General features: G+C 39.4%; 1 protein-coding gene, 1 long non-coding RNA gene and 1 pseudogene across 12 annotated transcripts; 1 reads left to right on the top strand and 2 right to left on the bottom strand.

The window, feature by feature from the left end:
• Window positions 1–41,788: 41,788 nt before the first annotated feature.
• Window positions 41,789–44,253, top strand: LOC113317145. 11 transcript variants are annotated; one of them, XR_003343289.1, is made up of 5 exons: window positions 41,789–42,393; window positions 42,811–42,892; window positions 43,384–43,474; window positions 43,676–43,949; window positions 44,016–44,253. It is a non-coding gene; the product is annotated as an uncharacterized LOC113317145 (long non-coding RNA). The 11 variants fall into 11 exon arrangements; XR_003343288.1 differs by having other exon boundaries at window positions 41,789–42,722; window positions 43,396–43,474; XR_003343286.1 differs by having other exon boundaries at window positions 41,789–42,722.
• A 5,461-nt stretch (window positions 44,254–49,714) lies between these two features.
• LOC113315601 (L10-interacting MYB domain-containing protein-like) lies at window positions 49,715–50,682 on the bottom strand. The gene is made up of 2 exons (XM_026563863.1): window positions 50,350–50,682; window positions 49,715–50,248 (listed from the first exon to the last, which is right to left on the bottom strand). Exons 1-2 carry the CDS (start codon window positions 50,680–50,682, stop codon window positions 49,715–49,717), a joined length of 867 nt encoding a protein of 288 aa, XP_026419648.1.
• Window positions 50,683–55,390: 4,708 nt separating this feature from the next.
• Window positions 55,391–59,629, bottom strand: LOC113318716 (annotated as a pseudogene).
• Window positions 59,630–72,089: the final 12,460 nt, after the last annotated feature.

The raw sequence follows: 72,089 nt of genomic DNA, 5'->3' as shown, positions 1-72,089 counted from the left end.
TGTTCTTCTCAGCTTCAGACATCCATAAATCAGTTACTCCTCTCGATTACCCATATCGATCTCCACCAGAAACCATGGTTCTCAGCCATCGAACCAGCTGGCATGAACCATTGGCGGCAGCAGTTCTCAACCCAGACTCAGAGAGAAGGGATCGATTGAGACCTCTTGGGAGTACTTTGACCTTTATTTAGGGTAGATAGGGATTAGGCACCCAGTGACTTGGATATGGGCCACCAAATGGCAGCCATTAAACTCAATTTGAATGAATTCTTCTTCTTTTTCTGCATGCGACTCCAAAGTACATAATAACTCAAAAACAAATGTAATAATACATAATTTACAAGAAAACATAGCAAAGAAAGCATAAATTATAGATATAATAAAGGTGTTTATGGCATCTATCACCTATCAGAGAAAAATATCGAGCAAATCTTAGAGAAGATAGTACTCAATACGATAGAACAAAGTAAGATCAGAATACGCAACTCCAGAGAAAATTGTTGGGTCTGGCTTCAGAATCCCAATGAAGTCTTTAAGTCGTTAACCTATAATGATTTTAGGAAAAACCTAAGTTAAAGGAGAATCGACTCTAGTCGCAACTAGTATCACACATGAGGTATGGGGATTATATTTCCCAGTTGATAGAGTTCTCCCTTATATAGTCTTCAAATCAGGGTTTGCGATCAATGTTACCTTGGTAACAAAGCATTCAATATTCACCGTTGGATGAAACTTGATTTAAGATTCAAGCTAATATCTTTCCACTGTTAGATGGTCTTTAGCTTGTTACACACAAATGAAATATACCTTCATTTAGATATGGGTAACCGTACCTAAACGTGTATATTGAGTTGGCTCAATAACAGTAAACCGAAGTTAGCCATATGAACACTTTCCTCTTAACCTTGTTCATCTTAACACTTCTAGATCAATTGATAATCAAATGAATCAAATTGTGTTACTCATAAAGTTGTTCAATTGTTTATATTCTCATAGAAGTATACAAGACACAATTGAAGCAAACTCGGATTGATTCCCGAACATTTTAGCCACGGTTTGCAAAGATTGCATTCCTTAATTTATAAATGTATTTGTTCATGAGTATGAAATCATGCATAACCGATTTAAGAACTTGAACCACTTAAGTTTGCAAACGGGTACGCGAACTTAAGTTCCGGATATTGGTCACAAGCCGACAGTTTGCAAACGGGTACCCAATTTTATCTCTGGACCAAATTCAGTTGACACCGTTTGCGAATGGGTACGCAAACTTGGTTCCCGAACTTTAACAGTTAAATCATTTTTCGAACGGGTATGCAAACTTAAGTACCCTGACTTAAATAGTTGAATAAGTTTGCGAACGGGTATGCAAACTTCCAGTCCTGAAATCCGTCAAAACAGTTCGTACACTAAGTATACAAACCGTAATGTATCCAGACATGGGATTTAGCTCTTAACTCTCATTTCAATCATTGAAACATTCTTAGAAGAGGACAATAGCTGTCTCACACAAATTATTAGTTTATAAGCAATTTTCAAGTGATCGAATGATCAATAAGAAACATTCTGATCCTATATCAAATGACTGTTTCAGAAAAATCACGTAAGATGTTACTAGGTGATTTTCACATGATCATCTTTTGACTTTCATCAAGAATAATGATGAACGTGGTTAAAGCAAAAAGCTTACCAACACATTTTTTGAAATATTAAATGTGTATAGTGTAAAGTCTATATAGCTATACGACTTTTATCTCAATAGGAGATAGAAAAGAATAGACTGTTGAGTGATAGATGAGTTCCAGTCTCCACATACCTTATGTTGATGAAGTTCAACAATCTCCCCTTAGTAGTTCTTCGTCTTCAATAGATGAATGATGTGAAGTCTAAATCTCAACTACACATTCTATCCTAATCCGAGATATAGTTATAAGTAAACTAGAAATCAAGACTTATAGTTTTGACAACTAAACTTGACAAACAAGCTTGAGATAAAAACGCTTGCGAGTTCGACCGAGCAGTGCTCTAACATAAACTAATACACTTGAGCCAAAGATAAGCTTCACCTTTTCCCTCTGGATTCTCGTACTTAGATACGTACGATCCAAGGACAGTCTTCATAATTTTTTTGGCTGTTGAGAATGTATATGAATACATTCGAGCCAAAGATAAGCTCCATCTTTGGCCCTGTCTGCTCGTACTTAGATACGTACGAGCCAAGGGCAATCTTCGTAATTGTCTTTGTCTGTTGAGAATGTAAACGAATACACTCGATCCAAAGATGAGCTCCATCTTTTTCTTTGGCTGATCGTACTTAGATACGTACGAGCCAAGGGAAGTCTTATAATTGTCTTTAGATGTTGAGGATGTATATGAATACACTCGAGTCAAAAATAAGTTATGTTTTTTGTCCCTTTATTCTCGTACTTAGATATGTACGAGGCAAGGGAAGTCTTCGTAATTGTCTTTGGCTGTTGAGAATACGCTCGAGCCAAAGATAAGCTTCATCTTTGCCCCTGGCTGCTCGTACTTAGATACGTACGATCCAAGGGTAGCATTCGTAATTGTCTTTGTCTGTTAAGAACGTAAATGAATACACTTGAGCCCAAGATAAGCTTCATCTTTGTCTTGGATGCTCGTACTTAGATACATACGAGATAGGGGCAGTCTTCGTAATTGTCTTTGGTTGTTGATAATGTATATGAATATATTCGAGCCAGAGATAAGCTTCATCTTTTCCCCTGGCTTCTCGTACTTAGATACGTACGATCCAAGGGCAGTCTTTGTAATTGTCTTTAGCTGTTGAAAATGTATATGAATACATTCGAGCCAAAGATAAGCTCTCTTTCTGTCCATGGCTGCTCGTACTTAGGTACTTATGATTCAAGGACAATCTTCATAATTTTCTTTGGCTGTTGAGAATGTATATGAATACATTCGAGCCAAAGAAAAGTTCTGGTTTCGTTCCAAGGCTTCATCAATTTAACCTTCATATTTCCGCTTCCTGAGTGTTGCTGTGGAGCTCCCCCTTAAAGAAGGATAAACCCATCGTAAGACATAGGGGGCTTGGGGACTAAAGCCCAAGTCCAATAAGACATGTCCATAAAATGGAAAGGACAAGGAAGGGATTTATGGAGAAGTTGAAGGTTACATTAGGAGGAATAGAAATAGTTGTAAATAAGGAACCTTCTATGACATGTGTGTTAGAGCATTGCTCGGTCGAACTCGCATGCGTTGCTATCTCAAGCATGTTTGTCAATATTAGTGATCAAAACTATAAGTCTTGATTACTAGCTTATTAGAGCTAAGGTCTTGGATTAGGATAGAAAGTGTAGTTGATCTCAAGACTCCATGGAAATTATCATACAAGACGAAGGACTACTCAAGGAACTGGTGGATCTTCATCGACTAAAAGGTATGTGGAGACTTGAACTTATCTGTCACTCAAAAGTCTATTTACTCTATCTCCTACTCTTGAGACAAAAGTCGTTTTGATATATAGACTTTCATTATACACATTTGCTATTTGGAGCGGAGTTTATCTGGCCTATCTATTTCTCGAAATGTGTGTTGGTAAGCTTTCACTTTAGCCGAATTCATCTTTACCAAGTGACGAAAGTCATGTTATGTTTCAATCACTTTGAAAATTGCTCTGACGAAAAATGGTCTGTGAATAACGGCTATATAACGTTCTCAGAAAATGTTTCAAATGATTGAAATGAGAGTTTAGATTACATAACCATTGGTGGATATAAGCATTGTTGTGGAAACACATATATGCATAAGTCATATTCCTTGAACCAAAGTTTGCTAACTTTGTTGATCAAGTGAAGTTGGAAGTGGCGTGAGCCAAGTCCGCAAACTCAGTCCGCGAACTTGGGGAACTTCTCGACCCGAGATTTTCTTCTGGAGTTTGTGTACTCCTTCCATGAGCTTAAGTCTACGAACCCAGTTGTTGATGGTGGATTTTCATTTAAGGCTAAAATTATAAAAGCCAAAACTATGCGCTAACATCCTGCAAAGGATAAAGCCACTGATAAGTGGAGAATACTTCTTCACTATAAACTTATAGCATTACCAATTAATGCATGACCAGCCTTGTATTTCATGTACTGCTTCACTCTTATCATTATTGGTGCGACATGACGACTGAGTGTTGCTCTTAGCAGAGCAACACGAATCTCCAAGCATTAAATAAGGAGGCACGTACGAAATACCCGTACAGGCTATAACTCTCGGAGTGTTATACTAGCCCGATCGAGCATCTGGATTGTCCGTATCAGTCTCAGAAACAATCACGACCATCCAACTTCACCAGCATGATTGGATAGCTTAGATCGAATCCATAACCCATAAGCAAGTGTTGGAATGTTCAAGACCGGACCAATGCGAACCCCGCATGGTCGGCCTCCCTAAAAGGGTAGCATGGCTTGCCAATTCGTCCAGCCAAAGCAGCGTAGACGAGAAACCCTAAATTAGGGTTTGCAGCACATTACATGTGTCGCAAATAAGTCTCAACCATCCATCTTCGCAGGCATAGATGGAGGGTGTAGATGTAGATTCAAAGGGCCCAGATCATGTCAACACAAACACCGTGGGCCCGCCTACATACATGACCGATCGGTCAGGACCAAAAATGGATGGTCGTCCCAATTCGTGCGCCCAAACAAGGCATGACGCACGGCTGGCAAAACCCTAATTAGGGTTTTCGATCACGAGCATCCATTTTCACCTGATCGAACGAAGGGTCTAGGAGTCGATTAAGAAGGTCCAGTGAGTATCAACACGATCACTGCGGGCCCATATATCTCCACACCCGATCGGCCAAGGCATATCATGCCTGGTCGTCTCGATTCGCACGCCCAAACTAGGCGTGGTCACACCTCCCAACTGCAAACTAATCTCGACCACTCAACTTTGTCGGACAAATTGAGTGGACCAGATCACGTTTCTATGGGGTATTAAGGTAGACGTGTACAACAGCCCGCCGCCTGTATACCATACTAATCGGCCAAGACCGACCAAGCTTGGTCGTACCGAAACGCGCGCCCGAAGTTGGAATGACGCGCGGCTTTTGCGGCACCGGATTTCTGTCGCAAATTGATCTCAACCACTCAACTTCGCCGGAAAAATTGAGTGGCTTAGATCACACTTTCGCGAGACAATGAGGTAGGGGTGCCTACACCGACATGCCGTCTACACGCATGCACGATCGGCCCGACCAAAATTGCGTCTCAATCTTGGTTTCGACCAAGCTGAAGAGCGATGCTTGCGCACCTCTTCATAAACCCTAATTCCACTAACGGTCGCAGATGAGTGTCTCAAAGATCAACTCGTCCGTTCAACTTCACCTGCTTAGTTATACAATCCTGGTCAGGAGTTAGCTGGTCAATGAGGTGTTGTGGTGATTACCATCCGCCACTCTACCACACCAAGTGATCGGTCAAGTCAGGACTTACCTGTACAACCCCAAACGATCACTTGAAGATGGCTAGACATGCATCTACTTTAAGACGCTTAATCGTGACTTACTCCATTAAGCCTTAAAACAGCGATGCTTCATACATGCTGAATATATTCAATGCATTACATACATAGAATTCACGTGATATTTTACTAGTATCAAATTCCTAATAACTTAGTTATTTAACCTAGAATTACATGCTACCTTCTGTGGGTCCCACGATCCACACACTCGAGACATCAATCATGTCACAAACTGGGGGATACATACTGGGGTGTTGGTCTGGCGGTTTACAGCGTGCAGCGCACAACGCGCCATCACAAGAACGTGTCAGGAAGTCATGGACGGTTAGTGATGATGGGAGAAGTGGGAAAGACTGATCGTGTAACACTAACACCCGCAACTCCACTACTCCATCACTCCATTTCCCACGAGATACGTGAGTAAGTCTCAATGAATTGTATAAATAGGTTCTCCTCCCTATTTCGACAGGACAAGACAACAGAAGCAAGTGTTGATACAACCGTATTCAAACACCGGAACTGATAGCTTACATTCTGCAAGCCAGATCAGCTTTCTGATGCAAGTCATACATAGCCAACATCTTCACAATCTCAACACCTTCTTCGCTTCCCTCCCTAAGATCAACCCCATCTCCTTCACTTTGTGACCGAAGCAAGTATGGAACGGCCATTTCTTGGTTTAGGCCAGAATTGTACAGATTGATTTCTCGAATCACAAAGCACTCCCGTGCAGTGCATTTGTTTAGGGTTTAGATTCATTCCTCATCCACACACCCCAAAATTACCAAATTCGGCAGGAATAGTTTTCTCCCATAAACAATTGGCGACCACGGAGGGAGGTTAATATCTCGGTTGTAAAGTCAATTTCTTCAATACCATTCGATCGGTTTCAAATGGTTGGTCTTAGAACCGCCCCAACGGCCTCAAATCCTGGTGATTCCTCCAACGGAGATACCCCTCCTCACAACGGCGTACCTGACAGTATAATAAGGAGACCTCCAACGTTGAGTGAACTAGCGCGGATACATAAGATTCACACGAAGAACATGGAGCTGATCAAGGAAGCGATAAATGGCATACTTGACCTACTCGTCAAGATCACATCAGAGATGAGCGTTCCAGAGGCTTCCACACCGGGGACTGGTCCCTCTCAAATTAACAGCTTTACTACGAACCAGAGACCAGTGGATCAGGAAGCGGCATCTCTAGTGGAAAGTTTGTGTGAACTTTTACACCTCTCGAAGAATCAGCGGGCGGAGACGTTTGCTGCAATTAACCAGATAGCCCTGGACGTACACCTGGCTCCTTCACGTCCAGAGGTCCTAAGCGCATCGGAAACATTTGTAAATAATGTTACATTTACAACCGAGCCCTGCATGTTACCGCACACATCAAGGGTTCAGAGTTCAGAAGGGCCCTCATCGACACAGGAGCATCTTCGAATGTGATTACTCTCAAGGATCTCAGGACAGCCAAGGTTCGCCCATGCAATATCGTACGACAGCCCACCACAATGACATACTTCAAAGGAAACCAGACCAGCACATACATGTAAGTCAATCTGAATTTATCAGTAGGGCATGTTCAATCAAAAGTGAAATTTGAAGTCATAGAGAAGGAGCCGGACTATCATATGATACTAGGGAGACCGTGGCTTCATGACAATAAGGTCATCACTTCAACATATCACCAGTGCCTAAAGACCATGCTAAATGAGGAAGTCATCCGTATTCCTGCACCATTGTCTCCGTACGCACCAATATGCGGAGTGGAACTTTTCGAGCCAAAGGAAACTCCGCAGGGAAGATCAGACAAAGTCCTGTGCACCCCACTACCCACGTGGGCTTCAATTCAGGAAGAAGACCGACTTGCATCACTAAGGGCTAAGCACCACGACGCACCTTTGCTGATGAGGCGTCCATCTTTATCCGGTGAAGCTTCAATCCACGTTCACACCAAGAGGGAATGAACTTTCGAGGCAAGCCGTGATCAGAAGGGGAAAAAAATATACCGACGCTGCTGTTAGCAATTAGAAGGAGAGACTGGCACCCAGTCTCTCCGCTCAGATGAGTGCTTCAAGAACGATGGGCCGCAAGAAGAATTATTGGATGCTCCGCGACAGTTACAATATGGCACCAACTCCACAACTGACGAGATCGAAACTGTTAACATCGGGAATGAAGAATCTCCCAGACCTGTCTTTATCAGTTCGACTTTGTCCACAGACGAACGCGCGAGTCTTGTCCAGCTTCTTAAGGAGTATCAAGACGTGTTTGCCTAGACGTATGAGGAAATTCCTTGTCTGGATGAAAAATTGGTCACTCACCATCTACATATGATACCTGGATCCAAGCCGATTAAATAGTCTCCGAGGCAATTCAGACACGAAGTGGAAGAGCAAATCAAAACCGAAATTCAGAAGTTGATAGCTGCTGGATTTATCAAACCTATTCATCATCCGACCTGCTTATCTAATGTGGTTCCAGTAAAGAAGAAAAACGGACAGATACGGTGCTGCATGGACTTCAGAGACCTGAACAAGTGCTGCCCCAAGGACGATTTTCCTCTGCCTAACATCGACATGTTAGTAGATGCTACCAGCAGAAACGGCATGTTCTCCTTTATGGATAGTTACAGTGGATACAATCAGATAAGGATGTATGAACACGATGCATATAAGACAGCCTTTCGAACCCCTCTTGGAAATTTTTACTATATTTTTATTCCCTTCAGTTTAAAGAATGCCGGTGCAACGTATCAACGCGCTATGACGGCAATCTTCCATGACATGATGCATAAGCAAGTAGAAGACTACGTGGATGATATTTTGGTCAAGTCAAGAGCTCGGGCAGATCACGCAGGAGTCTTACGACAAGTGTTCGAAAGGTGCCGTGAATACAAATTGAAGATGAATCCTTTGAAATGCGTCTTCGGTGTCTCTTCAGGCAAATTTCTGGGATTCCAAGTGACTGCTGAAGGGATCAAAGTAGACCCGTCCAAGACTCAAGCCATCCTCACGATGCCGCCACCACAAACTGTGAAGGAACTTCAGAGCTTCATTGGCAAGGTGAACTACATTCGTCGTTTTATACCTGGCTTGGCCCAGCTTGTCGCTGCATTCATCCCCTTGCTGAAGAAGGGAGCAAAATTTATTTGGACCGCAACTCAACAGGAAGCGTTTCAAAAGATTCAACGAATACTATCATCTCCAGCCATCATGAGGTCTCCCGTCCAAGGGAAGCCGCTATGTATCTACACCGCCTCCAGCGATACCGCTGTAGGGGATTTACTCGCCCAAGAAGACGATGAGAGAATCGAACGCCCCATATATTACTTCAGTCGAATATTAAGAGATGCTGAGATCAGGTATCCCAAGGCGGAGAAGCCATGTTTATTTCTAATCCATTCCATTCAGAAGTTCAGACATTACCTACTGTCCAACAAGGTGGTACTCATATCTAAATCTTATCCTGCGAAGTTTTTTCTTTCAAAACCGGTCCTGATGGGAAGGACGGCCAAGTGTATTCTCCAAATATCGGAGTTGGACATAACACATACGTCTCCTAGAGCTATCAAGGGACAAGCAGTCACAGACTTATTAGCAGCATTCCCTGGAGAAGGCACTACGGGGCTACACGAAGATCTTCCTGGAGAATTTCCAGACATCTCTGTTGTCGAGGAAGAAGCATGGATCTTGTATTTTGACGGCTCCGCTACCCCTGGCAGTAACACCGGAGGAGCAGGCGTGGTCTTAGTATCCCCGACTGGGGAAGTATTCTCACACTCCTTCAAGATGGACTTCCAATGCACCAACAACTCAGCAGAGTATGAAGCCTTCCTCATAGGGCTGTCAATAGCCAAACAAGCAGGAGTCACACGTCTGAAGATAAGAGGTGACTCCAAACTACTGGTGAATCATATGAATAGAGTATACGCATTGAAGGAAGTAACGCTATATTCATACCGATCAGAAGCACAAAGGTTACTAAACTACTTTGCCGATGCAACCATAACCCATATTGGTCGCAGCAACAACAAACACGCTGATTTCTTAGCAACGCTGGCTTCCAAATTGAAGTTCGAAGGTTTTGAAGAAACCATGACAGTAAAGAAGAGAACCATAAAATCAACATGGATGTCACAATACAAAGACACCGAGGCTCACGATTGGCGAACGCCGATCATTCAGGAGCTCAGCAGCTCACTCTCCCAAGGAAAGGTCAGTCTCAAAACCCTGCAGAACTTCTTCATGCTCCATGGTATGCTATATCATCGAAACCCGGATGGTTCTCTATCAAGATGTCTTGGAGATGATGAGGCACAACAACAGCTTAACCATGTTCACAATGAAATTTGCGGACAATCATTGGTGGTAACACTTTACCGACGACTTCAACGCCTAGGCTATTACTGGACAGAGATGGAGACTCAATCCAGACTACTTCAGAAGTCCTGCTCAAATTGTCAAGCGCCGCCACACCAATTGGAGGTTTTTAGTGTGAACCAAACTGGGGACTGGAGAGAGTCGTACAATAGATATCTCCGCGACGGGGAAACTCCCACTAATTAAAAGGATGCTGTCAAGATAAAGCAAAAATCCAAGCGGTTCGTATTTCACGAAGGGATCCTGTATCGCAAGAGCTTCGGAGGTGATCTATTGCGATGCCTGGCTGGGGTAGAAATCCCAATCATTCTGAAGGAAACGCACGAAGGGGAACATCAAGAGAAGAGGAAACTGTTTCTCCAGATACACGAGAAATGCTATTGGCCGACCATGGAGGATGACGCAGCCGCTTTCGTTCAAAGCTGCCACAAATGTCAAATTCATGGGAACCTTGTTCACGCTCCTTCCACCCCTTTACACTCGATAAGAAGTCCATGGCCATTTTACAGCTGGGGACTGGACATTATCGGGAAAATCAATCCGCCTTCATCAAAGCAGCACGAGTACATCATAACCACGACAGAATACTTCACTAAATGGGTAGAAGCCATTCCTCTACGAGGGATTACAGGAACAACGATTGCGTCTTTCATTAAAGAACATATCATTTGTCGCTTCGGTGTTCCAAAGCATATCATCACTGATAACGGCAATCCCTTCGCCAACAAACAGGTACGAGAGTTACTTGAAGAGTATGGAATTAAACAGGTTTTCTCCACTATCTACTATCCTCAAGGAAACGGACAAGCTAAGAGTACCAACAAGACACTGATCCGGATCATCAGTCGAACAGTGCATGACAACCCTAGAGAATGGCATGACCAGTTACCAATGGCGCTATGGGCATATTGAACGTCACCCAGAAGCTCCATTGGAGTTTCTCCATACTCACTTGTTTACGGTGCAGACGCAATTCTCCCAGCAGAGATCAAAATCCCATCAGCCAGGATTGCAGCAGCAACCAGGTCTACTGTAATGAGGTTGAAGCATCCAACTCTAGAGTAGCGGAATTAGACACTCTGTATTTCAGAAGAAACAAAGCAGAAGAACACACTCATGTGTAGAAGAATAGAATTTCCAGGGAATACAACAAAACTGTGAAACCACGTGTTTTCAAAGTGGGGGATTTGGTCTTGAAAACGGCCAAACACATCCAGCAAGAAATGTCCGCACCAAAATTCTTACCGAAATGGAAAGGTCTTTATACGATCACCAAAGCTTACAGTACCGGCTACTACAAGATCATTAAAGTGGATGGAGGCAAGCTAAAGACAGTCATCAACGGAAAATGGCTCAAGGCATATCATGCTTGATCATTGTCCGCTCTGTCTCATGACACAACAACACAAGCATTTATTTTCATTACATGTTTGAATTATCAATTTATTCAGAGATGCTTTAATGAAAAAACCAGTACAATTTATTCCGCAAAGATGTTCAAAACCTTTTGACATGAACGTCGTTAACAATGAGAAAATACAGTTGAATGCGGCTTAGAAGAGGCCATCTAACAGATTATAATTCCTTGAGAGCATCATCTTCAGTCTAGCTTGATATCTCTCTGTCCTATTCTTCAAGTTCTGTATTGCCTGCTCCACCTTCTCCGATTCAGCATCCAAAGCCTTTTTTTCTTCCAAGATAGTCTTCGCAACAGGAACTACGTTCGCAAGGGTGCCGGCTCGATCAACCTTGATGATGTCAAGACGCTGACGCAACCAACCCACATTGAATTCCATCGATTCACAGGTAGACACCATGTCCTCCCACTCTTCAAATTTTGATTCGGCAACGTTACGGATGGAGATACCCTCCATGTCAGCAATCAGGGGAAGAAAGAAGTTTACCGTGGTAACCAAAGCAGATGCACAGTGTTGAACTACATTCCTGGTTGCAATATGGCCATACCTCTTCCATACTTTTCTGTATAAGGGTACGAACTCCTTCCGCACCAAGAATCCGCCGATGGTTCGATAGCTAGAAGACAAATATTTCATGTGAATATCGAATGGAAGACCTGCGTTGGGGTATTTGTAAGACGAGATACCTAGATCGGTATCGTCGAGATCCGCAGGAGTGAGCATATTCGAATTTGAAGGAAGTGGACTGGTCAAATCATCATCATCGACCACTGTCACACATGGGCGTCTCCACAAAAAAGAGGAGGAGCGAACTGGTAAGGTCTTCCGGCGAACACGAACAGGAGAGTCATTGCAAATATGTTCATCCTGAACCTCAGATGGGCGTACGCGTTTAACAGAAGATCCTGGGTGGTATGAAGAAGATGATTTGTTGTTGTTCGACATGTCAAAGAGATAGAGTTTCTGCAAGAAAAACCTATCAATGAATAACGGTTTTTAAACCCCGCATACATGTTGAAGGAAACCCTAAAGGAAGACCAAATCAGCTACAGCAGAGCTTATCCGGAGGTCTCGACGCCGACCGAGTCGTGCTTTTCTCCCAAACCCTAATTTGACCAGCTCCACCTGGCGATGTCTATCTATGCGGTAAATGTGTATTTACTTTAACTTAGTCATTTCCTTATACAAATTTGTCACCATCTCATGCCTACCCCACAATAGTTTAACCATTATGTGCTAGGCAGGGGACTTAATGTTGATGGTGGATTTTTATTTAAGGCTAAAATTGTAAAAGCCAAAACTATGCGCTAACATCCTGCAAAGGATAAAGCCACTGATAAAGTGGAGAATACTTCTTCACTATAAACTTATAGCATTACCAATTAATGCATGGCCATCCTTGTATTTCCTGTACTGCTTCACTCTTATCATTATTGGTGCGGCATGACGACTGAGTGTTGCTCTCAGCAGAGCAACACGAATCTCCAAGCATTAAATAAGGAGGCACGTAAGAAATACCCATACAGGCTATAACTCTCGGAGTGTTATACTAGCCCGATCGAGCATCTATACTGTCTGTATCAGTCTCAGAAACAATCACGACCATCCAACTTCACCAGCATGATTGGATGGCTTAGATCGAATCCATAACCCTCAAGCAGGTATTGGAATGTTCAATACCGGACCAATGTGAACCCCGCATGGTCGACCTCCCCAAAAGGGTAGCATGGCTTGCCAATTCTTCCAGCCAAAGCAACATGGACGAGAAACCCTAAATTAGGGTTTGCAGCACATTACATGTGTCGCAAATCAGTCTCAACCATCCATCTTCGCAGGCATAGATGGAGGGTGTAGATGTAGATTCAAAGGGCCCAGAGCATGTCAACACAAACGCCATGGGCCCGCCTACATACTTGACCGATCGTCAGGACCAAAGATGGATGGTCATCCCAATTCGTGCGCCCAAACAAGGCATGACGCACGGCTGGCAAAACCCTAATTAGGGTTTTCGATCACGAGCGTCTATTTTCACCTGACCGAACAAAGGGTCTAGGAGTCGATTAAGCAGGTCCAGTGAGTATCAAAACGATCACTGTGGGCCCATATATCTCCACACCCGATCGTCCAAGGAATATCATGCCTGGTCGTCTCGATTCGCACGCCCAAACTAGGCGTGGTCACACCTCCCAATTGCAAACTAATCTCGACCACTCAACTTTGCCGGACAAATTGAGTGGCCCAGATCACGTTTCTATAGGGTATTAAGGTATGGACGTGTACACCATCCCGCCGCATGTATACCAGACTAATCGGCCAAGACCGACCAAGCTTGGTCGTCTCGAAACGCGCGCCCGAAGTTGGCATGACGCGCGGCTTTTGCGGCACCGGATTTCTTTCGCAAATTGATCTCAACCATTCAACTTCGCCGGACAAATTGAGTGGCTTATATCACACTTTCACGAGACAATGAGGTAGGGTGCCTACATCGGCATGTCGTCCACAAGCATGCACGATCGGCCTGACCAAAATTGCGTCCCAAGCTTGGTTTCGACCAAGCTGAAGAGTGGTGCTTGCGCACCTCTTCATAAACCCTAATTCCACTAACAGTCGTAGATGAGTGTCTCAAAGATCATCTCGTCCGTTCAACTTCACCTGCTTGGTTATACAACCCTGGTCAGGAGTTAACTGGTCAATGAGGTGTTGTGGTGATTACCATCCGCCACTCTACCACACCAAGTGATCGGTCAAGTCAGGACTTACCTGTACAGCCCCAAACGATCACTTGAAGATGGCTAGACACGCATCTATTTTAAGACGCTTAATCGTGACTTAGTCCATTAAGCCTTAAAACAGCGATGCTTCATACATGCTGAATATATTCGATGCATTACATGCATAGAATTCACGTGATATTTTACAAGTATCAAATTCCAAATAACTTAGTTATTTAACCTAGAATTACATGCTACCTTTTGTGGGTCCCACGATCCACACACTCGAGACATCAATCATGTCACAAACTGGGGGATACATATTGGGGTATTGGTCTGGCGGTTTACAGCGTGCAGCGCACAACGCGCCATCACAAGAACGTGTCAGGAAGTCATGGACGGTTAATGATGATGGGAGAAGTGGGCAAGACTGATCGTGTAACACTAACACCCGCAACTCCACTACTCCATCACTCCACTTTCTCCACTTCCCACGAGATACGTGAGTAAGGCTCAATGACTTGTATAAATAGGTTCTCCTTCCTATTTCGACAGGACAAGACAACAGAAGCAAGTGTTGGTACAACCGTATTCAAACACCAGAACTGATAGCTTACATTCTGCAAGCCAGTTCAACTTTCTGATATAAGTCATACATAGCCAACACCTTCACAATCTAAACACCTTCTTTGCTTCCCTCCCTAAGATCAACCCCATCTCCTTCACTTTGTGACCGATGCAAGTCTGGAACGGCCATTTCTTGGTTTAGGCCAGAATGGTACAGATTTATTTCTCGAATCAGAAAGCACTCCCGTGCAGTGCATTTGTTTAGGGTTTAGATTCATTCCTCATCCACACACCCCAAATTACCAAATTCGGCAGGAATAGTTTTCACCCATAAACACCAGCCCGTGAACTTGAGTTGGTTATATCTAAAGTCGGTTGTTCTTGAAATAATGTTTAAATAAACTAAGGAATGCTTTTGCAAACCGTGGCTATAAATTTCATGAACCGATTCGAGTGAATCAAACCGATTTTGCTTCAATTGTATCTTGTGTAGTTACATAAGATTTCCTTGCAATTGAACAACTCTCTAACTAGTTCATTTGAGTTATTTGAACTAGTTATGGTGAAGAAGAATAAGGTTGATATGAGAGTAATCATATGGCTAACCTTTTGGTTGACTTATTGAATCAACAAATGTTAATGTTTGGGTACGGTTCATAAACCCAATATTGGACATTTCATTTGTGTGTGACAAGCTAAGTTTTCGATCTAACGGTTGAGAAATATTAGCTTGAATCTAATCAGGTTTTCATCTAACGGTGAATATTGAATGCTTTGTTACTAAGCTAACATTGATTGCAAACCCTGATTTGAAAGTGTATATAAGGGAGAACTCTAGCAACTGGGAAACCTAATCCCCACACATTCTGTGTGATAATAGTTGTGCTAAGCTACAGTCGATTCTCCTTTAACCTTTGGTTTCTTCTTCTAAACCAGGTGAACGACTTAAAGACTTTATTGGGATTGTGAAGCCAGAACGATACTACTTTTATCGTAATTGTGTGATCTGATCTTGTTGTTTCTATCGTACGAGTACAATTGTGATAATTGGCTTGAGATTTATATCTCCAATAGGCAACATAAAAAATAATCACAAACAAACTTCGTCTCATCGTTTGTGATTCCGCAATATCTTTTTTTGCTGCGTCGATTAAGATTATTGTGAGGTGATTGATAATACTGAGCTGTTCTTCGGGAATATAAGTCTGGTATTATTGATTGGTTCCTGTTCACCTTGATTTATCAAAAGACGGAACAAAACACGTAGGTATATTCGTGGGAGACCGATTTATCTATTATCGTAGATTTTCCTGTGTGATACGGATTTGTTTATTAAAGTCTTCGACTTTGGGTCGTATCAACTCTTAGTTGTGGGTGAGATCAGCTAAGGGAATCAAGTGCGCAGTATCCTGCTGGGATCAGAGGCGGAGGAGCATAACTGTACCTTGGATCAGTGTGAGATTGATTGGGTTCAACTACAGTCCAGACCGAAATTAGTTTGGAGTAGGCTAGTGTCCGTAGCGGTTTAATACAGTGTGTGTTCAATCTGGACTAGGTCCCGGGGGTTTTCTGCATTTGTGGTTTCCTCGCTAACAAAATTCTGGTGTCTGTGTTATTTCTATTCCGCATTATATTTTTTTATATAATTGAAATAATACAAGTTGTGCGTTGTTCAATCAATTAGAATATCCTACCTTTAGTTTGTTGATTTAAATTGATTGACACTTGGATATTGGTCTTTTGGTACCATCCAAGTTATGTCTCTTTGATAAAGACTCGCAGATTTCTATTTGCTTGGGTAAAGATCAAATCGAGAGAATGAGATGTAAACTCTTTGATATACTTTTATCTAGATTGAGTCTGACTGTCTAGTTGATTCTCTAGAAAGTATATTAGAGTTTTTTCATACAGATTGCTAAGAGAAATATTGGGTGTGGTTGTTAGACCCCCGTTTTTTCAATTGGTATCAAAGCAGGAAAACACGTTCAAGACCTCACAACTCTGTGTTTGTAGCGATCTGAATCTATGGACAGAGGTGTTATCTCTATTAACATACCAACAGTCTTCGATTGCTCTAATTACTTATGATGGAAAATTCTTATGCGAGTTTTTCTTCAAGCGCGTAATTTTCAATCATGGGTATATGTTGCTAATGGCTATGATCCTCCCGTTGTGGCAGTTGGAGATGTAAGCGTTCCCCAACCTATTGGTGAATACAGCCCTGCTGAGATACTTGCTGCAAAGCAAAACTCCGACGGTTTAAATGCGATCATACATGCCATTACCCCAAATCTTCAGCACCATGTGACTAATTGCACTAAGTCGCAAGAATCTTGGGATATCTTGGAAACCATATTCAAATGTAACTCCAGTGAAAAGGAAGCTAGGCTTCAAAACCTTAATTCCGATCGGAAAAACCTTCGTATGGTAGATGAAGAAACATTTGATGAGTTTAATAACAAAGTGTCTGAAATTGTTAATGCATCTTTTGCATTGGGTAAGACTATTCCTGAAAAGAACATTGTGATGAAAATTCTCAGATCGCTGCCATCTAGATACGATTCTAAGAAGCATGCCATCGTTGAGGGAAATAACCTTGATAATCTTTCCAGAAATACGCTGGTTGGGAAGCTTAAGATCTTTGATCACGAACATTCATCCAAAACTAAGGATGTTGCGTTCAAAGCACAAAAGGACACTAAATTACTTGATAAGAGTAAAAAAGTGTATATCTCTGAAGATGATCATTCTGAGACAGATTTATCAGATGAAGATCTTGACAAGTCATTCTCGATGATCACAAGACAGTTTAGAGATCTTATGTTGAAGAGAAGTAAACAGTTCTCCAGAGATAAGCCTAAAGCATCAGTTAAACCTCATAATCGTATTCCTCCTAAAGACAGCGAAACAGATGAAACTGATGATGATGATATGCCTCAGTGCTTTAACTGTAAAGGATTTGGTCTTTTTGCAAACGAGTGCCCAAATCGTAGAAAATACACTGGGAACAAAGGTCTTGCTGCAACTCTTGATGAAATGTCTGACAACTATGATTCTAATGAAGACGAGAAATCAAGTGTTGCACTTCTTGGTGAAAATATTTATTTTGATAACTATAGCAATACATACATCAATTTCAATATTCTTTCAGAAGATAATCCAACTAGTCTGTTTGCAATGTTTCAGGTTCCACCATGTGTCTAGCTGCGTGCACATCTCAGAAACCTGATTTTTATCCTAGTTTGACGTGTTAGTATTGTTCTCTAAAGGGTCATGAACTTTCAAGGTGTTACAAGTACAAACACCAATTGAGGCACGTCAACAAACTTCAACGAAGAGCAAATCATTTAGCAAGGAAGCTTAAGCTTGCTCAGAAGACTGCTGAGGAATGTAGGATGTTATCTTCGTCTAAGAAGCTAGTTTCCAAGGATAAACCAAGACCATTAGAGAAGAGAATATGGTTGAATCGTTTTGATAGACAGAGGTATGTGGATTCCTCTCAAGAGAAAAATGGTGGACAAATTGTTGTTCACCACAACGCAACTTGATTGTGTTGATTTGGAAATCTTGTCTCATGTGCCTGATCAAAAGAGACAATGATTTTGTACCTCTCAGGATTTAGGAAAAGTTTTCTTTCTTTTTTTCTTAGTTTTTGATCTTCCTGTCTATCAAAGTAGGGTTATTATCGACAGTTCCACTCTCTATAGGGCTGTGAATTGGACGTGTGCGAACCTGTTTAAAGGTTTCGAAACCATACATTCCTTTTTCCTTCCTCAAAACCTCTTTTTATCTCAAGACTACTTGTTGAGTTCAATTTGTGATTTCCTCTCACAAACCCATACGTATGGATACTCCAAGCATGATGTCTTTTGATGGAAAAGATGTTAATATGATTGTTAAGCCATCAATCATGAAGGAAAAATAAAAATCTCCATTAGCTCCGACATTGAAAAGAAAAAGAAGGAATGTGAGGAAGCCAAGAGATGTTCCTTCAAATTCTCAGAAGTTTTCTGATGTTCTTGAAGTGTTGAAGGAGATGCGAAAGGAGATTCAACAAATAAAGGCTTTTGTGTATAAGACTCATGAGATTTAGAAGGCCCTGGTTCGACAACATCGGCCAATAAGGTTTATTGATATAAACTCCTACCTTAATGAACCTTATGTTTCAATGGCTGTTGACGACAAGGAGTTCGGGGACGATAAAGAATTCTTCAAAGGTCTTAACATCTAGTAAATCTTCTATTTTTCTGTTTTTGTTTAGAAGAATAACTAGAGGTTGGAATATCCATTATTGTGATTACACATAGCTATGTCCAACGTTTTCATCTTCATGTTTTTAGATTTATTGGTTTAAATTCTAAATTGTTTGGAAGATGATTTTTGCAGTATTAATCTTTATGGTTTTATATATTGCAATATTGTTATGGGATATGTGTGTTTGCATCCGTGAACTTGATTATCACATATCTTGTCAAAAGTAAAATCGTTCATGAATTGATATGCTTGTATTGATGAAAGAATGAATGGACTTTTGACAAATACAAAAGTTAAGCCTATATTGTCAATTATTGATGGAAGATAGGTTAAAATCTTTTGTTTGCAAGGATTATGTCTATTAAATGTCGTTATGCAAATAGTGATGGTAAATAAAATGAATCCTTGTATATTCCGCAGTAATTGATCTTCCCTGATCCATATTTTATGTATTACTGTGTGGCTCCGTAATGTGTCTTATGTTGAGCACGAAACAACCAAGTTGATTATTTTTATGATTAGCTTTGTTGTTGTTCCATAAGGTACTTTATGTCGAGCATTTTGAACTAAATTAATCATCTTGTTTGGTTATTTAGTTATGACTCCATAAGTCTTCATATGTTTGAGCGTTCATGACTGGGTTGATTATTTTCATGATTAACTTAGGCATTGCTCCATAGAATCTCTTATGTGAGTATGACCAATTAAATTGATTACTTTTGTGGTTAATTTGGTTGTGTATTTCGATTAGATCAATTATGGGTTTACTTGTGATTAATCTAATTGAACGCTCTTAAGTCTCCATAAGTTTACTTGTGTTGAGCATTTTCGGTTAAATTAATCATGAACTTCTTGTGGTTAATTTAATATTTTGGATTCAAATTCATACTTGTATGTGATTTGTTATGTCCAAAGAAATCCTTCTTTTCTATTTCGAAATTAAGGTCACTCTTGTTGTTCCCTTGGGAATGACATATTATGGGGGAGCGTTCTTTTTGAACTTGCGCTTAATTTCCAAATCTTTGTGGGGAGTGCGGCTGTGGAATATTATAGGGGTTATCTTGTATCTTTATAAACTCCTTGATGAATGCATTTAGCTTCGGCTTTATGATTGCATCTAAAGAACAAGTTGATATTTTTGCTTTCTTTTGGTCAAGAAATGTCTCTTTCGGAAATTTCATTAGGATGTCGTTCTTGTACCTTTGCCAATTTTATTGACAAAAAGGGGGAGAATTAATATGTAGTTCACACTACAAATACATATGGTTTTCGGATCAATATGTAAGGGGGAGTGGTTTTTATGTGAGATGGAGTATTGACTAAGGGGGAGTGATACATATCACCATAGTATTGTTGTTGAAGTTGTGATACAATTGAACTTTGACGCTGTGTAATGATACTATGACACTGTATAACAATTATTGAGAACTATTGTTTTCTTATTGTTATAGCTACGGATTTTCAACAACGATGATGTTAAACTTATAACCTTTGGGATCATTGGAGTACTTGGAAGTCACGAAGATTTCGAGTAATGTTGAAGATTAGGCATGTGGAATAGGAGCTACAAAAGTTAATTTTTTTTTTATTCCATATGTACTAATAGTTTTGCCACTAAAATTGACAAAGGGGGAGATTGTTAGAGCATTGCTCTGTCGAACTCGCATGCGTTGCTATCTCAAGCATGTTTGTCAATATTAGTGATCAAAACTATAAATCTTGATTACTAGCCTATTAGAGCTAAGGTCTTGGATTAGGATAGAAAGTGTAGTTGATCTCAAGACTCCATGACAATCATCATACAAGACGAAGGACTACTCAAGGAACTGGTGGATCTTCATCGACTAAAAGGTATGTGGAGACTTGAACTTATCTGTCACTCAAAAGTCTATTTACTCTATCTCCTACTCTTGAGACAAAAGTCGTTTTGATATATAGACTTTCATTATACACATTTGCTATTTCGAGCCGATTTTATTTCGCATATCTATTTCTCGAAATGTGTGTTGGTAAGCTTTCGCTTTAGCCGAATTCATCTTTACTAAGTGACGAAAGTCATGTTATGTTTCAATCACTTTGAAAATTGCTCTGACGAAAAATGGTCTGTGAATAAAGGCTATATAACGTTCTCTGAGAATGTTTCAAATGATTGAAATGAGAGTTTAGATTACATAACATTGGTGGATATAAGCATTGTTGTGGAAACACATATATGCATAAGTCCTATTCCTTGAACCAAAGTTTGCTAACTTTGTTGATCAAGTGAAGTTGGAAGTGGCGTGAGCTAAGTCCGTGAACTTGCGGAACTTCTAGGCCCGAGATTTTCTGCTGGAGTTTGTGTACTCCTTCCATGAGATTAAGTCCGCGAACTTGAGCGGGTTATATCTAAAGTCGGTTGTTCTTGAACAAATGTTTAAATAAACTAAGGAATGCTTCTGCAAACCGTGGCTATAAAGTTCATGAACCGATTCGAGTGAATCAAACCGATTTTGCTTCAATTGTGTCTTGTGTAGTTACATAAGATTTCCTTGCAATTAAACAACTCTCTAACTAGTTTATTTGAGTTATTTGAACTAGTTATGGCGAAAAAAAATAAGGTTGATATGAGAGTAATCATATGGCTAACCTTTTGGTTGACTTGTTGAACCAACAAATGTTAATGTTTGGGTACGGTTCATAAACCCAAAATTGGACATTTCATTTGTGTGTGACAAGCTAAGTTTTCGATCTAACGGTTGATAAATATTAGCTTGAATCTAATCAGGTTTTCATCTAACGGTGAATATTGAATGATTTGAAAGTGTATATAAGGGAGAACTTTAGCAACTGGGAAACCTAATACCCACACATTCTGTGTGATACTAGTTGTGTTAAGCTAGAGTCGATTCTCCTTTAACCTTTGGTGTCTTCTTCTAAACCAGGTTAACGACTTAAAGACTTCATTGGGATTGTGAAGCCAGACCGATACTACTTCTATCGTAGTTGTGTGATCTGATCTTGTTGTTTCTATCGTACGAGTACAATTGTAATAATTGACTTGAGATTTCTATCTCCGATAGGCAAGATAAAAAGTAATCACAAACAAACTTTGTCTCATAGTTTGTGATTCCGCAATATCTTTTTCCCTACGTCGATTAAGATTATTGTGAGGTGATTGATAATACTGAGTTGTTCTTCGGGAGTATAAGTATGGTATTATTGATTGGTTCCTGTTCACCTTGATTTATCAAAAGACGGAACAAAACTCGTAGGTATATTCGTGGGAGACGGATTTATCTATTATCATAGAATTTTCAGTGTGATACAGATTTTTTTATTAAAGTCTTCGACTTTGGGTCGTAGAAACTCTTAGTTGTGGGTGAGATCAGCTAAGGGAATCAAGTGCGCAATATCTTGCTGGGATCAGAGGTGTAGGAGCATAACTATACCTTGGATCAGTGTGATATTGATTGGGGTTCAACTACAGTCCAGACCGAAGTTAGTTTGGAGTAGGATAGTGTCTGTAGCGGCTTAATACAGTGTGTGTTCAATATGGACTAGGTCCCGGGGTTTTCCTGCATTTGCGGTTTCCTCGTTAACAAAATTCTGGTATCTGTGTTATTTCTATTCCGCATTATATTTGTTTATATAATTGAAATAATACAGGTTGTGCTTTGTTCAATCAATTAGAATATCCGACCTTTAGGTTGTTGATTTAAATGAATTGACACTTGGATATTGGTCTTTGGTACCATCAAAGTTATCTCTCTTTGATAAAGACTCGCAGATTTCTATTTGCTTGAGTAAATATCAAATTGAGAGATTGAGATATAAACTCTTTGATCTAGATTGAGTCTGACAGTCTAGTTGATTCTCTAGAAAGTATATTAGAGTTTTTCCATACAGATTGCTAAGCGAAATATTGGGTGTGGTTGTTAGACCCCCGGTTTTTCAATGTGGCATGATGTCATGAGAAGAAGGGTTTGGGGAAAAGACTACATAAGGAAGGACTTAGTACAATGGAAAGAAAGTTCTCTTTCATTCTATTCTAGGAAGGTGTTGTCATTGTTGTGACTAGGACGTGTAGGAACAAACTCATATTCACCCTTCAACATTTGGCGACCACACCGGGAGACTCGCCTATGGTCCATCATGGCACACCAAGAAGGCACTAGCACAGGCGCATTGGAAACCATCCAGTCGATCAGCCGCTTAACCTTGAAGGAAAAAGAGTGGGAATAGTAACAAGTATGATTACACAAGGAAGAATGCCAGATACGCCACAAGAAAATGACAAACAACAAGCAGTTGGAGACGCACCACCGTACAACCGTCTCTACAGGACTTGCAAAAAGAATTGGAGGGCCACATTAGGAGAAAAAAAGAATTAAGAAAGTTATTAGGGGATGCTGAAGCCAAGCAAAGTACTAAGGAAACAACAAAGGATACAGAAAATGGAGAGGATGCGCCCCTATCCATGTTACAAGAGGCAATAACAAAATTTCTGGAAACGAACTACCGAGTAGTAAAACAAGACAACTACGACTTCCTCAGCATCCCATACTCCCCTGAAGTCGCAGGATATCAATACCCCGAGGACTATATTTCACCTAATTTCAAGGTATACAACGGACAAGGGAATGCGCGCGAACACCTTAGTCGGTTCTTGTCCACAATGAACGATCGATCAACTAACGTGAAGCTTTACTTGGTATGACAACTTAAAACAAGGAAGCATAAACTCATGGGCATCCATGTCCACTCTCTTTCTCAGAAAATTCTACTCATCTAAGAGGAAAATCTCATCAATAGACCTAAGCAGATGCAATTAACGGATAAGAGAAGAAATAGGAAAGTATATCACCAGGTTTCATCATTATGCCCTGGACTGTCACAAGGACATCAAAGAAGGTGTGTTGGTAGACATTTGTATTCGAGGAATGACGCCCTCCTTCAAAAGTAGCCTGTTCAACTTTCGGTTCCAAACTTTTGTTGAGTTAGAAGAAGCGGAGGTAAGGATCACGGATTGTGTGGACAAACCCAATGCAGACTATGCTTCGTTCCATTCAGTCAATACCACATCGATGACTCCATGCAATACTCGTGAAAATAACAGTCAAGGAGGGTGGAACGCGTAGGCAACTCAGCCCTACAACTCAGAAGGCGTCGGGGCACCAAAACAAGGCTTCTCCAGACCGCCGCCTCTACCATGCAACCGGGAAAAAATCGTAGGATTCAGAACAATGGGCGGCAAACAAGGAAGTGAAATTACCACCATAAAAAGTGAAATCCTAGCACGGTTGATCAGAACAATGATAGATACTGTCACTATCATCGAATGATACAACACCCAACAGTCGAGTGTTTTAACCTCATGTCGTAGGGTAAAAATTGATTCTGTTGAAAATGGTAAATTGGGTGTGCCGCTGAGAAACGAATCTAGACCCTCAAAAAATGTACTGCACAGGAGTACTTTATATTCGATAGATCAATCTATACAATTCTGGCCTAAACCAAGAAATGGTCGTTCCAGTCTTTCTTCGGTCACAAAATGAAGGAGAAGGGTTGATCTTCAGGAGACAAGCAAAGAATGTGTTGAGATCAGAATGATGAACTATGAAGGTGTAGTTGTGTTATGACTAGTATCAAAATGTGGAACTTGCTTGCAGAATGTAAGTTATAAGTTCTTGGTGTTTTCTGGATACCTCTGTTAATGAACCCCCTTTTTTGAAATAGTTTGAAAACCTATTTATAGAAGTCATAGTTGAACGCACCCTGATCTCATAGGAAGTGGAAGTAGTTGAGTGAGGATAAGTGAAGATCGTGTAGAATGGTGGAAACCACGTCCCTATTATGAGGCGAAGACTGGTTGGTTTCATTCCCACCATTTCTCTATTATCACTAACTATCCGCCTTTCCTGACACTTTCTTATAATGGGCGTGTTGCACGCTACAATTTGTAGACCGCCAGACCAATAACCTGATGAACATCCCCCAATTTGTGACATGTTTGATGTCTCGAGTATTTTGTAGAAAAATATGTAGCAAGTTGTTGAGTGAGTCTTTCTTGCAAGACCTAATTATTTTGACCAATCACGCGCAAGCTATGCGGCGGGCGGTCATATGCTACAAGTCAAGTTGTGAGACTTGCCGCAAGAAATAGCATGTAATTCTCTAAGGTTAAATAATTAAGTTATTTGTGAAATCGATATTTATAAAATATCGATTGTAATCGATGCATATAAAGCATCGCTTTTAAGCAAGCAGCTCAAAATAATCGATGTATATGAGACATCGTTGTATAGAGCCTGTCTTGGTTGGTCGCGGAACTTAATGTCTTAAAAGGAGCGCGGCCCGCACTCTTTGGGAAGATTTCAGGAGACGTTTGAGCAGGCCAAGGGCAAGTCGATCATCCTTTGTGGAAAAGGGGCGGCCGGTGATCACTACGGCACCTTATTGGTCACCAAGAATTGGATCTAAGCCGGTCAATTTGGCTAGCAAAGTTGGACGGACAAGATGATTTGCGGCAGTAATCGGTTTACGTTGAATCTATTAATACTTTTGCAAGAAGCGCGACTAGCCTGTTTTGAGCAACTGCCAGGAATTATACGATCGTTTTGCGACAGTAATATGTTGCTGCTAACATAAATTAGGGTTTCGAGCCGCGCAAGCAACCTACTTTGAGCAATCGGTTTGTGGATTTCTTGCAGGCTGGAATGATTCTGATTGGTTGAGGCGCGAGTATGACCGCCAGTGTATACCACGAAACTCTTCCGGCCGCATCAGGAGGAAGATAAGCGTGATGAATCGGTCGGCGAAATCGTGGGGCTATGATCGTTTTGAGATTGGCGTGGGCATCCTAAATTCATTTTTTTAAGGAATTTTAGCGCGTCGACCAGACGACTTCCACCTTTAATTGAAAGTGTAGGCTGCGCATTTAGAGCGATTTGATTGGTCAATGGGAAAGAGGCGCTGGCAGCCAACAAAATAGAAGAAGGAACGTCGGCCGAAGGAAGCTCGACTTAGGGAAAATTGGTCGGACAAGTGGCGCGGTCAAGCTCTTTCTGCCACGGCTTCATCCAGTCACGGTTTCCTCTGTTCTTCCTATTTCCCGTTTTTTGGTAGGATTTCCTCCTGCTGGTTCCATGATGGATCAATTTCCTAGCTTTCCTAGGTTTGGTCTCGACCAATAGGATTCGAAATTCATGCTACTCAGCTGCGAGCGAACATTAATTGTCATGTCATGTCATTATCAAGAGTTCAGCTGGGGAACATAGCATGGAATAAATACTCGACAGGCCATGCATTAATGAATAATGCAGGTGGAAAATTAATAAAATTTATAGAATATTGGGATTGTTGCTACATGCAACATTCTGGATAAATTTTTATATATAAGTATACTGAATTGTTCAATACATATGTAAGTAAAGACGCCTAGGCACTCGTCACTTTTAAATAGCTCTGTTTTTTTTTTGCAGAATGACAGCACATTAAATACAGGGTTTTACAATTTTATCCCTGAACTAAAAACCACCATCAAAATTAAGTCCCCTGCTTAGTACGTAACAGTGACATTGTTGCGGGGTAAGCACTATATGGTGACAATCGAAAATAAAATTGAAAATACGGAGCAGGTAGATATTACCAGGAAAATTCTAATCGTCCTTCAGCAGCGGGACTGTGCGTCCAGTGGCCTTCATAGTAACGTGTTGCTAGATCGGCTATGGGGTATGAGTGCAGTGGGCCCAGCCATCTATTCCCATTCATGGAGAAAAAAGGAATCCTTCTTCCGTTCGAACTCTGGAAACTCCGTTCGTATAAAAGGGGTATCGAACCTTTTTTTTATGTTGCTCGTCCGGCTCCGCGCTTTCGTCTGCAGCAGCCGGCTCCTCTTCGTCACTGTCAGCAGCTCCATCACGAGCGTGCCAATCGTCAGCGACAAGGTAAGTACATCTTGTTCTTTCTTATTTTTGCAAGTATGAACTTTAGTTGTACGTATAACTTCCACGGCTTTGAAATTTCATCTTAATCACGTGATGATTCTTCTTTCTGGACCAGAGGGTGTAGAATCTGTACCATCGATCTTCTCTGGAATGTGTAATAAGGTCATGTCTCCAGAAAAATGAGTATCTAGCTTCTCCATTGGATTTCAAAATCTTCCAAACTCCATTGCGCTAGATTGCAAGAGGCCTTGACTTTAAGTTGTTTGGTGTCTGGACTGCTGAGTCGCAATTAAAATGTTCTTTAAACTCCTGAGCATTGACTGGAACGAAATTGTACTTATTCTGACTCTTTAGCTCATAGACTTATTCTTTCCCTTCTGATTGCTATGATGATATGCTTGGAATGCTTGTATGGGCAAAATCTTCCGAAGCCGTTGGGTGAAGTAGACTAGCTGAGAGGCATTCCGTTGCCGAAGTGCTGCTATCAAGTCATCAAGGACTTCGTTCCAAACGACACCCTTTGAACTATCTTTTGAATCTCGGATTGTTGTATGGAATGGGATGCGATGATCAATCCCCAGTTACACTTCAGATCCGATGACGTGATCGGATACGTGAAGATATCTCTGCGGCGTACTTTTGGAGAGCTAGGAATCCTCATCAAATTTGCGGCCCCTCTGGTTGTCTATCTTATATGAGATGGAGAGATTTTCAACAGTAAGGGGATCTTATGCAAGACTTCAATCCCCCAAGTATGATTCATGTGATTCTTCATATGCAGTTGTGCTTCATGCAACAGTCAATACGAGTTTTTTTGTTTGTTGAAGAGTTTCGGAACGTTCAGAGGAACTGTAGTTCTGTTTTACTGTTGATCATCAGACGAGTCCATTGACAGTAATTTTGCAGCTGAGGTGCGTCGTATTTGGCTTTCCTCAAGGGTGATACGGCCATAAGTATCTTTGGATCTTCTTTTGGGGTCTTTGATGCACGTGTAAGTCTTTATGTTGAGAAATTTTTGCGGCTCGTAAAGCTTTGACAGTGATGATGTTGACATCAGAAATAACCTGGTCGTGGGACGTGAATGCATCCCGTTCTGGCAGTCCTCAGGTGTAGTTATCCTGAGCCTATTTTCTCCTGAAAGATGTACTTCCATTGCATTTGTTGGTAAGGTGGTCGACGAATTAGCAAAAGTGGCAATCTTTTGGATCAGTTATTTGTTGATCAATGGGAGGGAGTCGCACTTGATAGACCTATATTGTATCCATACTTCTGGAAGCCCATGCACCCCTTCCATAAGAAATTGGAAATCTATAAACACCAAATCTGACTTTATTGGCGATGTATTTGTTGATACGCAGCTTCGTGCAAGCCTTGGATAGGCGATGCTGAGTTCTGAGTAGGAGATGTGGCAGACATGATGCGGTTGTCTGTGTGGCTTGCTGAGGCGCGACTTTCCTCTTTGATTCTTCATTGATAACATCGCTTATGAATGGCTGAACCAAATACTTCTTGTTGGTCAGGCGCCTTCCAGACAGGGAGGTGATGATATCCATACGCTACATCTTTGAAGAGTGGTGAACTTGTTACGGTTATGACTTCTTGGTTGACCATCTCTTCTCAGTTGAAGAGGGCCTTTGTCCATAGTGGTTGTTGCAATAGTGAAGCTCTGGCTGGTAGCAACAAATGAGCAACAACGGTTCTTGGCAGCAACTGTGATCAAAAGAGACTGCATTTTCGTGGAAACAAAACAGGTTGGCTGGAGCTTGGATGTCTACATTCACGATCCTTGACGGAGAGGAGTGGTGGATACGGACACGGACCCGGCAGGGAGAGGCATGGTGACTACGAGCACGGAGCTGGATGGGAGAGGCGTGGTAGCTACGGGAACGAACTTGACAGCGAGAGGCGTGGTGATGGTGTTCATGGGATTTGGTAACCATGACCACGAATATTGGATGAGAGGGAGAGGCATAAGTAGTGGTAGCTAGTCCACGAGCTTTAAGCGAGCATAGGTGGTGATTCTATCCTCGACTACGAACATAAAAAAGGCTTTGATCGGCCGTTATGGCCCAAAGGATGAGTTTCTTCCTTTCATATAACTCACATAGGTGAGTTTATTTATCCTTCCCTTCTTCCCCTCTTTTATTTTCGGTGAAACAGCTCCTCCCTGATTCCATGCGTGCGTAAGCTCTTCCATTGGTGCTTGCCTGATTGTAAGTGCGACCTTGGTATATTGACTTGATGACAATTTCATATTTGTATCTTCATGCCAGAACGGCCGCAAAATCTTCATCCGATGTCGGAATGAGGTGGTTTGACCTCTCATTATTTAGATAAGAGGAAGACCTAACTTCTACAAAAATAATTTATTGTTTCGGAGTCCGTTTGGTGGGTGAAAAGGACCTGACACTGAGAATTTCCAGGAAGAATTCTGTAGATTTTCAGCTGTCACGTAGTCGAGAGTTTCGGATGCCATTTATAGCTCATTCATTGGATTAACGTGCACTTTTAGTATGTTGTAGAAGACTTCCATATGAATTGTTTGGTATATAGCTAACCCCCAGATTCTTCACCAATTAGTGTCAGCTTCAATTCTTCCAGAGGGCAGTGTAAAAACGTTTCTGATGGAGTTTTTGCAAAACGACCCGTAACCTTTCTGAACTACATGCCATGTCTCTATGGTTTTTACTTCAATCCCCATGCTTGAATCTTTTTTTGATAATTATGACACATTTATGATTTTTCATCGAGGGTACAACCCAAATGGAAAAGGACCTGAGGAGGGAGTCTTGAAGATTACCGTGGGTGACGTTGCTGATGAAGTGTCTCTATTTGTGAGTTATCTATTGACGTGTTAGCACCAGAATTAGACTTGGAAGTCGAGGGCTTCAATTATGGATCTCTTGACGTAGTCATCGAGATGCATGTTATTTTGCTGGAACATCCTATCCAAGTCTTGAGAGTGATCGACTCGGGAATGAAGAGATATTGATGGTAGGGAGCATCATCATTTGGAACCGATCGGAGGTGTTTTTCGGCACGTTGTTGTTGTACCCGGTGTAGGTTCTCTTGGCAGGCGATTTGGAGAACTCTTCGAGTCATAACATCTGGTGATACTCGTATTCCTCATAAGTATTCCAAAGATGGAAGATATGTTCTTCACCATTACCTGTTTCCCTAGGCAGAGGAAATATGGGGGACGTGGGTCTTTTTGGTGCAGCAACTTCTTGGATATCCTCTGCGTGAGGTTATCTGGGCTGCGAATTCTTTCTTAGCATGATGACGCGGGCATCGTTATCTTCTTGAGGCTGCTTTCTTGACATTTCAGCTCCAGTAGCTCTGAAGATGTCCCGGGCTTGCTCTTGCTTGGGTTGGCATAATAGGAGAACCCCTTAATGATGATTTCAATAAAGATATGTCGATCCTCCTTTGTTATTGCAGATGTACGAATTCCCGGAATTACTCCATGGCCTGGATCTACATGTTTTGCTGATGAAGTGATAGCGGATACTGCTGACCATAAAATGGTAGTAGTGGTGGAATAGAGATAGACCTTTGCTTTCGTGATCTTTGTAGGTGCCTTTCTAGGAGTCTACTGGTGTTGATATCTGTTTTCGACTATCTCCATACTGGAACAACGACTATGCGAATCTTTCTTTTATCTCTATGGGTGTTGACCCTGGTGGCATTAATATCAGTGATAAACCTTGAGGCGTTTCCGGCTTGATCCATATAACACTTATGGTGTTGCAGAGGCGGCTTCTTCATCCGGATCTCGAGAAGCCATTGTTCCCTTCTAAGTAGTAGTCACGTCTTCTTATGTTTCCATGCGACTTTCTGGTCCTTTCATCTGGGAGATTTATTGGTGCTCAGCTATCCAAGGCATTTCCAGTAGCATTGCTTGAAAAAAGCATTTTGATGAAGCTTCCTAGCGAACAGAACACCAGAATTGAAATTGGTTGTTCGACCTAAATTGAGTTTAATGATTGAATTAGATCTAAAATCCACCCTTTTTAAATTAAGAAAATTGAAATGAAAATTGAGAAATTGATTTTTCAACCGAGAGATTAATCTTCCACTGTGGTCGCCAATTTGTAGACTAGCTGAGACGCATTCTGTTGGGTGAAGTAGACTAGCTGAGACGCATTCTGTTGCCGACGTGCTGCTATCAAGTCTTCAAGGACTTTGTTCCAAACGACGACTTTTGAACTATCTTCTGAATCTCGTATTGTTGTATGGAATGGGATGCGATGAGCAATCCCCAGTTACACTTCAGATCCGATGACGTGATCGGATACATGAAGATATCTCTGCAGCGCACTTTTGGAGGGCTAGGAATCCTCATCAAATTTGCGGCGCTCCTGTTGTCTATCTTATATGAGCTGGAGAGATTTTCAACAGTGAGGGGATCTTATGCAAGACTTTAATCACCCAAGTATGATTCACGTGATTCTTTGTATGCAGTTGTGCTTCATGCAACAGTCAATACGAGTTTTATTGTTTGTTGAAGAGTCTCGGAACGTTCAGAGGAACTGTAGTTCTGTTTTACTGTTGATCATCAGACGAGTCCCTTGATAATAATTTTGCAGATGAGGTGCGTCGTATTTGGCTTTCCTCAAGGGTGATACAGACATAAGTATCTCTGGATCTTCTTTTGGGGTCTTTGATGCACGTGTACGTCTTTATGTTGAGAAATTCCTGCGGCTCGTAAAGCTTTGACAGTGATGATGTTGACATCAGAAATAACCTGGTCGAGGGACGTGAATGCATCCCGTTCTGGCAGTCCCCAAGTGTAGTTATCCTGAGCCTATTTTCTCCTGAAAGATGTACTTCCATTGCATTTTTTGGTAAGGTGGTCGATGAATTAGCAAAAGTGGCAATCTTTTGGATCAGTTATTTGTTGATCAATGGGCGGGAGTCGCACTTGATATACCTATATTGTATCCATACTTCTGGAAGCCCATGCACCCCTTCCATAAGAAATTGGAAATCTAGAAACACCAAATCTGACTTTATCGGCTATGTAGTTGTTGATGCGCAGCTTCATGCAAGCCTTGGATATGCGGTGCTGAGTTCTGAGTAGGTGATGTGGTAGACATGATGCGGTTGTCTGTGTGGCTTGCTGAGGCGCGACTTTCCTCTTTGATTCTTCATTGATAACATCGCTTATGAATGGATTAACCAAATACTGCTTGTTGGTCAGGCGCCTTCCAGACAGGGAGGTGATGATATCCTTACGCTACATCTTTGGTGAACTTGTTACGGTTATGACTTCTTGGTTGACCATCTCTTCTCAGTTGAAGAGGTCTTATGTCCGTAGTGGTTGTTGCAATAGTGAAGCTCTGGTTGGTATCAAAAAATGAGCAACAACGGTTCGTGGAAACAAAACAGGTTGGCTGGAGCTTGGCTGTCTACATTCACGATTTGTGGATTGCTTGCAGACCGGGATGATTCCGATTGGTTTAGGCGCAAGTAGGCCCGCCAGTGTATACCACAGAACTCGTCCAGTCGCGTCAGGAATCAGATAAGCATGATGAATCGGCCGGCGAAATCGTGGGGATGTGATCGTTTTGAGACTGGTGTGGGCAGCCTAAATTCAATTTAAGCGCGTCGACCATCCAACTTTAACCTTTAATTGAAAGTGTAGGATACGCATTTAGAGCGATTTGATTGGTCGATGGGAAAGAGGGGCTGGAAGCCAACAAAATAGAAGAAGGAACGCCGGCCGAAGGAAGCTCGAGTTAGGGCAAATTGTTCGGCCAAGTGGCGCGGTCAAGCTCTTTCTGCCACGGTCAGCCAGTCACGGTTTCCTATTTTCTTCCTATTTCCCGTTTTTTTGGTAGGATTTGCTCCTGCTGGTTCCATGATGGATCAATTTCCTAGCTTTCCTAGGTTTGGTCTCGACCAATAGGGTTCAAGATATTGCGCAGGCCGCAAAAAACCTAATTTTTTCAAATTGATAAAATTAGGTTAGAAAAATTGAATTTTGCGAGCTGCCACAAAATCAATCAATTTTGGTGAATTTTGCGCATTGATACAAAAATCACTAATTTTTATCTTAGAGGGCAGCATAACTTTTTGTGCCTCTGATTAAGTACTTCCATGCACATCTTAATCCTGACACTCCGGGAAATTCATGCTACTCAGCTGCGAGCGAACATTAATGTCATGTCAGTATCAATAGTTCAGTTGGGGAACATAGCATGGAATAAATACTCGACAGGCCATGCATTAGTGAATAATGCAGGTGGAAGATTAATAAAATTTATAGAATATTTGGGATTGTTGTTACATGCACCATTCTAGATAAATTTTATATATAAGTATATTGAATTCCTCAATACATATGTAAGTAAAGATGCGTAGGCACTCGTAACTTTTAAATGACTCTGTTTGTCTTGCAGAATGACAGCACATTAAATACAGGGTTTTATAATTTTATCCCTAAACTATGTCCACCATCAATATTAAGTCCCCTGCTTAGTACGTAACAGTGACATTGTTGCGGGGTAAGCACTATATGGTGACAATCGAAAATAAAATTGAAAAGACGAAGCAGGTAGATAATACCAGGAAAATTCTAATCGTCCTTCAGCAGCGGGACCGCACTTACAGTGGCCTTCATAGTAACGTGTTGCTAGATCGGCTATGGGGTATGAGTGCAGTGGGCCCAGCCATCTATTCCCGTTCATGGAGAAAGAAGGAATCCTTCTTCCGTTCGAACTCTGGAAACTCCGTTCGTATAAAAGGGGTATCGACCCTTTTTTTTATGTTGCTCGTCCGGCTCCGCGCTTTTGTCTGCAGCAGCCGGCTCCTCTTCGTCACTGTCAAAAGCTCCATCATGAGCGTGCCAATCGTCAGCGGCAAGGTAAGTACATCTTGTTCTTTCTTCTTTTTGCAAGTATGAACTTTAGTTGTACGTATAACCTCCACGGCTTTGAAATTTCATCTTAATCACGTGATGATTATTCTTTCTGGACCAGAGGGTGTAGAATTTGTACCATCGATCTTCTTCGGAATGTGTAATAAGGTCATGTCTCCAGAAAAATGAGTATCTAGCTTCTCCAGTGGATTTCAAAATCTTCCAAACTACATTGCGCTCGATTTCAAGAGGCCTTGACTTTAAGTTTTTTGGTGTTTGGACTGCTGAGTCGCAATTAAAATGTTCTTTAAACTCTTGAGCATTGACTGGAACGAAATTGTACTTATTCTGACTCTTTAGATCATAGACATATTCTTGCCCTTCTGATTGCTATGATGATATGCTTGGAATGCTTGTATGGGCAAAATCTTCCGAAGTCGTTGGGTGAAGTAGACTAGCTGAGACGCATTCTGTTGCCGACGTGCTGCTATCAAGTCTTCAAGGACTTTGTTCCAAACGACGACTTTTGAACTATCTTCTGAATCTCGTATTGTTGTATGGAATGGGATGCGATGAGCAATCCCCAGTTACACTTCAGATCCGATGACGTGATCGGATACATGAAGATATCTCTGCAGCGCACTTTTGGAGGGCTAGGAATCCTCATCAAATTTGCGGCGCTCCTGTTGTCTATCTTATATGAGCTGGAGAGATTTTCAACAGTGAGGGGATCTTATGCAAGACTTTAATCACCCAAGTATGATTCACGTGATTCTTTGTATGCAGTTGTGCTTCATGAAACAGTCAATACGAGTTTTATTGTTTGTTGAAGAGTCTCGGAACGTTCAGAGGAACTGTAGTTCTGTTTTACTGTTGATCATCAGACGAGTCCCTTGATAGTAATTTTGCAGATGAGGTGCGTCGTATTTGGCTTTCCTCAAGGGTGATACAGACATAAGTATCTCTGGATCTTCTTTTGGGGTCTTTGATGCACGTGTACGTCTTTATGTTGAGAAATTCCTGCGGCTCGTAAAGCTTTGACAGTGATGATGTTGACATCAGAAATAACCTGGTCGAGGGACGTGAATGCATCCCGTTCTGGCAGTCCCCAAGTGTAGTTATCCTGAGCCTATTTTCTCCTGAAAGATGTACTTCCATTGCATTTTTTGGTAAGGTGGTCGACGAATTAGCAAAAGTGGCAATCTTTTGGATCAGTTATTTGTTAATCAATGGGCGGGAGTCGCACTTGATATACCTATATTGTATCCAGACTTCTGGAAGCCCATGCACCCCTTCCATAAGAAATTGGAAATCTAGAAACACCAAATCTGACTTTATCGGCTATGTAGTTGTTGATGCGCAGCTTCATGCAAGCCTTGGATATGCGGTGTTGAGTTCTGAGTAGGTGATGTGGTAGACATGATGCGGTTGTCTGTGTGGCTTGCTGAGGCGCGACTTTCCTCTTTGATTCTTCATTGATAACATCGCTTTAAGCGAGCATAGGTGGTGATTCTATCCACGACCACGAACATAAAAAAGGCTTTGATCGGCCGTTATGGCCCAAAGGATGAGTTTCTTCCTTTCATATAACTCACATAGGTGAGTTTATTTATCCTTCCCTTCTTCCCCTCTTTTATTTTCGGTGAAACAGCTCCTCCCTGATTCCATGCGTGCGTAAGCTCTTCCATTGGTGCTTGCCTGATTGTAAGTGCGACCTTGGTGTATTGACTTGATGACAATTTCATATTTGTATCTTCATGCCAGAACGGCCGCAAAATCTTCATCCGATGTCGGAATGAGGTGGTTTGACCTCTCATTATTTAGATAAGAGGAAGACCTAACTTCTACAAAAATAATTTATTGTTTCGGAGTCCGTTTGGTGGGTGAAAAGGACCTGACACTGAGAATTTCCAGGAAGAATTCTGTAGATTTTCAGTTGTCACGTAGTCGAGAGTTTCGGATGCCATTTATAGCTCATTCATTGGATTAACGTGCACTTTTAGTATGTTGTAGAAGACTTCCATATGAATTGTTTGGTATATAGCTAACCCCCAGATTCTTCACCAATTAGTGTCAGCTTCAATTCTTCCAGAGGGCAGTGTAAAAACGTTTCTGATGGAGTTTTTGCAAAACGACCCGTAACCTTTCTGAACTACATGCCATGTCTCTATGGTTTTTACTTCAATCCCCATGCTTGAATCTTTTTTTGATAATTATGACACATTTATGATTTTTCATAGGGGGTACGACCCAATGGAAAAGGACCTGAGGAGGGAGTCTTGAAGATTACCGTGGGTGACGTTGCTGATGAGGTGTCTCTATTTGTGAGTTATCTCTTGACATGTTAGCACCAGCAGTAGACTTGGAAGTCGAGGGCTTCAATTATGGATCTCTTGACGTAGTCATCTAGATGCATGTTATTTTACTGGAACATCCTATCCAAGTCTTGAGAGTGATCAACTCGGGAATGAAGAGATATTGATGGTAGGGAGCATCATCATCTGGAACCGATCGGAGGTGTTGTTAGGCGCGTTGTTGTTGTACCCGGTGTAGGTTCTTCTGGTAGACAATTTGGAGAACTCTTCGAGTCATAACATTTGTTGATACTCGTATTCCTCATAAGTATTCCAAAGATGGGAGATATATTCTTCACCATTACCTGTTTCCCTAGGCAGAGGAAATATGGGGGACGTGGGTCTTTTTGGTGCAGCAACTTCTTGGATCTCCTCTGTGTGAGGTTATCTGGGCTGCGAATTCTTTCCTGGCATGATGATGCGGGTATCTTTATCTTCTTGAGGATGCTTTCTTGACATTCCAGCTCCAGTAGCTCTGAAGATGTCCCAGACTTGCTCTTGCTTGGGTTGGCATAATAGGCGAAACCCTTAATGATGATTTCAATAAATATGTGTCAAGCCTCCTTTGTTATTGCAGATGTACGAATTCCCGGAATTACTCCATGGCCTGGATCTACATGTGTTTGCTGATGAAGTGATAGCAGATACTGCTGACCATAAAATGGTAGTAGTGGTGGAATAGAGATAGACCTTTGCTTTCGTGATCTTTGTAGGTGCCTTTCTAGGAGTCTACTGTTGTTGATATTTGTTGTCGACTATCTCCATACTGGAACAACGACTATGCGAATCTTGCATTTATCTCTATGTGTGTTGACCCTGGTGGCATTAATATCAGTGATAACTTTGAGGCGTTTCCGGCTTGCTCCATATAACACTTATGGTGTTGCAGAGGCGGCTTCTCCATCCGGATCTCGAGAAGCCATTGTGACCTTCTAAGTAGTAGTCATGTCTTCTTATGTTTCCACACGACTTTCTGGTCCTTTCATCTGGGAGATTTATTGGTGCTCAGCTATCCAAGGCATTTCCAGTAGCATTGCTTGAAAAAAGCATTTTTGTGAAGCTTCCTAGCAAACAGAACACCAGAATTGAAATTGGTTGTTGGACCTAAATTGAGTTTAATGATTGAATTAGATCTAAGATCCACCCTTTTTAAATTAAGAAAATTGAAATGAAAATTGAGAAATTGATTTTGCAACCGAGAGATTAATCTCCCACTGTGGTCGCCAATTTGTAGCAGGGTAAAAACTGATTCTGCTGAAAATAGTAAAATGGGTGTGCTACCGAGAAACGAATCTAAACCCTAAACAAATGTACTGCACGGTCATAGTTGATCTTAGGGAAGGAAAAGAAGAAGGTGTTGAGATCAGAATGATGAACTATGAAGGTGTGGTTTTTTTATGACTTGTATCAGAATGTGGAACTTGCTTGCGGAATGTAAATTATAAGTTCTTGATGTTTTCTGGATACTTATGTTAATAAATCCCTTTTTTTGAAATAGGTTGAAAACCTATTTATACAAGTCATAGATGAACGCACCCTGATCTCATAGGAAGTGGAAGTAGTTGAGTGAGGAGAAGTGGAGATCATGTAGAATGGTGGAAACCACGTCCCTATTATGAGGCGAAGACTGGTTGTTTCATCCCTCCACTTCTCTACTATCACTAATTGTCCGTCTTTCCTGACACTTTCTTATAATGGGCGTGTTGCACGCCGCACGATGTAGACCGCCAGACCAATACCCTGATGAACATCCCCCAATTTGTGACATGTTTGATGTCTCGAGTATTTTGTAGAAAAATATGTAGAAAGTTGCTGAGTAAGTCTTGCTTGCAAGACCTAATTATTTTGACCAATCACGCGCAAGCTATGCAGCGGCGGTCATATGTTACAAGTCAAGTTGAAAGACTTTCCGAAAGAAATAGCATGTAATCGATGCATATAAAGCATCGCTTTTAAGCAAGCAACTCAAAATAATCGATGTATATGAAACATCGTTGTATAGAGCTTGTCTTGGTTGGTCGCGGAACTTAATGTTTTAAAATGAGCGCGGCCGACCATCTCTGGACAGCTGCTAGGAGCCGTTCGAGCTGGCCAAGGGCAACTCGATCAGCCCTTGTGGAAGAGGGGCGGCCGGTGATCACTACGACACCTTATTGGTCACCCAGAATTGGATCTAAGCCGGTCAATTTGTCTAACAAAGTTGGACGGCCAAGATGATTTGCGGCAGTAATCGATTGTCGTTGAATTTATTAATACTTCTGTAAGCAATGCGACTAGCGTGCTTTGAGCAACTTCTAGGAATTATATGAGCAGGTTGAGGATGGGCCGATCGGTTGATATATGAGAGGGGTGTCCGTGATCATAACGACATCTAATTAGTTCCCCAAAATCAGATCTAGGCCGGTCGATTAGGCTGGCGAAGTTGGATGGCCGAGATTACTTTCCGACATTTATGTGCTGACGTTGGTCGACCTTGAGGTTTTTGAAGCCGTGTGACGAACCTACTTTGAGCTAACGGTTTGAGGCGTTAGCTGCAGGATGGGAGCAATTCGATTGGCCAAGGCTAAAGGTGAGTTTCCGGTGAGCATATCGGTATCCATTGGCCGCCCAAAATTGGGTCTGCGCCGGTCGATTTGGCTATCCAAGTTGGATGGCCGAGATCGTTTTGAGACAATGATGTGTTGTTGCTAACATAAATTAGGGTTTCGAGCCGCGTAAGCAACCTACTTTGAGAAATCGATTTGTGGCTTGCTTGCAGGCTAGGATGATTCCGATTGGTTGAGGCGCGAGTAGGACCGCCAGTGTATACCACGGAACTCGTCCGATCGCGTCAGGAGGCAGATATGCGTGATGAATCGGCCGGAGAAATCGTGGGGATGTGATCGTTTTGAGACTGGCGTGGGCAGCCTAAATTCAATTTCTTAAGGAATTTAAGCGCGTCGACCAGCCAACTTTCACCTTTAATTGAAAGTGTAGGATATACATTTAGAACGATTTGATTGGTCGATGGGAAAGAGGAGCTGGCAGCCAACAAAATAGAAGAAGGAACGCCGGCGAAGGAAGCTCGAGTTAGGGCAGATTGGTCGGCCAAGTGGCGCGGTCAAGCTCTTTCTGCCACGTCTTCAGCCAGTCACGGTTTCCTCTTTTCTTCATATTTCCCGTCTTTTGGTAGGATTTGCTCCTACTGGTTCCATGATGTATCAATTTCCTAGCTTGCCTAGGTTTGGTCTCGACCAATAGGGTTCGAGATATTGCGCAGGCCGCAAAAAACCTAATTTTTGCAAATTGATAAAATTAGGTTAGAAAAATTGAATTTTGCGAGCTGCCACAAAATCAATCAATTTTGGTGAATTTTGCGCATTGATACAAAAATCACTAATTTTTTATCTCAGAGGGAAGCATAACTTTGTGTGCCTCTGATTGAGTACTTCCATGCACATCTTAATCCTGACACTCCGGGAAATTCATGTTACTCAGCTGCGAGCGAACATTAATTTTCATGTCATGTCAGTATCAAGAGTTCAGTTGGGGAACATAGCATGGAATAAATACTCGACAGGCCATGCATTAGTGAATAATGCAGGTGGAAGATTAATAAAATTTATAGAATATTTGGGATTGTTGATACATGCATCATTCTAGATAAATTTTATATATAAGTATATTGAATTCCTTAATACATATGTAAGTAAAGAGGCGTAGGCACTCGTCACTTTTAAATGACTCTGTTTCTTTGCAGAATGACAGCACATTAAATACAGGGTTTCACAATTTTAGCCCTAAACTAAAAACCACCATCAACACCTCCGATGGGTGTTTCATAGAAAGCACGCGGCAGGAGAAATTATATTGAATGACTAAGTACATCACGGGCCAATCCAAACCCAGCTATTATCTGTGTTCTTACCTTTGCTAAGAAAAGATGTCGTGTTAAAATTGGGGGAAATTCAACACTCAGCATTTCAGAAGATCAAGTAGTGCTTGGTCAGTCCACAGGTCCTTAGGCCACTAATAAAAGGGGTTCCTCTATACCTATAAACGGCATCCACCAGCTTAGCAATAGGATCCGTCTTGACGCTGAGTATGAGACGTTGATTCTGGGTCTGAGAATGGCGAAGGAACTCAACCTTGGGAGCATGGAAGTAAAAGCGGACTCCAATATAGTAACGAATCAGGTTAACGGAGATTTTCACGTCAAGAAAGCACATCTAGAACCCTACCGAGCGGAAGCGCAAAATTTAATCTACCTAACAGAATCAACTTTAGATCATACAGGCAGAAGTAGAAATCGCCACGCGGACGATTTAGTCACCCTAGCAAGTAAGATGCAGCTAAATGGCGAGGATGAAGGCACTGCGACAGTAAAAAGGAGGGAACTTCCTAGAACCTGGAAAGAATATTTAGCGTTTTATGAGGCAGAGCGTACATTGAATATCTGACAAAGATTGATGAAGATCGTGCCATGCCTATTAAGATCCTAAAGAAATTCATAGTAATACAATGAGCTTTATATTATCGAGTCGCGGGAGGATCACTAGCTAGATGTGTAAATAAAAGGGAAGCGGAGAAAATACGGGAATTGCACGAAGAGACCTGTGGGAAAACCGACGCAGTACGCCTCTACAGAAGGCTCCAGCGGCAAAAAGTGTATTGGTCGAGTATGTCAGCACAAGCAGCAGTCGTCCATGATAATTGCACTGACTGTCAGGCTCCACTGCAGCCTGCAGAAGTATGTTCAGCTGAGGGAGTCGATTGGAGACAACCGTACATCTATTACCTCCAACACCGCAAACTGCCTAAGGAAAGCGTCCCGCTTCTTCATAAACGAGAATGTTCTTTACCGAAGAAGTTATACCAATGCGATTTTGCGATACTTATCTGACCAAGAAACGATGGAAGTCATGACTCAACCCCACAATGTTGAACACCAAGGAATAAGAAAGTTATTTATGCAAATTTACGAAGAAGGATTTTACTGGCCGACCATGGAAAGCGATGCTGCCGAGCACATCAGGAAATACCTAAGTTGCCAGATGCATGGAAATTTGATCAAAGCGCCACATACGCAGTTGCACAGTAGTGTAATGCCATGGCCTTTCCACAGCTAGGGATTAGACCTTATAGGCCCAATAAATCCGAAAATTGTTTATGTAACAAATACATAATAAATTAATATATGTAACAAGTATATATATTTAACAAAACTGGTAAATAAATATAATATCATTTACATAAATAAATGGCATTTATAGGTTCAAAACTGTTAATATCATTTACATAAATGGCATTATCATGTAACAGTTCTGTTAATATCATTTATTTAACAGTTTTGTTAAATATAAGAGTTTGTTATATTTATTTAACAGTTGATGTTTAACCCTTTTCACGAAACTGTTATCTCCTCTCCTTTTCACGAAACTGTTATCTTCCCTCCTTTAAAATGCTCAGTCATATAAGCTCCCACGTCGCACAGTGAATGTGGCATTCTTCTCAAATTAAATTAGATAAAAGTTTTGGACATTAGTAAACCTAGAAAAGACACTTGGCAAGATTTTATTGGTCGAGACATTAACACATAAATTACACTCTGTTTACACCCTGTATTTAACTGGCCGTTTGTAACACCGTTAGTGAAAACGTGGGTATATAACACTTATGTGAATATTTACAGCTAACTTATTACTTACACTTGGTTTACACCGAATATTTAACTTGACGTTACTCACGTTCGTTAGGTATACAATACATCCGTTTCTGATATTAGCTAATACTAAGTTAACTGGATCTGTTCTACTAGCTCTTAAGTTTTCTTCTCCGTTCCCGACTTTCAACTCCTCCTTTTATGTTTCCATCTTCAACACCACGAACCGAAATACTTATTTGAAACTTTAGGGTATTTTTTGTGAACCATTTTCGGTGATGACCATGGCTAAGTAGCAAGATTCAAATCGATTGACTGGTGATGGCGCTGAGATATGGTATTTCTTCTTTTTTATTATCGTTTATTTCCTCAAGTTGAATATAGAGTTGTTGCAAAGGAATTTGAGACAGGTATGTTAGGGTTTGAGATTTTATTGTCTGTTACCAATAAAATAATCTGTTCAATCGGTAACCGTACCGATATGTTTCGTCGGTTATGTATTTTGAGTTAATTAAAAGCTGATTTCGTGGTTAATCTTATCTATTTTGAGATTTTTTCTTTCCATTGTCAAATTTGAAACTCATACTGGATTTTTTTGCTCTGCTAGCTGGTGGACTGTGTGTAAGCTACTCACCATTTTTTAGGGTTGATTTCCCTTTTAAACAGGCCTTTGAATTACTTACAGTTCCCATTGATGAATGCTCATACGATCACCTGTCTTTATTTATTCTCCGCAGTACAGATGGCTTTTGAAAATTCATTCTATAGCCTAGCTCCCCATGTTGTACAGGTATGAGCTGTAGTTTCTATAATTTGTCCAGTCATTTCAGAATTTGAATCAATATATTATGTTCCTTCAGTGCGATATAATAGTCAATATTCACATTTTCCTTTCCCATTCCTTATTACCAAGTGATTTGTTGGTTATGACAGTGGGTGTTGAGCGCATATAACACACAAATACATTCTGATGGTCTTCTTAGCTGTTATCTCTTTGCTATTTGATGGGTTCTTTGTTTTACTGTGACTTTATCTACTCACATTTAACACATTAAGGAAAACTCCACCAATGTGGTTTGTGGGGACTTGAACAACTTTGTTTTTCATCTGACCCTGTGTGTAAGCTACTCATGATCCTATGGTGGTATCAACAAAATTTAACTCCAGTGGTATGACATATTGTGATTGCTGTTTTTCTGTGTGGCAGAGATTCAAGTGGAAAGACTACATTAGTTGTGGATAGCTACTGTGGACAATGAATCAACCATTTGCTAGGGTCCCGTAAAGAGGTGTGTGTTTGTTTCTTCTGAATTGGACCTAATCCTGCGAAAAACATGAGAGTTACCATGAACTATTAGGTTCATTCCACAATGATATTTGTACACAAATTTAGGGATACATTAATTGCATATTTCTAAAAGTATAAGAGTGTATTATGCTCTCATTTCTTCTTTTCCTGAGTAGGATAAATCTTTGTGCTCCCTACATGGTGGCTAATCTATTGTACGAAAATGCGATCTTACTCCCATATTTGTCTCTCTAATAATGCCTAGGAAATACACCGGCAAAGATGCACTATACCCTGTTCTCCTTTATAGGTTTTCATTTGTCTCAATTGAATGTTTGTATCTATATCATGATAAAAAAGAAGAAGAGATTACGTTTTTCTTGATGGTAGTAACCCAAGGTACCTATATGCTATATGCCCTGTATCTGTGTCGTTTTATTCTTCTTTTGCTTTTGGTAATGTTTGGTCTCAACCCTACAAATAAAATATTAGGGAATAGTGCAGGCCAAAGTGGCTCTTCGACAAACACGGGTCTGTTTGATGTTTGCACCTATCATACAAACATTTCTCTCTGTCATCTAAGGTATATTCTCTAAACATGTACAATTCTTTTCGATGTTTTAGTAGTAGTTCTATAGGTGTACACCAGCTGGAATAAGGGGAAAAATGTAGACTAAACCGATAGCTGAGATTGTTTTATAGATTTTAAATTTTTGCATTCACAGGTTACGCTCATTGGATTCCCTCTCAACAATTTAACTAGTTTTCAACAATTACATTTCAGGTCCAGACTTTTGGGAGTCTTGAGCTATATATTTGCTACTATGTGTGGGGAGACTTTAAACTAAGGCATAACAGTTGTCGCCAAAGTGCCATCTACAATTCTTTTTATTTCACTCTAGGAGTTCTCCCATACTGGTGTCGGGTGCTTCAGGGATTACCGTAAATTCTTGGCTTAACAAATTTACTAAAGTAAAGCTGGATTTCCAGAATGCAAGTTCAACTTCATAGGCTTCAAAGCGCATCGAACAAAGTGCACGGCACCAGGTTCTATATAAGTAAGGATTGCATTACCTTTCAGTTATTTATGCAATGTATGTGTCTGACCGAATTATTTCGTGCAGTTGCAATGGGAAAGTTGAAGGGTCTCCGATGTTACCATGGTAGCGTTTAATAGCCTAGACAGGACTGGCCAACGAAAAGCAAGTTTTTGCACCTGATGACAATGAATCAATGATACTCAAACATAATACGAAATTATTTTAAGGATATTTATCTTGATAATATTATTATTCAAGTTGTAATGGTGATTGTACTTTTGCTATGTGTTAGCATCATTTTAAGGCTAACATTTTTCTTTCAGTGAGCCATAGCCAAGCCACACTAAATCAAAAATTCATTACAATGCCAATTTTGTTAAAAAAAAAAGAAAAAAAAAATTTAATGCATCACGACGGAACTGCCCCGCCTCACCAAATCAAAAATATGGTTAACATAAAAAGATGGTTATATGCCAGTTTTGTTCCAAGAAGATAACTGTTACAGGATGTCGCCAGTTTTGTTCCTAGAAGGTAACTGTTATGGGATGTTGCCAGTTCATGGGATGTTAAATATGTCCATTGGGTTCCTCTTTTCCCCACAACTAAGAAAGTTATTGCATTCCTAAGCATCGGGGCGAAGCACGAGCTACACCAAATCAAAAATCCTAAGTCTGTAATGGGATGGGACGAAGCAAAGCCGAGCCGTACCAAATAAAAAATACACCACGATGAGACGGGGAAAGCCCCGCGACATCAAATCAAAAATGCACGAAGCCACATCAAACCAAACAAAAAACATGATTAAAAGAAAAAATGATAATGGATAGTTTTCGGGTCCGTCCGGTGCGTAGCACGGACATAAAATGTAGTGTTGTATTTATAGGCCAATTTACATACATTAACAGTTTTGTTACATATATCAACAATAACTGATATAACAGCATTGTTTACTCATACATTTCAAAAATTGTTGTTTTTTTTTTAATACCGTCTCCTCACGAGTCATAACTCTATAAGCAGGACTATTAAAACCGTATCTTCACGAGTCATCTATATTGTAAGGAAGAAAGTTGTCTGTCTATAGGTCACTTAAGGCCATAGATTCCGGTCATCCTACGATCTCGATTGATTATTGGTGGTTTGACTTTGAGTCAAATGTGACCCTTGATTTTACGCATCCGACAGTAGGGATTAAACGTGGCCCGCGCCAAAGCTAACCTTGCCTGATGTCACACCTTGCCTGACCGGTTATACCTGACCACTAAGTCGCTAACCATCCCTGAGAAGTAAACCTCGATTGCCCGTTCCGAGAATGTGTAGCCGAGAACGTTATTATATTGGACGGTGAGGATTATGCCGCGGCCCAGGTCAAAAGTAACCCTTGCTTGATCACTAAACCGTGTTTCACGTTAAACCTTGCCTGAGCGCTAAACCTCAATTCACTATGCCAATTAGTTACCTTGATTTCCTAAACGGTTAAAGTATATGTCAGCAAATTGTATCACCTATTTCTTGATTTTTTTTCGTGGGTACATTGTGGTTGGGTTGGCTGCACGAAACTTTGGGCTTTCCTGTGTATCCACCGTCCTGCAAAAAATATCGGGGCGAAGCACGAACTAGTGTCTAGCAAATAGTTCGGCACATGCAGTAAACAGATTCAGTAAGCTGAACCGTTCATCAATTGGTAGATTCGGCTCATAGATGTGAGCCGAACCTCAACCTGTTTCGCCGAACCATGATTCAAAAAACCTAACTTTTGATAATTGAGAGCTATAGAAGTGAGATTAAGTATAGGATATAAGTGTACCTGTGTATTAGAAGCATTGGGTTCCTCATCAATGTCTTCATCATCAAGATTTGGTTCATAAAAATCATCATCTTGAGTTTGTGTAAACAACTCATCCTCAAATTTTTCATCTAAACAACTCTTATAATTCTGAAAATTATTTTAATCACTAAACAAAATATTTAATCACTAATCAAGGTTATTAACACTAATACGTAAAGGGCAGATTTGCCATTAAAAAAATTTTGGGTTAAGGGATTATCTGATTTTGCTATTTCACAACCTTTTTTGTCTTCATTCAGTATGCCTTGGAAGATTTTGGTATGCCCAAAATTATAGTTCGTCGAGAATGTGTAGCTGAGAACGTTTTCCCATGTATTGGGAATGGCATCAGCACCACAAATATTTGGGTTATTACGTCGCACCCTATGTTCGTGTATACAAAAAGGAAACAAAAGAACAAGAAACATCAGAGTGCTGGCAACCGAGAGAAGACACGCTGTACAGTTGAAACGCCCCACCCACCATCCTGGTTATGAAATGTGATGGAATCGCATCTATATTTTTGCAGCAACATAAGCAAAAGGAATATGTAACCGAATGGTGGGTAATAGAAGAGAAGAGGTCATGTAGTGTAGTGACTGACGTGTGGTGTGACTCCATACTTTTCTTTGACAACTTAAAGTCGTTGTTGGGTTATGTGATTGTTTTTCTGTAGGTGTTATTGAATTAGTGGGTGGCAGTTGTTAATTCCATAGTTCATACGCGGATTTCGTAGTGCATGTCCAATCACTGAATCACTCTATCACCAGTAACATAGAAGTAGGCTAAAATGTGCACATTATAAGATGTATGTTCTAGCCTATATTATATGCCACCTTCTCCAGTAATAACACTCAAGGTTGGGGACCCTTTATCAATCCACCACTGAATTGAACTAATTATGTGATCTCTGTGTTTGCTTAGAACCCCTTCTATTTTTAGATGTTTGATCAATTAACGTCTCTTGCATTTTAGGCAATTGCTAAGAAGTTGGCTAAGCCAGCGGGGAAGAGAGTTATATATTACATTCGTTGGAGGTGCTGGCTTGATTGCAGATATGGAAAAAGTAGGCCAGGAAAACAAGATGTGCCACGTGCCGACTGCTCAGTCAGTATCTTACCAGAGTGCACGAAGGTATCCTTTAACACAGAGGGCCATATGTACCTGTCCTGTGATATAATTTCAAATCGTTTGGGTCTGTTTGGCAGCTTGGAAACCCAACAACATATCCTAAGTAGAGATATCAGTTACCTAACTAGGAATTGGTTAACTTGAATTATGTTTGTCTCAAATTTTATCTTATCCCAGATTAATATAGAAGTTGTTTGGTTAACATCTCAATCACCCAACAGAAATCATAAGTATAACTTGAATCATGTTTGTTTCGCTCTCGAATTTAAACAACAACATGCAAATAACAGTATCCAAGTCTAACTCATCCAATTTAAACAACAATATGCAAATAACAGTATCCAAGTCTAACTCATCCAATTTAAACAACAATATGCAAATAACAGTATCGAAGTCTAACTCAACAGTATGCAAACATTAGCCGCGGCGGCGACGCTGATAATTATTCCACATTGCATCTGCGATTGAAATTCGAAGTTCTGAAGCTACTTCTCGTTGTCTATTTCTCCCAAGTGTAGGGCATTCACTGTCTTGTTGCATTCTTGGATCGGTTTCTAGTAGGTTTTGTAAGTTCTCATCATCGAAAATCAAGTCATTAATGCACTCTCTGCGGATGTGGTTATGAAGGATGCAACATGCAAGTACAATTTTCACTTGTGATTCGAATGGATATTGAGGCTGCAGTTGCAAAATAGTGAAGCGTCTTTTAAGTATACCGATAGCACGTTCAATTGCATTCCGTAACGATGCATGTCGGAGATTGAATAATTCCTTTGCACATTTTGGACGATTTCCACCAAATTCCTTCAAGTGATAACGGACACCATGATATGGAGTAGTAAACTGCGGCATATTGGCGAATCCTGCATCAGTGAGATAAAATTTACCTGTACAAACAAAAAAAGGCTAAGTTATCAATCAAGCTCTCCGTGGATATAACATAAATGTGATTATAGACTCTACTGCATATAGGATCTTCTTCCCCATTCTAAAATGAAGTACAAACATTGTACAATTTTCCCTGCAACAGTAGGAATAGGAATGGCAGCTATTGCAATGCAGTGCTAAAACCAACAGTAACTACCAAAACCCTTGTTACTGCCCGTATTTTACTCGTTTACCATTTGGAAGACCACTGAACTGAGAGCCACCCATGAGTTATTAGCTCTTTTCTGAGAGCCACCCGTGAGTATCAATGAAATGGATTCACAGATGAGATTAAGTGGGTCTCGGAAGACCACTGAACTGAGACATGGGAAGTGTAAAAAAACAGACAAATAGTTCCCAATAATCATTAAAATGTCATGCTCACAGATGAGATTAAATATCATTCTCTAGGAATAATCATTAAAAAAAACAGACAAATAGTTCACAGATGAGATTAAATGTCATGCTCTAGGAATTCCAAACACATAATTCAACTGGAGGGTTTCTTTGATAGTAAATGATGAATTGAACAAATGATGAAAAATACAGCATGACCAGCATGCCTATCTATCTAATTAAAAATTAGTTGTCTACCTGAGCTTCCCGTTAAAAAGATGTCAAATCTAGAAACATGGGTTGGTGATAGTATTTGGAAGTAGAATGAAAAATATATGATAGTACGTTATACCTTCGGGCACAATTAATCTATCGCATCTTGTTAGAGATGAATCTAGTATGCGTGAATTAGCATCCGAGCCTTCCCAACCAGCTAGAACATACTGAAACTGTAAGTCAAAGGAACAAGCTACTAAAACATTTTGCGAAATGAACCCTTTTCTGCACCAAAAAGGGACTTGTTCGTCGAGACCAACCATTGCTGGTATTTGTGTTCCATCAATGGCTCCTATACAATCCTATAATGAAAATAATACGAGTAAAAAGTAGTTGGCTGTGGATACAAACATATTTATATATACAACAAAAACTAATTGAGTTTATGTGATAAAGCTTGGTTGAAGATATGCAATACCTTGAAGTATGGATAAAATATTGGGTTTTCTAAGATTTCAGTGGGGGTATCAGGCCCTGCTGGTACAAGAAAATCATCTGCCAATGCAACAATAGCATCCAAGACTGCATTAAAATGTCTACTAATTGTCTCACCTGAATGCTGAAAACGCTCTTGAAGTATCCTGTTACGTTCATTATGTCCAACAGCAAGCATAAAAATTGATACTTTTTCTTCAACACGAACTCCATTACTATGACGAAGTAACTCCTTTTCTTTCAACATATCACATAATCTTAAGAAAACATGTTTTTCCATACGAAAACTATCCTGACATCGTGCATCATGACCATTTAAGACTTCATCTACATGAGCTGCACCACTAAGAATTGAATCATGGAATATTGTTTTCTCCAAAAAATATTGGTAATAAACAGCAATTAGTGTTGTTTTGGCTGCTATTACAACTACTACCAAATCTTCTTCATCGTCAGAACTCGTCATATTACGATATCTTATATGTACCTACCAACAGAAAGAATATAGAAGATTAAAAATCATTATATCAATAGAAAACACACAAAAAATTAAAAATCAACACGGAAACTTTAAAAATAAAAACATTTCAATTTAATTCATAGAGCAGGAACATAGTTCATAAAAAATGAAAGGAAAACTACTATTACAGTACCATAACAACACTAAACTTAAACATTAACCAAATTAAATCTCTGACACAAACTACTAAATGAAAAGAAACTTAAACATAACCTAGTAATTCGAAATCCCTGAGAATACTATGTGGCCAAACTTCACCCTATCAGACACCTAGTCACTTAAATTGGAAGGATAATATGCGGAAATATTGAGCTTCGATAACAACCACTGTCATTTCCTGTTCCCAGTCAATGCAATGAAAATCTTAGCTTTCTTTTCATCTTCCAATAAATCTAGCGCCTTCACAAAAGTATCATCATCCAAATTTGGTACATCCTCGAGTGCGGACACTAAACTTGCCTCTAAAGATGATGAAATTTTGTTTTCTTCTTTCTTAGTCGCAACATTGTTCACATCCGCTGCCATTACCTGAATTGCATCTACCATTCCTTCTCCTGTACTCTTTTTGGTCTTTCTAAAAGGACGTGAATTCAGACCTGTTGAAGCTCGAGCCCTTTTTTGAGTGTCAGATGTATGCAAGTCCTCATCCTTATATTTATATCCATTATCATTCTGTTCTTGAGGGGTATCTGGAGATTGCGTGTTATCTAAATTTTCATTATCATGGTCATCATCATCTTGCACAGTATTGTCATTCCTACAACGGCTATACCTTCCATTGGCCCTATTATCTCCAAATATAATAGCTAACTCATCAAAGTGAGCAAGGGTCTTTGTCCTCCAGCATTTGACATCAGGATGCTTCTGCAAGTGGAATTATAAAATTTTCCTATTAGCATATTTTCTAAATACAAAACGAAAATCAAAATTCATTCAATTGTTAAAGAATAACATAAATTACAAACCTTGGTATAATCATCCCATACAGCATCATCAGCAATCACAATTTCTCGCGACTGATCCCATCCAAATCCACTTTGACCTCTAAGAGTACTCGCAGCAACATAGTTCTTCTTCAAAGTTTTCATACGATTTTTCAACACATCCTTGGTAAAAGAAGAACCAAAACTCTGCTTGAAATTATCAACAAAGTGTGTCCAAGCATATTTGCTGAATTGACCATCGAGTAGTTGTCCTTTCTGTACTTGGTCTTCCATTAGACCTATGAACAGTCTATCCATGGGAGGAGTCCAAGTTTTCCTTCCAGTTTGGGGGTTGGATGATTGATCACTCTCCATATTCTATAATCAACTGAAAATGTAAGCTATTTCTAAACAAACTTTTCAGGAAACTTGGCCACACAACAAAGCTTAACCCTGTGAACTTGGGAAGCTAGTAACTACTCAAACAAAGCTTGTCATAAACAAAATGAATTACCTACTGATTCAATCAAATCTACTAAAAAATCTTTCCCAAATTTAAGTCATACCAACCTACTATAAACAAACAACCTAAATCATTATAATTGCGATGATACCAGCAACATGCAATTGATAAAAACAAAAGAAACATATGTAGTAATGAGAAGAAAAACCACTATCAACAGAAAAACCAAATCATTAATCTATGAAGATGATATCAGCAACATGCAATTGAAAAAAACAAAAGACAACATACACAATAATAAGAAGATGGATAAATATTCATGCATCAACAAAGATGATAAGAAAAAGAAAGAGGATGAATATGGTACCAATAACTTGCAATTGATTCCTAACAGATATGATATGAAAACCTTCTGTAAAAAAAACAAATTGAATCAGATTTTATAGCAACTTGCAAATCAGATTTGCATGATAAGAAATTGAATCATAGAAATTACTAGGATGAATTGAATCATAGAAATTGAATCAGATGTAAAAAATTACCTACTAATTTAATCAAATTTAAAAAATTCCTTTCCCAAATTTAAGTCATACCAACCACTATCAACAGACAACCTAAATCATTAATCTGATTACGAAGATACCACCAACATGCAATTGATAAAAACAAAAGAAAACATATGTAGTAATGATCTGTTGCAGATTTGATATGAAAGCGCTCTGTAAGAAAAACCAAATCAGATTTGTAACAAACTGAATCGTAGAAATTACTGGGATGAATTTGTTAAACTAAACTAGTTGAGAAGAAAAGAGAATACCTTGTGCCAATTTTATGTGGAAACAATATTTGCATCAGTATATATAGGGAAGAAATTGGAAAATTCAGGTATGAAAAACCCCATCGTGGGTTTAGTAATGGTGATACAGGTATCATGGATTCGTGGGAATGGTAATGGGATTGTGGAGTTCTATCCTTGGCGAGGAAATTGGAAAAACAGGTGTCTGAGAGAATACCTTAATCACACCTTTTTAGCATACGAAAATCACGGTGGGTTTTCTTATTCTTATCACAAGTTGGGAATTGAGGGAAGACGAACACGATATAACCATTTTATCTAGATAACCCATCCTAGGATAAGGATATCCAAGCGGCCAAACACGACCTTTATGTTAAATTTTTATTGCTCGATAGTTAAGCAAATGTTTTAAAATTTGCATAGTAAAAAATAACTATCTAACTCAGTGAATCAAGATAAAATTTAATGACAGGAATTCTTAGAGGCATTGTCGTGATTTGATACATTTAATCATGAGGTTTAATCTTTTCTTGTCGGGAAGGTCAAGGAAAAACAGAAGTTTTGACGCTATGTCCACATTCCATTAGGAAGCAGATAACGAACATAAGAAAAAAGGTCAGGATGAGATGGGAGATGCAGTGAATACTGTATAGTACTATATTTCCAAGTAGTGTAAGTAGTGTGTTCCGTTTATACCGGATTGGTATTCTTTATTGGACGACGACCAAAGGGAGGAGTCCCTTAGTGATGAAAAAATGGTGAGTTTGTCCGTCACAATGTTTGTTGCAGAGAAATTGAAATTGACTTTTTGCAAATCACAATTTCATGAAATTAAGTTCAAACTTGGGATCATCAATCAAATTGATTACAGATTTCAGTCAAACACCATTAAACAAACAGATTCACAGTTCAATTTTTTTTTAAATAGCCATCAGATCGATTGAAATCGATCAATTTCAGTATCATTTTATTAAAAAGCAGTTCCCTTTCATCCTCGGCCTTCACTGCTACGGCAGTAATCTAGTTTTATATGCAGGCAAATAAGAATAAAAGTACAAAAATTATTAACAACTGACATTATTAAACATACTAAATCAACACGATCATATAATGAACATTGTGAAGCGTCATAGAGCTCTGCTTTGCAGTATTCAAAGTCTTTTTTATGTGTTTCCTGTCATGGACTGACACTCTGTGTTTACCGTTATTGACTGTCAATCTGTACATTTATCACTCATGAATCTTTTGTTAATGGGAAACTAATCCTTAATTTCCTTAAAACTTTGGTACTTATCAAAATTAATCATGCATTTTCTTGCAATTTTTTTCTACTTGCAACTAATACCAACAAAATCGGCGGGGGTTAAAATTTATCAAACAAATCAGTTTTAATGCTATGGAAGAAAGAATCGTCCAAAGAGTAGAAGTGAATTAAAGTTTATTCATGAACAATGAAATTTATTAGTATCAGCACTATTAGAGAACACCCTATTAAGTAACATTAAAAAGTTAAAATTATTTGGTATCCATATAGTAAAGATGCAACTAAGATTGTTGTCGGACACTATTTTAATAATCATCGGGTTTAGTGGAAATTGAACTTTTGTCCCTATTTTTGATGGTTTATACAAATATTCTTATCGCACAATAAATATGTCCATCTTCATCCCTAAGCCCATCAGGGGTCCACTAATATTTTTTTTTCCTTTCCATATTTATCCCTTCCTCTTTTAGATCGGGTTTTATTTCTTCTTCTTTCTCTTCTTCCCTTCAACATCTGCAACTACCATCACCACCAACTCCTTCGTCGCCGTACCAATAGATTCGTTCTCCACTTTGACTCAGGTAACAGAACGAGATTGAAACCGAGATTAGGTTTTGATTCTGTGAAATCGAATTCATGGGTGTTGGTTCTTCTGCCATTAGATGATACCGCCAATCTCTAGAAAAGGAATATGAGATTAGGGTTCTGCTGGTTATGTTTGAAGACGAATCAAATTGAGAAGAAATTTACAGTTTGAATCTAGGGTTAACTATTGTTGTTGAATAATTGATTATTGAATTGAAATCAAGAAGAGATGGAGATTCAAGAGGATGAAGGTGTTGTTGCTGATGTATGTCAGAATTAGGGGTTGAGATCTTGAAAGAAGCAGAGATGAGTTCGAATTAATGAGTTGTTGCTGTAATTGAAGCTAATGGATGAATGAGTTTTGATGATTTAGGGTTTTCCTATGAATTAAAGGGTCGATTATGGAATGGAGTGAAAGCAGGATGAGCTAATGACAGTAATGCAAATTGAGGTCTTCTGAGATCAAAGAATATGAGATTGTTGCTGGTAAATGGTATTGTTGATGTGGTGGTGAATGATGTCGTAGTGGAGGTGACGGTGGTGGTGGTTGTGGATGTTTTTTGTTTTGTGTACGGCGGTTCTTTAATTTACATGATTTTTTTTTGTGGAATGGGATTGAGATTGTTTTTGGAGATTTACATGGATCAATTTTCATTGTTGATCCAATTTTAGTGGATCAACAACCATTATTGATCCACTATATTGGATCAACTTCTACTGTTGATACTTTTTTTTTGGATCAACTATTTTTGTTGATCCCTAAATTGGATCAACTTCTACTGTTGATCCTTTTTTTTTTGATAAACTACTGTTGTGGATCCCCTAAATGGATCAACTTCTACTGTTGATCCTTTTTTTTTTGGATCAACTACTGTTGTTGATCCCCTAAATGGATCAACTTCTACTGTTGATTCTATTTTTATTTGGATCAACTACTGTTGTTGATACAAAAATATCTGAACCAATGGTGGTGGCGGCGACGACGACGGACTAGTGGTGGTGACGGAGTGGTGGCGGCGTTTGGTAGGTGGTGGTCGTTGACGGTGGTGGTGGAATGGTAGTTGAATGTTGGCGTTGGTGGTGCTAGTGGTGGTGGTGAAGTGGTAGATGAAGAAATTTGTTCCATTTTGAAATAAAGAAAAATATTATATGGGTGAAGGTATTAAAGTAACCTAATTTTAAATAGATATGGTTATAAAAAAGGAGGGACATATTTATTGTTATATAAGGATATATTTGTAGGATGTTAAAAGTAGGGACATATAATTAATATAAGGTTCAACTTCCAATGGGTTATGGCATAGGCAACTGAGAAGGTTACAAATCCAGGGCTTGATAATGTTGTCGTCGTTAGACTGAATTTGCGAGATAAAAAGAAAAAATTGATATTTTAAAAGTTCTTGGATAGTCGTACACAATGGGTCAAAAAATAGGCACACCAAACAAAATTAGTAATTAGCGAGGTTGAGCCCCGGCCGTAGGCCGGGGTGATACCTAGTAACTCTATAAGCAGGTTTGATAATACAGTCCTCGTTAATATTGTCTCCCCGGTTGGTGCTGAAAGACGAATCCGACGAATCCCAGGTTTACTGGAATAACAGACGATCCTCTCATGGGAGATTGATCCAAGTGTGTATCTATCACCACCCTACTTTCCTGTACTATCGTCTTCTTTTTTTTTTTCACTAGCTTGTGGAGCTCACCACACACATATCAGCTGAAAATTGGAAACACTATGGAAGTATTTCAGGCTGAAATTTACAAAGATTATCCAACATGCTTATAAACTTCAGTAGGACAACAATCAACTCCTAAAACTTTGAGAAGAATTCAAGTGCACATAAAAATGCAGATTTAAAACATTTTTCACTTGGAATATGGCTTTAACACAGATTCCAACAAATTTTTGATCCTACCCAAATGACTACCACGTCTGGATAGTGTAATACAGAGTCCATTGTTGACATAAGGATAATTGAGAACTTTTGAAGCTACCTTATTCCTCTGCTTTATTAATCAAAACACCCATCATCACATTGCAAGTGAAAAACACCCATCATCAATTGAAAATCTAAATTGTGATGAGTCCATTATTGACATAAGGATAATTGAGAACTTTTGACAGCTATCTTATTCCACTGCTTTATTAATCAAAACACCATATACTCATCACAACTGCTATTTCCTAACTATGATCAGCTTGACGTCATTATCTTTAATTTTTTTATCGGGCATCCTTGGAAAGGAAGTTGTGGGCTTGGATTTGGCGTGCATTCCGTAGCTCATCGACACAGTCACCTCTCTCGAATACAGCTGCAGCTCCCATTCCCGTGCCTGTAGACAATAAAGAACACAAAGGTTATCATCTTCAAGCACCCACACAAATTATTACCAAGAATACCCACACAAATTAGTACCACCAATTTAGAGGAAGAGAAACAAATATGAATCATACCAATGCACATGGATACAACTCCAAATCGGCTATCCTTGCCTCGCCGCTTCATCTCATGCAAGAGAGTAGCAACACAACGCGCTCCTACGATAGAGATCATGTAGACTGAGAAACATGCCAAACCTATCTAGTTTTCTTCTCAATATCACAAGCTATATACTACATTTTACTTATAAACACAATTTAGATTTTCAGTTTCATTAACCAGGGCACAAATAAATACCTGTAGCACCAAGAGGATGCCCAATGGCCATAGCACCTCCATTGACATTCACTTTTGCTGGATCAAGACCCAGTTTGTTACGGCAGTACACAAATTGGGATCCAAAAGCCTGTAGAGAAGTGCACAAGATTACCTTAATTAGGATCAACAGCATTATAAACAGCTTTGCATATAAAGCATCATTTAAGGAACGCTTATGGAAGAAATCAGCACATTTACGCTACCTCATTTATTTCAAAAAGATCAATATCATCAAGTTCAAGACCAGCAGCCTTCACTGCAGCTGGAATCGCAACAGCAGGACCAACACCCATGACATCAGGTTCGACTCCAACAGCAACAAAGCTTCTGCAAGAGTAACAGAGTTGGTCATATTAAGAAATATTATCAAATACTTGCAACCATGGAAAACGTTAATCTGTAACCTTAAAACTGATGCAATCAGCTGCAATAATTTCACGGTGATTGGCTGATTGCAAAGAACATGAAAAATGCACAGATTCCTGGAACCAAGTTACAATTTATGCAAGAGCACCGATTAAGTTATACGTATCTACAGACCTGAATACGCCCAAAATTGGAAGGCCTTTCTGCATAGCTAAACTTCTCTTCATAAGAAGAACTGCTCCAGCGCCATCACTCACTTGACTAGAGTTTCCTACATGCACAAAAAACTTTGATTAGAAATGACCTGTGTATAGTAACAGGGCAGCATCTTAGTTAACAGTAGCAATGTCCTTTCTCAGACCTGCTGTGGTGGTCCCGTTCTTTTTAAAGACAGCCCTCAACTTTGCCAAATCTGCCACTGTTGTGCTTGGACGAATACCATCATCCCGTTCTTTTAACGAATACCATCATCCCGTTCTTTTTCTTCTCCAGTTTTTGGGTCCATGATCTACAACAATGGAGCATGTCACCTCAAAAAGAAAAAAAAAAAACATAATAAGAATATCTATAAACAACAGACGAGGTTACCTTCGTGTGCACAGGTACTATCTCATCTTTGAATTTTCCAGCTGCAGTCGCTGCAGCGGCACGTCTGTGAGATTCAACCTAAACATATACGCCAGTCAGTAATATTAGTTAACAAAATTAAGGCATTGGAAATGCAACACCGGACTAGCACATCTTTTGAACTCACAGCGGCCTGGTCTTGCTCCGTTCTTGTTACACCAAATCGATGAGCAACATTTTCAGAAGTAACTCCCATGGGAAGTAAACAATCTTGGGCCTGTTTAATGGCGCTGGCCTGTAAACATATGTCAATCAATTGAAATCACATCTAGAAAACTATCTGTCAGAGTTTTGTCTAAGCGAACAGACGAAATAGTGAGAGCGAAGATATACTCTAGGATTAATCGACCCTTCCCAGGCCATGGGGTTTACTGTCATCGACTCCAGGCCAGCTCCAATTCCTGTTTAGATATAAAGATTAAGATAACAGATTCATGGCTCAAATAATTGTTATATTCCAAATGAATTACATCCCTCTTACCAACATCATAAAATCCGGCCTTTATGGCAGCAGCTACATCAGCAACTGCCTGAAGACCAGATGAGCATTGTCTGTTCACGGTTCTAACGGGCACAGTGTCTGGCAATAACACACCCGAAAGACAAGTAACACAAAGACTATGATAACTATAACTATAAATGAATTGGTAGATAGTCATGCCAAAAATCGAAGAGAAACTGTGAGAATGGGAGAGAGAATAATTACCAGGGAAACCAGCATAAAACGCTGCCATACGGCATTCACTTGCTCTCTGGGAGCCTGGTGCCAAGACTGTTCCAACAACAATATCTCCAACCTCAGCCAGGTTAACATTAGTATTTTCCATCACAGCCTGCATAAATTTTGACTCACAAATGACTACATATGAGGATGATAAACCCGTACCACGGCATAAAATATCAGACTGAATTCTGAATAATGTGTATGTTAGAAACCCTGAGAACAGGTGCAAGTATGTCATCTGGAAGGGTATCTTTGAAACCTCCACGTTTTGACTTGCAAAGGGCAGTTCGGTACGCACTGCATAGAAGGAAACAGTGTTAAACTAGATACATAACTTATAAATAGAGTAAAACATGAGACAAATATTAAACAAATAAGCATGGGTTTGAAATAGGGTTTCTAAGAAAATTAGTATGGAACTTTTCTTGGGAATTTCATGTCATTCCTTCCTGTGTACTTTCCATATTGAACCGCATAAAATTGAAACCACTTCATAGCAAATATTTGATAATACTCATTCAAATACCTTTGCACCAGTGGCTAAACCCCACTATAACAATGTTTCTTTTGCATCAAATCAGAAAAATAACAATGTTTCAAATGTGTTTTTTCAAAGTTCATACCAACACACTCTAGATCAACATACTTCCAAACTAACATGCCATCCAAAGCAACTCAATAGTCAAAACAACTTACGCGACAATCACAACATCGTCATCGAAAGCAGCAGTTCTTTGATATGCAGCACTGTCTCTAGCCAAACAAATGGACGGCTAACACATAAACAAGCAAATCAAATTGAATTTAGAATCTATAACTCAAAAGAACAAGAACAAAGACAAAATGATCACAAACATATATCATGAAAAAAATACTTGAAAGAGCTACCTAAAAGGGAAAAAAAAGAAAAGAAAAAAAGTGTATATTCATTCTCCATCCTTCTGGATGAGATATTCCCTTCGTTTATATAAAATAATGAAAATAGAGATCTCAAAACCCTCATTTGTTTATAATTAAGATCACTACGCAAACATGGTACAGACTTCCATGGACAAATTCTCAAACAACAAACAGCTCAATAGCTTCAATTGAGCTCAAGAAAAAAAAAACACAAACAAATAGTAAATTCTTTAGAAATACTGTAAGATCCCTAAATTGATAATTTCCCCGGATAGAACTTTTTCGTGATCAAAAATAGAATAGGAAAAAAAATAAAGCCATAAGAGAATTAAACTAGCAAACAAAATACTTACAGAGATCACAGATTCGCTTCTCTGAGAATTAAACTAGCAAACAAAAATAAAGCCATAAGTCCGTAGCTTTATCCTGCTGGGTTAAATTTTTCTTTTTCTTATCCATTTCTGTTTGGTCTGGTTTTTAGAACTCATCCACTTGTATAGTTTCTTCAGTTTTCGCTGATTTTTTCGACTGGTTTTCACAATGAAACTTCTTTCATGAAATGTCCAAGGAATTGGAACTCCTTTGACTAGGGATCATCTATACCAGCTATGCCAGGATCATAAACCAGACATAATTTTTCTTTCCGAAACAAAGACCCAACCAGACAAAATGGAATTTTTCTTAAAGAATTCCAAATTTCGTGACTGGTTCTTTGTTCCATCTTTGGGATTAGCTAAGGGGCTGGCCATTACTTGGGATAATAACTTGGAAATGAAATTATTATCTGAAAATTTCAATGTTTGCTATTTAGAATCAAAAATAGGAGATACAGTTATAGAAATGGTTTGTGTATATGGCGCAGTGGAAGCTGATGAAAAACTTTCCCAGTGGTCTTATATTTCAGATTTAGCGAAAGGAATTAAAAATCCATGGTTTTTAATTGGAGACCTAAATATCATCCTAGACCCGAGCGAGAAGCAAGGTGGAAACAACACAAGCTCGAGTAGTAAAGCTTTTGTGACAAACGTAATAGACTCAATGGGTTTACAAGATGCGGGTTATGAAGGTGCACCATTCACTTGGTCAAATAATAGGAGTGGAAAAGCAAACATTTGCGAGAGAATTGACAGAGCACTTGAATCTTTCCAGTGGATTCAATTATTTCCGGATACAAAAGTAAGCCATCTATCCAGAGTAGGGTCAGATCACACACCGATTTTATTTAACTCAAACCCGGAACCCAAGAAACTACAGTTTCTTAAAAGCAAATTGGGAAATTTTAGGGCCTGATATCACCTACACGATCCAAGAGTTTTTTAAAACAGGAGTTTTGGACCAGGATTTAAATCACTCTTTCATTACCCTTATCCCAAAAACCACCACTCCTCAAACTCCGGGGGATTTTAGATCCATCAGTCTCAGTAATACAGTCTACAAACTTATCTCAAAAATTCTCGCAAATAGACTAAAGCCCATTTTAAGCAAAATCATTTCCCCAAACCAATCCGCTTTTCTACCAGGAAGACAAATCACCAACAACATCATCATTGCTCATGAGCTAATTCACTCGATGAAAACATCAAAGAAAAAGAAAGGTTTCTTAGCGTTAAAATTAGATCTTTCTAAAGCGTTTGATAGGGTTGAGTGGCCATTTATAAAAAAAGGCGCTATCCTCGTTCGGTTTTAGCGATACCTGGGTCAACCTAATTTCTCATTGCATCTCCACTACTTCGTTCTCAATCCTCCTAAATGGCTCCCCAGGTCCAATTTTCACTACCTCAAGAGGTCTCAGACAAGGTGACTCTCTATCCCCCTATCTTTTCCTCATTAGCATGGAGATCCTTTCCAGACTTTTAGAAAAAGCCACCTTAGAGAAAAAAATTTATGGGCTAAAAATAAACAAAAATGCCCCAACCATCTCGCACCTTTTCTTTGCCGATGATTGTTTCTTATTCACCAAAGCCGACCTGGGTGAAGCAAAAAATCTTCTAGATATCCTATCCTCATTCGGGGAGATCACTGGCCAAATGGTAAACCTCCAAAAATCCGAAATTTACTTCAGCCCAAAAATTAATCCCAAACATGGGAAAATAATAGCAAAAATTCTAAAAGTTCCCTTGATGACGAAAAAAGATAGATATCTTGGAACTCCCCTTTTCTTCGACAGAAATAGAAAAGAAAATTTTGAACCTCTCCTACAAAGATATTATAACACCCTTCAGGGTTGGAAGGCAAAATTGTTATCTCAAGCGGGAAGAATAATTTTAATACAAGCTACTCTTCAATCTTACCCCACTTACCAAATGCAAATGTTAGCTCTTCCCAAAAAAACTTTGGATAAGTTAGAGATTTTTGGTGGAAAAAAGACGATTCCAAGAAGAAAGGTGGATATATAAGGGCGTGGAATAATATGTGTCGACCTAAATCTCAGGGAGGATTGGGCATCAAGAACCCACACAAGTTTAATATAGCTCTGCTCACAAAGCTAGCCAGTAGACTAATAATTGAAAAAGACCAATTATGGGTAAAACTTTTAGAAGCGAAATACTTCGATAACGGAAACCCAATGGAACCAACTAGAAACTATGAGATTTTTTGGATATGGACAAGCATTCAAAAAGGTCTGAATATTATCAAAGGAAATTACACTTGGCAAGTGAAAAATGGAAATCAGGTGAAGATTTGGGAAGACAATTGGATACCCAATGAAGATATCGTGAACCAACCAATTGATAAAGAAGAACCCTTAGCACAAAAATTCAAAGAGCTATTAAATGAAAAAGGAGAGTGGAACTATGATTTAGTAACTAACTTATTCACCCCCTAAATAAAGGAAAAGATTCTGACAATTCACCCTAGAATAGAAGATTCGTATAAAATTAGATGGAAACACCATGATTCGGGGGTCTTCTCGGTAAAAAATATTTTTTTTTTGACACCCAATAAATATATCCTTATACAACAATAAATAAGTCCCTACTTTTTAATAACCTTATCCATTTAAAATTAGATTACTTTAGTACCCTCACCCATATAATATTTTTCTTTATTTCAAAATGGAACAAATTTCTTCCTCTACGACTTCACCACCACCACTAACATTCAACTACCATTCCACCACCATCGTTCAACAACCACCATCTACCAACCGCCACCACCACCATTACACCACCACCAGTCCTCCACCACCATTAGTCTGGCGCCACTACCACCATTAGTCTGTCGCCGCCGCCACCACTACTTCACATATTTTTGTATCAACAACAGTAGTTAATCCAAATAAAAATAGAACCAACAATAGAAGTTGATCCAGTTTAGGGGATCAACAGCGGTAGTTGATCCAAAAAAAAAGGATCAACAGTAGAAGTTGATCCAATTTAGTGGATCAATAATGTTAGTTGATCCACTAAATTGGATCAACAATGAAAGTTGATTCATGTAAATTGAGTGAACTTGGAGTGAGTCGAACACGCATCATCTAACATGGAGAAATTTAGATGAAGTTGATCCATGCTACCATTGCACCACAAGTTCAACATTGGGAGAAATTTACATGATTTAAACTACAAGCATGATTATACTAATCCAAGAAAATGTTGTCAACAATAGGAGTTGATTGGATCAACAACAGGAGTTCATCCCATAAATGGGATCAACAATCATAATTGATCCATAGAAAATTGGGTCAACAACCGTAGTTGATCCCATAAATGGGATCAACAGCAACAAATGATCCCATAAAAACATATAAAGAATAATAAATGACCATCACCTGTAGCTTCACCATCGTTGTGTCTCTCTGAAAAGTTCCCAAACCTAGAAAAACACCACCACCGTCCCAAAGGCAACAAAATCACACTTAATCTTCACCGCCGCTGCCGCCACCACTACAAAAAACAATCAGAATCACCACTATCTCTATCTCCAATTTTATCAACAACAGTAGTTGATCCCATAAAAAATTGGGTTAACAACAGGAGTTCATCCGTAAATGGGATCAACAACCGTAGTTGATCCATAAAAAATTGGGTCAACAACTGTAGTTGATCCCATAAATGGGATCAACAGTAACAATTGATCCCATTAAAACATATAAACAAATAACAAATGATCATCACCTGTAGCTTCACCACCGTTATGTCTCTCTGAAAAGTTCCCAAACCTAGACAAGAACCACCACCGTCTCAAGAGGCAACAAAATCACACTTAATCTTCACTGCCGCCGCCACCACCACCACCACCACCGAAAAATAGCAGCAACCACCATTGTAACAAAACCTAAAAGAAAGTTGAATCATACCATTTTCTGAACCAACAAATCTCGATCTCTGAAATATGAATCTGAATCTGCAAGTTGAAATCAATCTTTGAATCTAGTTTAGAAATTCGAGGAAATCGAAAACTAAAAAAACAAATCTGAACCCGCAACTTGAAATCTGAATCTACAACTCCAAATCGAAAACCAATAAAAAATCAATTTCTGATTCTGGTTTAGAAATCATTGAAATCGAACACAAATCGTGATATCTCTGTTGATTCTAGTGGCGGACGTGACGGAGATTGTGGTACTGGTTGTGGTGGCGGCGAGATTGTGCTGGTGGTGAGGCGATGAAGATGGTGAAACGAAGAAGAATGAAGTTTCTGTGTAAAACGAAGAAGAATGAAATAAAGAGAGGAAGGTTAAATAAGGTAGTATCATAATTATTTTTTTGGAAAAATTTACAATTATACCATCAAGGATATTTGTAAAGTTTTCTAGGGATATTTGTGAAGGCTAATCAAAAGGAGGGACAATTTCAATTACCACAAAAATATATACAATTTTTTGATAAATCAAGGCCAGGATAATGAGAACGACAAGGATTTCCCATGGAGATCTTTATGGAAAATACAAATTATCCCAAGAATTAGACTATTCATCTGGAAGTTAATTCAAAAGGCCTTACCCACAAAAAGTAGACAGGCAGCACACAATTCGGAAATCTCGCCAATTTGCCCCATGTGCAATTCTCAAGAGGTGGAAACGGAAATACATCTTTTCAAAACATTTCCCTTTGCGAGGGCCATATGGTTTGGGTGTTCTCTAGATGCAGCAAATACGCAAATTTTCACAGCTTCGATGAGGAATGGGTTAAAACTTAGATTGAAGGCCCAAATTTCTCACAATTCAAGGAAAAATTGCTACTATTACGTGGTTTATTTGGAAATACATGTGTGGGGTAGTTTTTCAACAAACAACCCCAGATCCCATAAGACTGATCGAACAAATCAAGAATTATATGAAAGAGGCAAGCACAAACGACAATCCTTTAACTAAAAAAGGAAATAAGAGCAATAGATCTTCTTGGTCGGATTTCAATTCAGATTGGATAATATTTGTTGATGCTGCTTTTAAAAATGAGGATTTTTCTATGGGGTACGCTTTCATACTTTACTCAACTGACCAAGAAGCGTTCATGCATATATCAGTGGGTTCAGAGTTGGCTTTCACAGCCGTCCATGCAGAGGCAAAGGCGCTCCTAAGAGCTTTGAAATGGTTAGAAGAAAATCTCATCTCAAGTGTTACAATAACTACAGATTGCAAAATCTTGGCTGATTCTATCAACAAATCTGGTGAGGTCACTTCTTGGGTCACTGAGAATACTGTTGAAGACATTATGCAAATTCTAAAAAGACTTCCTCAAGCAAAAATCAGGGACATAATTAGGGTCCATAATGCAGCGGCGGACTCAATAGCTAAAGAAGCGAGGATTTCGAGATCCCAACATAGGACTAGCCATATTCACCAGAAGGTCAAAAAGGAGAGTATCATCTCCAATATATTTGCAAAATATGAAATTGTAGAATTGTTGTACAATATCTTTTAGTCTTAATATAATTTCGTTTTCCATCAAAAAAAAGAGAAGATGATGGACGAAGATGTTCTAACATAACTCTTTGTATGTTAATAGCTTTCTCCATTTCTTTCTGTCTCTCTAGAAAATGAAAATTCTGATCGAAGATGCTAATTTGATAACTAGTTAAAATCGGTTTTTAATACTAGAACTTGAAATATGTCCAAAACTTAAAATCGGCTTTGCAGCACTAGACTACTCCTTGACCCGGAAGTCCGTAATAACTAGTTACATGTTAACCGGTAGGACCCACATATGGACTGTATTAGGGCTGCACATGGTTCGGTTTTTGGCAAAACCAAAACCGAAACCAAAGTACTCGGTTTTCCAATATGGAAAACCAATGAAACCATATAGCCTATTTGATTTCATTGGTTTCGGTTTCTACTCGGTTTTGTTAAAAACCAGACGGTTTTTGGTTAACCGAATGATTTATAAACAATCTTTTACTGAGATCATGTAATGTGGCAAGTGCTTTATAGTTTACACAAACAGTACACTCAATACTACAAGCGGCAGAAAAGTTTGCTGGCAACATATCCGAGGCATAAATGACGAGCAATTAAAATGACAACAAATGGCTTTAACTCGAATAATCCTCCTAAGAGTCCTAACCATTCATTAACTACAATTCACCAGTGTGAAAAGATTCATTCTGCTATGAGAATAATAGAGGTTCGCAGTATCGAGCTAAGAAAAATCCCAAACATCTCTTAACTACATACTAATTGAAACAAAACTAGCTCAAAAGAGAATAAAAGGCGGCAAAAATATAAGAGCTTAATGCTCCCCTCATTCCCAGCCACCAGCTGCAGGCATGACGGGATCAACTGGTGCAGCTGCTGGCTCCCAAGCTACCTCTCCTCCTTCCACGGGAACTCCTGTGAATGATAAAGAAACAGAGATGAGCCTACAAATGGTGGATTTACAAATCATTTTCTGAATCCTCTTTCGCAAATACTACAAATGGTGGATCAACTCACTACATGCACCCATTCATGCTTAGTTGTTTGTAATTCACTCACAAACAAATGAAAAATTCGTAACCTGCAGTTGAAGTTCTTTTCTATGTGCAAGTAGAGAATAAGGTAAATAAATTCAACGGCTTATTTCAGACCACTGATTAGTAGTAAGCAGACGTATTGATCAAAGAATCTATAAGTGAAGTTCCATGATGAGGAGATTCGAGAATCCAGTCATGAACATTGAATTGGGTTTTGTATATTCTTTTCTAGTATGCCAACCAGAAACAAATTATAACTTGGGTTTGATTGGTACCTGTTTACTACTAGAATCAAACTACAGAAATATTCTAAGGCTGCAGTTTGGCCGCAGAGTTGAATACCGGTTCCGGCTTGAGTAGTTCAGGAACTTAATCAGAAACTATGAACCAGTAGTTGACATTTAAGCCTTATATAATTCATATATGGAATCTATCTTATGTTCCTAGTGAACAATAAAGAAAAGAGAAATAATGCCTCATATTAGAAAAATATGTCTATACATACACTAGTTTCTCTAATTCATATCGAGCACTATTTTCTCTAACCTTCTCACAGAATAAAGATGAATGTACTTCTACTGGACTTGAGTCTTTCACTGTTCTATCACACTGATAGACGCATTTATGTGTCTATTTTGTTCTCAATGTTCTGTATTGTTAGACTCGATTAAATACTTATTGTGTTATTTTATATTTTTGTAGATGTTTTTGGAAAAATAAGCTTTTGCGGCGAAATTAGCTCGAAAAGTGGTGTTTTACACCCCAGGAAAGAGTACTAAAAACACCCCAGAAATGCGCTGGAGGAACCCATAAAAAATGTTGGAAACACCCCAGAAAAATTACTTAAGACACCCCAAAGGATATGTGTTATTCGGACTCCAACAACGGATAAGGGGCTACCACTGGATAAGGGGTGGCTTTCTTCTCAAATTCAAATTTATTTTTTTTGGCGGGAAAATGAAGAACAACAACTGTGTAATTTTCGATCGAAGTTTGAAGGAGATTCTGTTGGAGTTATTGTGGAATATATTATTGGAGATATACACAAAGATTTTGTGATGATTTTTGGTAAGATTTTGTGTGATTTATTCGTGCAAATGGATTTGGATGAAGTTATAGCGGCATGACAGGATTGGTAAGGTGCATAATTCCGAAGAAGGAAAGATATATTCACGATTTTTATAAAAGAGGGAAGAAATATTTTCGGGTTTATGGTTGGGTTCCTGGTGAGTTTTATATGGAACTTAAGTGCAGTTAAGAGATGATATTCTCCTAGGATGCATATATTTATCATATCAACAGAGTTTGGGAAGTTTACAAGATAGTTAACGCATGAAGAGAAAGAGTAAGGAAATAAATCCCATGTAATGGCAGTGGAGAATAATGAATTGAAGAAAAGGATATTTTGCTTTAAACCGAGAAGATTTGTACGTTGTGGAGTATAAATAGTCTTCTGGGGTGGAGAGTTTTGGAGAGAAGTGGGAGGAGAGTTTAGAATTATATTTCTCTCATTCTCATCATTTGTAAACCATTTTTGAGCCATAATAAATTATTTTGAGAGCATTTTTACTATGATGAGCTAATTCCCTCGTAACCAAGGCAATAGAGGAAGCTATTCACGCAACATAAATGGGTAACTATTTCATTTAATTATATAATTCACCTAATCGCTGCTTTTGCAGAGTTTTAAATTATTTGAATGATTGTCTTAATTATTTGTTATTCAGTTTGATAGGTTATGCTTGGTTTAATCTCTTGATAATCTATGCTTAAGGTTTACAAATAATGTTTGAGAATCTGTATGATTGATAGTGAATTAAAGATAAAAGAGGACTTAAGAATTAAATAGAGTTTTGAAATATTTATCATTCAATTTTGCATAATAATGGAATCTAGTGTCTTGGTTACCTCTCGCACCCATTGTTAATATTTTTGTATATATAATTTTATTAAATCTAAAATTCCATTTCCTTCACAAGTCTGAAACGAATCCTATTTACTACAATCGCAATCAAAAATCTTAATCATTTTGGCGCCGTCGACGCGGATTTGTGCTTAGGTAGAATTTTTAGGTTTTTATTTTTTTTATTATTCCATTTGTTCTTTTTACGTCTCTTTGGTGTGTCTTTGTATTACAGGTTTGAAGTTGGATACTAAAGACCTTGGAATCAAAGCTTAAAGCTAAAAGAGAAGGAAAAAAGACAAAGCAAAAAAAAAGAGAAAAAAAAAGGAGAGAGAATTATTATTTTATTTTTTTAAGAGACTTTCCATTTTTTTGTAATTATTATTTTTTTTTTTCTTTTCTTTGGACTGGACTTTGGACAATTTATTTTAATTTTGAACCCTACGGAAGGGTTATAAACAAAAATTAAATATAACTGTTTGCAGGGAAGGACGACGATTACAATATCGTCTCGGCCCCTCGGGTTCGCACACTGACATTGGAGTCGGTGGCCCGAGTCGACGACAGCGGTTCATCGCCCGTCTGGTACGGGAGGTAAGTCTTTCGAAACATCCTCGAATCTCCTGCAAGCGGGTTTACTGTATGCCTTAAGGTGAATATATGTTGAGGACTGAACCGACTGTTTTAATTTTCTAGTAAAGGGCAAGGCCTGGCCAAATCAAGATAAGGACTCGGACTTCATCACCGTTTCCTTCTTGCCCGCCTTAGGAACACGTAACCAACGCGAACCCAAGCCTTAAAATTTGGACTAGAACGAGACCGATAGGGTAACGAGCTTAATAGGAAAGTCATTCGAAAAATATTGGTTACTCTTTTAAGCATACTTCGAAGTTCATGATGGTTTCTGTGAGTTGAATGCGTGAATGCGCCGCCTTATAATGCGGTGAGGCCTTGGGTATCAAAGCTCCACGCAGCTTCCCTTGCCTCTATTCAACTTACTTTGACTCAGATTGACTCCAGAGGGGTTTGCTTAAATTGTAACGAATTCCCTTCCGAAGGATTAGAAGCCGGTCTAGAAACAATCTAAGTGGAGCCATCATGCTTTTTGTTTGCTAGATAAAATAGGCTTGTTGTGGTCGAGTCAGCCTTCTTTGTGCTTGTGTAGAATTCCCTTGCAGATAGGATGTCGAACTGGTATGATAGAAGACAATACAATGAGTATCAACCTGAACTTGAATATGGACATCATCAGTTTTATGACCATGGTGCGAATAGTAGTTGGGAACGCCATCCTTTTCAAGGTTATGGTTCATACCATAGTGAGCCCAATTACTATCCACACGCGAATTGGTCTTACGAGCAAGAAAATCAGGAACATTATAGTACTAGTTACGCGTTTTTGGAAAATTACTTAAAAACTAGTCCTGATTATGATATTTCTGAACCTGTTCCTTCTCTAGAAGAGACCCAACAACGGATTAAAAGGACGTATAAATGTTTAGTTGAAATGAATAGTTTCAAAAAAGAGTGTACACGGTATTCTGAGATGATAAACGAGAGTAGTGAACGTATAAGTGTTATGCTCAGTGAAATTCAGGCACGTCTAGAGGCAGAAAATGAACAGTTAGCTAATGCTGCTCGAAATAATCTAAATTTCCAAAATAGTGTTTCTAATTCTACCCTTGATATCAATAGTGAATATTTGCCTAATTTAGAGGACGAGGTTAGAATAAAAGACACTACTTATTTAGATAAGGTTCAATCATCTTCGTACTATTATGATGAGGATAGTAGTAATGAAGAATCTGAAATGTGTAGGCATAGTGATCAGGAATCTATTAATCCAATTGAGCTTTATAATGATTCTAGTTCAAATCCAAATAATTTTTATGATTATTCACCTATTCAAAAGGACGAGGATTTGATTAGGGATACCACCGTTTTAGACGATGTAGTTTTTCCTTTTGATTACGAAGCCGATAATGCTTTAGAGGAACGGGTTTATTCCGAAAATGCTGTTTTAGAGTCTAGCGACTTAGAAACAATAGTCTTAGACGAAGATAATGAACTCGTAGAGCTATTAAATATGAGTAAGGATGCGTCGCTTGAGTATAACCTCGAAGATGCAATTGACTATTTTCAGGATTCCAATGATCTAGAAATTAAGGAAATTGTAGCTAGTCTATCTAGAGATACCCAAAAATCTAAGTTTGGGGGTGATTGTCATTCTCCTTGTGCCATAACTTTAGCTCTTACAAAGATACCTCATTTTGGACTTGATATCTCTGCCTCGACCATTTTACAAGATTACCTTCATACTCGTTTTCCCGAACCTAATGATGTCCAGGAAGAAGTTCAGTCATTAGAAACCCATCCTCTGGTTGATGTGGTTTGCCCAGGCAATAATACCAAGATTGAATTTGTTTTCCCACCAAATAGTTTGCTTCCAATTGTGGGAACGTATAAATTTCAAATGTGTCACTTAGTAAGTTCTGAGACTAAACCTAAGTACTTTAGGTTGATAGAATCGACACATTTTCTTAAGAATGACCACTACTCTCATTGTGGTCAGGTATGTAAGTCAAACCTGATTGACTTAGAGGATCCTCAATTATTTAGGTTATTGTTTTGTGCTTCTAGGTTCTTATTTGAGTTTTTCCAGACACTAGGACCTAATGATTCGGATCCCACCTATGAAGAAACGCAACCAATGAAAATATTTTATTTAGACCCTTTCATAGAACCTGAACCACAATTAGATATAAATATCTTAATCAGGAAACTAGATAAGGGCATGCTATCCTTGTTCACTTTCTTGGGTTATTGTAGTTTCCTTTGGTCAGCTCTTTTTGGTTTTGAAGACCCACAATTATTTCGACTGTTACTTTTTGATTCTATGAGATGACTAATTCCTTTCGATGTCTGGCTGAAGACTTTAAACTTAGCGCTTCTTGGGAGGTAACCCAATCTCATGCAACACGGTAATATCTTTCCTTAACTCTTTTGCTTCAAATAGTAACAATTTCTCTCCTTGGTCATGCTTTTAATTTTATCTTTAGAACATTGAGGACAATGTTAGATTTAAGTTTGGGGGTATGGGAGAAACTTTTCAGTTACAGAATAAATAAATAAACTCCAGAGCCTAGAAATTTATGCTTATTAAGGTTGGCACTAACCAATCTAAGTGGATGGGAACATCTTGGTTATAGGAGTTGAGGAACCAATCTGATTAGATGGAAACATCGAAAGAGTCTATTCATAAAAGCACAGAGCTCAGGTGTTAGTAATAACATGATAGTTTCACCATATCTCGTTGAGTCCTTTTCACTTCTATTCTTATTTTGTTTTGTTTTTAAACTATGTTTCTCTAAGAGAGTAGGTGGGGCCCACGATTCAAGTTGTTACCACTGCTAGGGTGGAATAGAGTGATTGAGATACCAAAAAAAAAGACCATACCAATTAGACCAATCGGGATAAACATTAACACTTGGATAGAAATATGTGTGTGTTCTCCCTGTCTCCGTCGCCTAAGCAAGCGTGGAATGCAGGACCCGTGGGAACTATCATGTAATCTGCTGACAAAAAGCATGCGCTTGGATCCAAAAGATCTATTCATGCCGTTAGTCAAAAAAGAAAAAAAAAATTGTTCTATGTAGTCAATCATTGGTACCCTTGTATATGCCAGTTGTGTTGACATAGAGTTAAGATTATCGACCACCGGTTCCCTTGTATATGCCAGTGTGTTGATAATAGTCAGACCGGTATCTCAGTCCATTAGGATAGGTTCTTCCTAGTAGTGTCCTTCAGACAGATATGGGAAACACCGTTCACCTAGTAAACATCAAAACCATCTATGTTTTTCTATATCCATCTCATTATCTATCTATGTGATTAGTTTTGACTCCGGTTATGATGTCCATAGTGAAACTATCTGAGTAGAGCTCTGTCACTTATATATGAATTTTGGAATTTCGTATCAGGGTACTTCCTCCTATAGTCAATGTTTGTATGCCAACCAAGGAGATTCTTTAGTGCCTTACAAGGTTCTGCGTAGATAGCTAGGTTTTGGAGTAAATGGTTTTTTGTGGGTACACCTCTGATAAACCCACCCGAGATTAACTCGGTCACTTTTCAAAAATAAATTTTGCTCGAGGACTAGCAAATAATAAGTTTGGGGGTATTTGATAGACGCATTTATGTGTCTATTTTGTTCTCAATGTTCTGTATTGTTAGACTCGATTAAATACTTATTGTATTATTTTATATTTTTGTAGATGTTTTTGGAAAAATAAGCTCTTGCGGCGAAATTAGCTCGAAAAGTGGTGTTTTACACCCCAGGATAGAGTACTAAAAACACCCTAGAAATGCGCTGGAGGAACCCAGAAAAAATGTTGGAAACACCCCAGAAAAATTACTTAAGACACCCCAAAGGACATGTGTAATTCGGACTCCAACAACGGATAAGGGGCTACCACTGGATAAGGGGTGGCTTTCTTCTCAAATTCAAATTTATTTATTTTTGGCGGGAAAATGAAGAACAACAACTGTGTAATTTTCG

The sequence above is a fragment of the Papaver somniferum genome, chromosome 10, assembly GCF_003573695.1.
Source record: "Papaver somniferum cultivar HN1 chromosome 10, ASM357369v1, whole genome shotgun sequence".
Taxonomy (NCBI): Eukaryota; Viridiplantae; Streptophyta; class Magnoliopsida; order Ranunculales; family Papaveraceae; genus Papaver; species Papaver somniferum.
Note: the sequence above shows the minus strand (reverse complement) of the source record. Positions and strands in the feature narration are given on the sequence as shown.

Bases quoted from the DNA above. Each gene is read 5' to 3' on its own strand.
- LOC113315601 (XM_026563863.1), bottom strand. From the start codon at position 50,682: ATGGAGAGTGATCAATCATCCAACCCCCAAACTGGAAGGAAAACTTGG. The intron at 50,249-50,349 runs GTTTGTAATTTA...TTCCACTTGCAG, and splicing joins TATGGGATGATTATACCAAG to AAGCATCCTGATGTCAAATG.